General features: G+C 32.3%; 1 protein-coding gene across 1 annotated transcript; it reads right to left on the reverse strand.

Annotated features, from left to right (window-relative positions):
- Positions 1–7,870: 7,870 nt before the first annotated feature.
- LOC114334527 (protein CEPU-1-like) lies at positions 7,871–29,116 on the reverse strand. The gene is made up of 5 exons (XM_028284589.2): positions 29,009–29,116; positions 25,809–26,105; positions 17,087–17,215; positions 12,975–13,106; positions 7,871–9,095 (listed from the first exon to the last, which is right to left on the reverse strand). Exons 1-5 carry the CDS (start codon positions 29,082–29,084, stop codon positions 9,031–9,033), a joined length of 699 nt encoding a protein of 232 aa, XP_028140390.1. The 5' UTR covers positions 29,085–29,116; the 3' UTR covers positions 7,871–9,030.
- Positions 29,117–72,089: the final 42,973 nt, after the last annotated feature.

The raw sequence follows: 72,089 nt of genomic DNA on the forward strand, positions 1-72,089 counted from the left end.
TAATCATAATTAAGAGTTGGCGCAATGATAAGAATTGATCGTTAAATTGAAACGAATCTATTCGTATAAATTTTATTGAATTTTAGTGACATTATATTTTCCATAAGATGTGTGCGATGTCCTTTACAAGTGGCACAGCCACTTGCAAAAATGACAAAATACTGCCAAGAGCAAACAAGAGCTACCAAAAGGTCTACGGCCTAAATTACAAAATATTGTTCTCAATGAATCTATGAACCTGACAAGTACCTTGGGATGCCGGCACTTTCATGCAAAAGCACGTGCCAGCCATTTTAACGTGACTGTTTGTGAATCTACCTGTATATTCTAAAATCCATGTAATAATATATCCTTAATTATATTTTATTGATAAAACTATTTGGCAACTTTCTGGCACCCCGGTCTAATAATATTTGAAAATAATTAATCTGCATGAGAAATTACTTAAGTTTAAATACACAAAAATATAGTTTTTACAACACTTAATAGGGGAGCAATTTACCCCTAAAAAGACAGTTAGAAACGGAATAATACACTGATTAATTTTTTTTGCATTTGTACTGCACCAAACGTTTATTATAATATGGTTTTATTTTTAAGTTCAAACGTATTTGTTTTAAAATTTTTCCAAGTAGGTCGGTAATTGATATTGACAAATAACTTATAAAAAAAAACTATTTCCCTGAATTGCTTCGTTTTATTTTAATTTAGTGAAAATTCCAAAAAATACTAATTAAGGCATTTTTTCAACAAAAAATTACGAGTAACTCGAAAAGGAAGCATTTTTCAAAAAACTACCGAGAGATGAAAAGTTTTTATTCCAATGAGGTACGTCAAAATAAATAATTCGCGACTCAGTGAAATTTTTTTTCAGTTATCTTATATATAAAAATTAATTGCTGTTTTATGTTCGTTAGTCTCGCTAAAACTCGAGAAAGGCTGGACCGATTTGGTTAATTTTGATGTTGAATTATTTGTGGAAGTTCAGGGAAGGTTTATACGGTTTTATATAGTCATTTTAGTAGCCACCAAAATTTTTACATCTATATGTATAAAATGCTCTTTTTACAGTGTTTGTTGCCATACTCCTCCGAAACGACTTGGCCGATTTTTAAGAAATTTGGGAGGTATATTAGACCTGTCTGGGAGTAGCTTGTTACCTATATTTCATACCCGCAGGTCATAAGGGGGTTACCCATGACCCCATAACTCTTACAATAATGACGTGAAAAATACGAAATTAAGTAGGTAGACTCCTTGCTATTCCTAGCACAACCGTACTAAATTTTTTTCTCTAGCGCAATCAGTGTCGAGCAAGAACGAGCAACAAATTTCATCGAAGATAAGTGCAACTCTTTAACTTTTGGACTTATATTGGGCAAAATATGAATATTTTAATTTTTCGAAATTTTCAGAAAATATCTCTAAACTGAACTTTTCTGACGAACAGCAAGCAGGAGAAAAGTTTTAGGCACACAAAAAGAACAAGCAGCAAATTATAAAATTTTATTTAATTTTAATTAATTTTATTTTATTTAATTTTATTTAATTTAAGTATTTTATTTATTTTCGTTTATTTTATTTTATTTCATTTTTTAATTCTATTTATTTTTTTTATTTTATTTCATTTTATTAAATTTTATTTATTTGTATTAGAGTCTATTTACTTTTATTTAATTTTATTATTATTTTTTTATTTTATTTATTATTGTTATTTAATTTTATTCAGTTTTATTTATTTTTATTTACTTTTGTTCAATTTTATGAAATTCTATTTAATTTTATTTAATGATATTTAATTTGATTTTGATTAATCAACACCTATATAGTTGGACAACCCCGAACCCAATTATAAATACAGGGTTGTTTTAATGTAGATAAAATAAAGCTGTTATATTCATTATAAGATAAACAAATTTAAGATTGTAACTGTTGCACTACAAACTTTATTTTGTTACTTCTAACTAAACTTTATTACTTCAAACAACATGTGTAATTAATTAAAAATAATAATAAAACCTAATTCACATCGAGAATTTTTTGTTTATTAATTACGAATTCCTTTTGTTTATTTTAAGTTTATTGTATACAAAAGTTTGTTTTTATCTATTGATGCTGCCGGGTCAGCTAGTTTGTTAATAACAATGTACGGCCCAATTGGAAAAATTCAAAAAAAAACAAATACATTTTAAATTGGAAAAATCGAATAAAAAGGTTTGATGCAGTAGAATTGCATAAAAATTGATAGGATCATGCTCTGCTTATGGGGGCAATCCATTCGCCTAGAATAATCTATTTCAAATAGAATTCAATGCAACTAAAAGTAGTACCTATCTAGTTTTAAATATATGGTTTACAAAAACAATATTTCATTAGGTAAATATATAACTTTATACATCTACAAATATCAATAAAAGTTAAAATCCGGAATACCTGTGTGGATAATAATATTCGTTAGTATATTTACGAATATACATAAATATCCTAATTATCACCAAATAACATAGCAATAAATGAGACTCAAATAATCGTTAATAATTAAATATATTAATATTTAAGAAATATTTATAATATAGATTATAGATAATACATATATAATATAGATAGGTAATATAATAATATAAATATAATATAAATATAAATATAAATATAAATATAAATATAAATATAAATATAAATATAAATATAAATATAAATATAAATATAAATATAAATATAAATATAAATATAAATATAAATATAAATATAAATATAAATATAAATATAAATATAAATATAAATATAAATATAAATATAAATATAAATATAAATATAAATATAAATATAAATATAAATATAAATATAAATATAAATATAAATATAAATATAAATATAAATATAAATATAAATATAAATATAAATATAAATATAAATATAAATATAAATATAAATATAAATATAAATATAAATATAAATATAAATATAAATATAAATATAAATATAATACTATTAAGAATGTAATTAGAAAACAGAAAGAAGTAACTTAAATTAAAATAAAATTATAAAAGAAATATTTATAATATAGATTATAATAATACATATATAATATAGATAGGTAATATAATAATATAAATATAATATAAATATAAATATAAATATAATACTATTAAGAATCTAATTAGAAAACAGAAAGAAGTAACTTAAATTAAAATATTATTAGAAATAACTATGGACAAAATTTAATAATAATAGTAAAGTCGTCAGGGATTTGACCTCTAAAAACGCAACGAACAAGCTAAAATTTTTTGAGATTGTCAATTTTAAGACTCAAAAAAGATGCAAAAATGTTCGCCACTGATATCCTCGGGCATTTCGCTAAAACCCCCTTGCAGAGGGAAAACGGAAATCATCGATTTACAATAATCTGTACGCAGTAGAATAAAATGTTTCAAACAAGAAATATACTTGAGTTAATTTAAAAAAATGTTTATGAGCAGTTTTTGTGTAGAATCCAGTAAATTCTACCACGTGGAGTCAACACGAGTCTACCGCTTGAACATTCTGGACCTAATTGCGACGTATTGGACAGCAAGAACATTCATAATTGGCGCAGTCAGTAGGATAGTGGAAGAGTCTTTATAGATCCTCGTCACTTTTAAGTGTTTGTCCACTGTTCCAAGAACCAGCCCAAGGAAAACCGTTTGCAGAGTTCACCCGAGGGAATGAGCAGTTAGAAAAGAAGTTAGAAGTCTTCAGGAGCAAAGGAATGCACATCGGTATCGTCTTTATCCTGTAAGCGATTTTTATTGTTACTGAGAATTATGGACATATGGCATCCAGCTATGGGGCTGCGCTAGCAATACAAATTTAATTATCATTCAACGATTCCAAAACAAAGTGCTAAGGAGCATTGTCAACGCTCCATGGTACTATAGGAACAGTGACCTCTATAGGGACTTAGATATGGATACTGTTAACAAGACCATAGAAAAATTTGCCAAGAGTCACGAACAACGACTTCTTCAACACGTCAATGTTGAGGCCATCCAGCTCCTCGACAACACGGATCTAGCTAGAAGACTCAAGAGGAAGAAACCCTTCGAGTTAGTTAAGTGAAAAATAGTGCACGGTGCAAGTGATGGTACAAGTTAACATTTGTGCAATATATTAACAGAACCTAAGGGGTACTATCGAGTTTGTCCTTAGTCTTAAGTTTTTTCGTAGTCATTTAGGTTAGAAATAAGTTGCTCATTGATCACATTATTTGATCAGATTGTAATGCTCTTAAGCATCTTATCGGTGTTTAATAAATAAAAAAAAATCTTAGAATTAAGAAGATTAATTTTTTGAAAGAGATATTATTAAATCAGACTCCTCCGACTCCTTAGATTGAATCAGAGCTAGATTTAGAAGATAAAAACAAAGATTATCAGATGCTCACTATATAGGAATATTCCCCGAATCAACCAAAATTACAACTCGATGTTCTACAACAAAAATTTTAGGCCTAAAAGGAACTTATCTCATCAATCTTCCGCCCAGATGTGAATTCAAGACCCCAATCCAGAGTTACATAAATTCAAGAACAACCATCCCAGAGGAACCGCTAATGCTTCCCAAAATTAGGACCATAGATATTCAAACAGCGATTAAATTCAAACCATTACCATTAAGGATAGATCACATCCCCTTAGACAAACTGCATGAACTCTCTAAGGAAGAGGAACATCTAGAGACCATTAACCCGAAATTATGGAACCATAGCCATACACATTTTTTTTGGATGACTCCTTTATATATCTTTATTACAATAATCTGCCTCTATATTATGTTACACGTATAAAACAAATAACAAAAAACCCAACTCTAGCGACGAAATTCAAGAAGAGGCCAACTCAACAGGAGTAGTTACAGTACAATGACCGCTACCATCCAGTAAATTCTACCACGTGGAGTCAACACGAGTCTACCGCTTGAACATTCTGGACCTAATTGCGACGTATTGGACAGCAAGGACATTCATAATTAGCGCGAAAACAATTTTTTAAATGAAATTTGTAGCAACTTGACGGTTAAAATTCGATAACTTTTGATCATACTCGATAAATCAAAATGCCTTCTAAAGGTGAAGAGTGCAGACAGTTTCAATAAAGCTGTTAAAAAATAAAAAAACATTATGCATTTGAAATATGCCTAAAGAATGCTGAAATTAAACTTTCACATCGAAAACGATCTCATGTCACGGGAAATGCTTTCACAAAGACAGTATTCGATGGACTTTGTAGCTTAAGTTGTGTTATTTCGAAAAACTTACAATCCAAAAGAAGCGATTTTAAACGTTTGAGATAGTTTGTAATGTGAAAGTTTAAATGCAGCGTTTTAGACATACAGTAAAACCTCGATATAACGGACTAAATGGGGGGACGGGGTGTCCGTTAATGCCGAAAGTCCGTTATATAATAATAGGTTTAAAATAAGTCAAAAACTTTTTTTAAGTTGTATTTGCACTTTTGAAGTTTGCTATTTTTTTTATAATTAGAAATGTGTCCGCACAATGCTATAATAAAAATTTTATTGAAATTATTTGCAAAATACAGAGACGTTTTGAATTTTTTTTCACATTTAACCGGATTTTTTTGTCCGTTATATCCGAAGTCCGTTAAATAGAGGTCCGTTATATAGAGGTTTTACTCAAAAGCCTCAGATGTGTTGCGAAAACTCAAAATCAAAATTTCTTGTTATAGGTTCTGAAGATTAGGCTCAAATAATGAAAATTCCTTAATGACCGGTCAATGAAAGTATTAAATTTTATTAATATCATGATAATCTTAAAAAATTGCAAAAATCTTACAATGTTTATTTATTTAACAGATTTATAGAAACTGACTTTACTTGGCGACAAAACAAAAAAATAGCATGTCAAAACGACACTTTTCACCTTTAAAACTCATTTTAATTTTTGTCAATAGAATACTCTGATCAAAAGATATCGAACTTTTACCGTCGAGTTGATACAAATTTTATTGAAAAAATTGATTTTGCGCGCTTAACTGACATTCAATATCGCTGGTCGCTTCAAGCGTTGTTTCTAAGAGAACGGTCAATCCTAAAAAAAGTACCAATAAACATTTTGTTCAAAATTATCTCAGCTCTATTTCTTGTTTGAAACATTTTTTCTACGGCGTACAAATTCTTGGTGAATGAGTGTTTTTACTCGCCCTCTATACGAGGGCGGTTTTAGGAGTAATCCTGAGAGTTGGAATGGCAAACTTTTTTGCATCTTTTTTGAGGTCCCAAAATTGATATTCTCTGCAAAGTTCAGCTTCTTCTTATACTTTTTAGAGGTTCAGTGGCATTTTCGTCTCAAGACTGGACTAATTTGCAATAATAATAAGTAGGACGAGGCATAACAGTAATTTGGTAAAAGATAAAAAAATATGGATATATAATATATATAAAAAAGATAACAAATATAAAAAATATAAATATATAATATATAAAAATATCCGATTACATAAGAATTGATGAAGATGATCTACCGGAGCAGCGAAAGGAGGTTATATCTGTTCGCTAATACTTTTGATAATGTGTACCGTAATTGCAGACAAAACGACGGGTAGAAGCAATTTAGATCTAATCACGCCCTAAAATTACAGAGTAAAAGTACCATTAAAATTTCAGGAGTGTCCATTGTCCATCACACCGTCATTTTTTGCCGATGCTTACCATGCTACATATTCTTTGTCATGGCATGGATATAAACAGTAAAGTCTTGGAACTTGATTTAAGCAACAGAAGAGACTAGAGATTTTCGAGAGCTTAATTGTAGAAGAATTCTTAAAATGCTGTGGACGGACTTTTAAAAATTTATTCAAGAGCAAGAATTACTGTACACAAAAAAATAAGAATATTGAGTATACATCATGAGAACTCAAAACCAAGTATAAGTCAGTGTAAGTAATGTTTTCTGCGAATGCCAACTGACTGGTGATTAGGCCTGGTGATTAGGCGAATGCCAACTGACATGTACATTGAAAACATTTTAGGAGATCATGTTTTGTCATTTGCAAGCCATATTGGATATGGCATATTGGTGAGAATACACGTTTTCATGTTGCTATAACAGTGAATACCTACCTTGATGATATTCAATTTAAAAATTACATTGGCCAGAATATAGTCCAGATCAGATTTAAATCCGATTATAGTATTTAGGTATATGACACTTTAAAAAATCGCATTCGGAAAGGAAATTCTGTTCCTATGATGATACTTGGTTGCTAAAGATGGCAGCAGAAAAAATTGCAATTCACATACATTATGCAATATTTTTGTCCGTATTGTATATTTAATTATACAATAAAAATAGATAAATATTTATAAATTAATAAAATTAAACTAAATTAAATTTATTATTAAATTAAACTAAATTAAATTAAAATTAAATATAGTAAAATATACCTTACTCTATATTAAATAAAGATTAATAAATCAATGCAAATTTTCTAAGCAGTCATAATTAAAAGTATTATTTGCGCAATTAACAATGACTCCTAACATTTTTTAACGAATCGGCACAAGTTGGGGAGACGAAGACATATTATGTTTTTTGTTTATCACTATGAAATTAAAAAATAAAATTAGATAAATATTTATACATTATTAAAAATTAAATTAAAGTAAATTAAATTAAAATTAAATATAGTAAAATATACCTTACTCTATGTTAAATAAAGATTATTAAATCAATGCAGACAAAATAACAAAATACATACTGGTTATTTTTACTTAATATTATGTTTATAATGTAATATATATATACATATATATATATATATATATATATATATATATATATATATATATATGTACAGGATGAGTTATAAGAGACTGTACATGCTGGTACCTCGTCTTGAGTTTCCTATGGGGAATAACAATTAAAACATGTCTGCTTCTAATGTTTAATAATATAAAGTATAAGCTGTGAATTTTGACTGAAATTTCTATTCTTCATAATTTTTTAACGATAAGCTCGACATGTGTTATATTTTGGTCAAACCTGACACTACTACCACATAATTAATTGATTTATTCAAAGTAGAAAAAAAGCAGGCCTGACTTTAAAAAATTACTTTGTTTTTCCATAGAAAAAATCTCACACTGTATACGGTTTTTAAAAACCATAAACCGAATTTTATAACTAAGATAAAGAGGAAATTAAAAATGGCGCATTTTTATTGTTTTCCCCACATGATTACTTAATTTTTAATTAAAAAAATCAAGGGAAACCGCATACATTTTATGGAAAATATAATATCACTCAAAGGAAATAAAATTTACATAACTGGATATGCTACCTCTGAAATTTGATTAATGACGGTGTAAATTGATATAAATAAGCTCAAAAATTAAACTGATTATAACTGTAGCCTTTTCTTTGTAGAAAATGTTAAATAGAGTTCTGAGACTTCAATAAAATGACACTAACGATGAATTACTAAACAAATATTATACAGGAGGATGTTTTAGTATTATTCAAAACAAATTGTACCTTCTCAAATTTTGAAAATTGGCAAAAGGGTTGTACTATTTAAAATCTGAAATACATTTTTTTTAAATCTACATTTCACTTTGCTAAACATTTAATTCACACTTATATTTGATTTTTTTTAAATTAAAAATTAAGTAATCGTGTGCCAAAAAATACACTATGCGAATTTTTACAAGAAAAGTTACATGTTTTTACATCTATTTTTCACTTTGCTACACTTTCAATTTTTTAATTTTTTATTCCCCATAGACGCCTCCATACGAGATAGGAGTATATAGAGCTCCTCAAATATGTACCAATATAAATGTAGATAATAATAAAAATTATTCATTTATACTATGTTTTTTAGTGATATTTTAAGCTAATAAGTTTTCAGTCTTTGTTTAAATAGTAAATACTAAATGTACAATACACACTTCTTGTTCCATTTTAAAGCGTCCATTCTTAAGTATAACCGTAAAACTTACTCCAATATAATTCAAATATTCATGCTACCCCATTCACCGTGTCGCCTTTAGGAGCATAATTGGCAAGATGCAGGCTACTAGAAGCATAGACGAGTAAACTGAAATAAGAGAAAACTGGTCAGTCGTATATACATACTTATAAATGTATCAATAACAAGTTCGCTGGATGTTCGCTGGCAACTGGTTCCCAGCAAACACCTAAGCATCCAACATCCAGTGCTCGAATTGACAGAAAAGTACATATATTGTCCAAGTAAAACATATTGTGGAATAGCTTTAAGCCGGTGAAATATGATATTCTTCAAATAAAGATATTAGGTCAAACGTTTAAGAAGCGGCCCTTTGAACGCATCTGTGTTTTTACGCCCAGACCTCCCATCTATTCACAAGTTTCGTGCAAAACGATAGTAGTTTTAGTTCGGTAGCAGTGTAGTGATTCGAGTGTTTTGTTTGCTGTAATTATTTTGAATATTGGTTTAGTATTTCGTTTGGAGAGTGTAAAGTGTTGATTATTGTAATTTAATTAATGTGAATAGTGATGTTGCGCCCGTAGGATAATGTAAATATCGTGTACGATAACGCTGATATTGTAGATATTGCCAGTGCTAGTGTGAATGTCATTACTAAAAAAAAAGTGCCCGTAAAGAAGATTCGAATGCATTTAAATGCTGAAACACAGCAAGTTGTTTCAATGTATACAAAAATCTACGTACGAAATTCGGTTTCGATGAAACACTATTGGCACAAGCCACCTCTGGTTTAACAGAAATTCCACTTTCTACAAAATAGTTAAAAATGAACCCTATCATCGCAAGAAACGATGTGACTACAAATTTTCAAAACCTTTAAATCCGTCACTTGTAAAACTATTGAAAACCACAATATACGACTGCTACAAAAGCAATGCAATACCTACAATAGAAATAATAAGAAAGAAATTGGAAACAACCGGTCGAAATATGAACTGCTGTGAGAAAACTCTTCAAAACTGGATAAAAAAATGGGCTTTAAATTAAAAAAAAAAATAAATAAACGTCAAGCAATAATTATGGAAAGCCAAAGAATAGTCAACAGACGTAATATGTACCTAGAAGAAATTACTAAATATAGGCAAGAAAATAGGAGAATTTATTATTTAGATGAAACTTGGTATGATACCCACGATACAGTAAAGAAAGGATGGACAGATGGTTCAAGCATGTGCATACCAAAAATGCCTGCAAATAAAGGCTCGCGGCTAATTATTGTACATTGCGGAGGAAGTGAGGAATGGGTTCCGAATGCTTTAAAATTATGTGGGAAGAAAATGGAAGATTGTAACGTTGACTACCACAAGAATATGGAAGCTGACATTTTTGAAGATAGGTTTGAAAACTCGCTGTTTGGACTGGAACCCGCTCCCAGTCTCGTTGTACCCTGACTAGGATATCAGGTAAGATGGTAAAGATATCAGGTAAATTAAAAAAAATTTCACAATAGGTAAGACCATAACATAATTTCAATGGGGACCCACCCTTGTACCTTGTCCTCCCTAAAGGGTGTCTCAAACTTCACACAAGAAAAACATTTCCTTTTTTCTACCCAGTAGGAAGCTCAAATAAGAAGTTTGAGGAAACCTTTGCCCAAGAGTGTAAATACCAAAGAAAAAATCTAAAATAATAAAAAAAAAATAACGGAATAAGTTAATCCGTTCTCGAGAAAATCAACTTTAAATGAGCATGATTTTTGGTGGAGCATAATTTTTGAGGTTGAGTTTAAATATTATCTGAGAAGGAGGCATCCGAAGATGAAACCGGCGCGAGCCTATTAACGAAGCAGGAAGAAGAAGAAGAAGAATTTAAATATAAGTACATATGGGTGATTGATTAGTGGGGTAAAGCTTAATAGATCCGCTATAGTAATAGATAGCAATAAAAGTTAATAACAAAAATTTTAGCCACCTTTGAGCTTCACATTACAAAATTAGTTAGAATGTTACAGGGTATTCGATAACCTAGTGGCAGACCAAATTTATGTTTTTTTTAAATGGAACCCCCTGTATTTTATTTTATATTCGAAATCTCTTTAACTGTCCTATCACAAAAATATAAAGGTTTGTTATGTTATACAGGGTATGTACAGAGTTATAACCAATTTTCTATGAAAATCGTAACAAGTTCAACGCCCTGTATAAATAAAAATAAGCACAACGGTAATGGTTTATTGATGCAAAATTTTTTTATTTATTAAATTACTGAGAAAATCATGTGCTTGCGTTTTGACTCACCCTGTATTCGATATAAAGAAAATTAGCAATATCAACCAATCTTAAAAATTTTGACAATCAACAAAAAATATGGCACCAGTAGACCATTGCTGTTGTGCTGAATTTTATTTATACAGGGAGCTGAAATTGTTACGATTTTCATATACAGGGTGTTTCATTAATAATTGTCCATATAATAACTGGAGAAACCTTAGCACAAAATACGAAGATTTAGCCTAAAACACTTAAATAAAATGTGGTTTCTTACTGAGTTACAGGGTGTTTTGTCTAAAAATTTAAAAATTATTTTTGCTCAGCATTTTAAAACTATTTGACGTATCCTTTTCATACTTGGCAGGAACTATACGTACCGTACAAGCTACTAAATTATGTTAAAAAATCGTTCTTGACTGTTACCAGAGGCGTACGACGGGGTAAAGTGAATGGTTGACCCTTTCCAAATTCTACGCCACTGGCGGAATTGCTATTTTAGTTTTATTTTTGGATTCTCCAAAATTTTATATGAAAATAATATCCTCTTCATTCGTTATGATAAAGTCATTAGTTTTCGAGATTTTTGAAGTTAAAAATGCAACGACACGGTTATTTTGATTAATGTAGTGTGTCGCTTCGATTTTAATTTCAAATATCTCGAAAACTGATCATTTTATCGTTACGAATGGAGGGAATATTATTTACGTAGAAAGTATTAGAAAATCAAAAAATTACACTAAAATAGCAATTTCTTCAGTGGCGTAGAATTTGGGAAGGGACAACCAGCCACTATCCCCTGTCGTACGCCTCTGGTAGTAGCTAGAAACGTTTGTTTATCTTAATTTAGTAGGGTGTACAGTACCTACACTTTCTGCCAAGTTTGATAAGGATACGCCAAATAGTTTTAAAGTACTGGCTACAAATAATTTTTAAATTTTAATCATATGAATCATATCATAAATTAATCAAAATAACTGTGCCGTTTCATATTTAACTTCAAATATCTCGAAAACTAATGAGTTTATCGTTACCAATGATAAGTGTATTATTTACGTAGAAAGTATTGGAGAATCTAAAAATGGTACTAAAATAGTAATTTCTCCAGTGGCGTAGAATTTGAGAAGGGTCAACCATTCACTATCCCCTGTCGTACGCCTCTGGTAGTAGCTAGAAACGTTTGTGTATCATAATTTAGTAGGGTGTATAGTAGTCGCACTTTCTGCCAAGTATGAAAAGTATATGTCGAATAGTTTTAAAATTCTGAGCAAAAATATTTTTTTAATTTTTAGATAAAACACCCTGTAACTCAGTAAGGAACCACATTTTATTTAAGTGTTTTAGATTAAATTTTCGTATTTTGTGCTAAGGTTTCTCCAGTTACTATATGGACAATTATTAATGAAACACCCTGTACAATTGGATATAACATTGTAAATACCCTAACAAACCTTTATATTTTTGTACTGGAGAAGTTAAGAAGATTTCGAATATAAAATAAAATACAGGGTGTTCCATTTAAAAAAACAAAAGTTTGGCCTGTCACTATGTTACCGAGCACCCTGTAACATTCTAATTTATTTTAAAAGGTGCAGCTCAAAGTTGGCTACAATTTTTGTTATTAACTTTTATTTCTATCTATTACTATAGTGGATCTATTGAGCTTTACCCTACTAATCAATCACCCTGTATAAAAAAGCAGGATGTTTGTTCGGATACCGCTAGTTGAACGTTAACTTACATTTAAGACGATCTCCCATATTTTCTGTATTTTCGGGCGAGTTTTCATAAAAATGATCTTTGGCATACGAATCAGCGGTTGACTTCTGTTGTGATTTGTCGATTTCGTTTAAATTCGATTGATATTTAGCACCTGTAACAAAAAATATACAGTTAGTAAAAATATAGCAATATAAATGCAGATTATATCCCAGTGTTTAGGATATCATGTGCAAAAGGAATTTTCGTTAAGCTTTAATGGAATGTGTAAATTTGTAAATCGACAATAATAGTAGTAATACACGTGACACTTTAATATTTTAAATTACACAAGCACAATAAATATAATACAAGTACACAAAACAAATCAGGCAGTCGCAATAAAAAACGTAAAAGTTTTTCAGCCATATTTGTTGCCAAACCTCAAAATCGAAATTAATGTTTAGGTTTTTAAGATTCGGCTCTATCAAGGAAATTCATTGATGATCGGTCAATGGAAGTAATAAATTTTATTAATATGATGAGAATCGTAAAAAGTGGCAAAAATTACGCAACTTTTATTGAAGTTATACTTCTTTAGGCGCGATTGGGAGTGAATTTTTATTTAACTGGGCGCATGCGCACACCGACAGTGTGGTATTAGTCGTTATACGGGCTCTGATTTGGGTGTTGAAATGATCTGTCAATAATTGTTCAATATGGAGGTTATCGGTAAACAAAAATGTTGTATATTATATTAGTTTTTATTGTTGTGAGGACAGAAATAAAATCAAATTTATAATTGTAGTGACTTTTTAAATAGTTTTGAAAAGCCGCAGGTACGTAATTCTAAATGTTTCAGTTGTATTGCAACAAAAAATTATCTTCATACCTATTTGAAAATGTAAAAAATAATGTACTTTTACCTATTACTAGGCAATGCTTTAATTTACATAATCTGATTACGAACAAACTTTCTACAAATCTTCATCTAATATATCGTTTTCTTACTCTATATTTTGTTGTATTTTAATTCGACAAAAATCAAACTAATAATTTGATTAAATTCATATAAATAAACAAAATGTCAAAAAGTTTATGGTATAAACGTTCAGTTTGTGTATATTCCCACATGACGTATACGCGAAGGTGGCCCAGTGGGAATTCGCTTTGACTTTCGATCGGCGGGATAGACGAGAAGCGGGTTCGAGCCCCAAGCAAGTTATTATTTTTTTTTAGCTTTTTTATACATTTTATGATTTTAAGTATATTATTATATAATGTTTTTCAGAAAATACGTATTTAATTAAAATTTTTGGCAACAATTATTGTTCAGAAATCATTTGTGGCATTTTTCAATGTGTTTGTGTGTATTTTATTCTTTTATTTTTTTAATTTTTGGTATTGTTTTAACAAAAATGTTTGGAAAGTAGTAGAGAAACTGTTTAAAGTATATTTATTTCGTTGAAATCATATAATAGAATTATAACTTCTTACGTGCGTACAAAGTACACACATTCTTTTTTATTTAACAACTTAATAGAAACTGACCTCATTTACAAAATGCAAAAATTGCATACGAAAGATGCACTCTTCACCATCTACGGCGTACCCCCGTTTTCCGTCCCCCCAGGGACAGTTCTAGGGCGAAGCGGCAAAAACGTTTTTGTACTTTTTGGGGTCCCTAAAATGACATTCTCAGCAAAATTCATCTTGTTCGTATGATTTTGAGAGGTCAAATTTCTGATGACTCGATTACAAGTACTGATAGAATTTACTATTAGGCTCCTCACTCTCACACCAATAAGTATTTATTGTACTGTAAAAATCTATACGGTAAATAATAGTTATTTAACCAACAAGTGTATTAATAAGGGCGATTACCAATTGAGATGAGCGCGTTAATGTTCGAGATTGTTAATCGCCATATTAATTCACGAGTTCGTTACAAAACTTTTCCGTCGACCGTACTTTTCAGAAATAAAGATATACCTATACATCTTTTGATTCTAACCTCTGATATCTCTGATATCTCTCTGCAGCCTCTAACCATCTCTTCCTTGGGCGACCTCGTCTCCTTTTTCCCAATGCTCTGTCATTCAATATTCGTTTGACGTTTCTACTTTATGGCATTCGAGTAATATGTCCCAGCCATCTAACTCTTTGGGCTCGTATTTTTGTCGTTATTTTTGGTCTCCCATACGTCTTCATTACTTCTTCATTTGTTCGTCTCCTCCAGGTTTTCTCCGCTATCTGTATACCTCCAAAAATCTTTCTCAGGACCTTCCTTTCCCATATCTGTATCTTCTTCTCCTCTTGTTGATTCATTACCCACGTTTCGCTCGCATACAACACTGTGGGCCGTATTATCGTTTCATACATTCTGATTTTCGCGTTTATTGATACATTTTTTGCTTTTAATATCGTGTTTAAGGCACCTACAACTCGACTTCCCTTCAATAATCTTTTATCTATTTCTTTTTCTTCCCTTCGAGTACTGGTTACAGTCACTCCCAGGTATTCGAATTCTGATACTTCCTTAAATTTATATTCATCTCTTTCTCCTTTCATTTTTATATAGTTATCCTCTTTATTTAAATCTCCTTTCATTACCATGTATTGTGTTTTTCCTTGGTTGATTCTTAATCCATACCTTTTTGATTCCGCTTCGAACTTTTGGAATATTTTTTGGAGATGTTCCTTTGTTCTTGTTAGGATGGCTAGATCATCAGCGTAAGCTCTAAACTGCTTTCTGTTGTTAAATATGGTACCCCTTGTACTAATTTTTTCCTTCTTACTATGTGCTCTAGTACCAAGTTAAATAAGTCTGTGGATAGAGCGTCACCCTGTTTCAGTCCTTTATTCACTGTGAATTGTTTTGAAAAATTTCCTTCCATTGTTACCCTGTTCTTTGTATTGTTGAGCATCATTCTCACTAATTTAACCAGCTTTCCTGAAATACCCAAGGATCTTATTGCTTCATATAGCATATCTCGGTCTACTGAGTCGTAAGCCTGTTTAAAGTCAATGAACAACATGTGTAGTCCCAAATTTTGTTCGTAGCTGTTGTTCTGTATTAGTTTTAATAAACATATTTGATCTGTTATTGATCTTCCTGGTCTAAAATCTCCTTGGTATTCTCTAATGATCTTATTTACCTCCTTTTGCAATCTATTTCGGATGATTTTTGCAAGTATTTTATAGGTCACTTCTAATAGCGATATTCCTCTATAATTTTCGCAACTTGTTTTATCATCTTTTTTGTAGATTGGACAGATGAGTGCATTGTTCCATTGTTGCGGCATTTCCTCTTTTTGCCAGACTGTTGCCAGAATATTAGTAGGAAAATTTTTTCTTGCAGCTTTTCTCCTCCTGCTTTAAAAATCTCTGCCGGAATTCCGCTTTCTCCTGCGCTTTTGTTATTTTTTTGCTTCAATATTGCCTCTTTTACTTCTTGTAGTGTAGGTTCTTCTTCACGTTGTTGTTCTGTGTTATCCTGTTGATGTTGTTTTATTTCCTGGGGTTCTGCTTGTTTCTTTGCATTTAATAGTTCTTCAAAATACTCCGCCCATCTGTTCAATTTTTCTGTTGTTTCTCCTAAAAGCACACCGTCTTTACCTCTACAGTAACTTGTTCTACTCTTTGCAGTTCCTCGGGATTTTTTTTACTTCTTGGTAGAAATTTCTTATTTCCTTGTTTATGTATGATTCTTCTATTGTTTTCAACTGTTTGTCAAGATGTTCTCTTTTCTTTTTTCTGCAGATTTGTTTTACTTCTCTTCTTGCCATTTTATATTTTTCTGTAGTATCCTGTGTATTATTTTTGTCTTTTTCTTTCTATTTTTGCTTTATTTCTACGTATCAATGCTATTTTACAATCCTCGCCAAACCAGTATCTTCGTTTCTCTGCTTGTACTTTTCCTAGACATAGTTCCGTTGCTTCTGTCATCGCTATCTGTATATTCTTCCATTCTTCATCAATATCTTCTGCGGTGGGGTAACGAAGTCTTTTATTTATCTCTGCCACAAATCTGTTTGGCGACGATTCATCTTACTGCACAAAATTCCTAGGTTTGCCCCATATTCTTTTATTTGAATGTTTTATGTAAAGTAATAATACAATAATAAAAAAGTTTACAAAAACACAATTTTTTACCTTTATCCAAAACGTGGGAGACCGACAGAGAATTAGCAGAGCTAGAACCATTTTGTTTACTCCAAATGTCCTTTGATTTTGATAAATCGGTGGTTGGAGGTCTGGACGAAGATGTTGGTGATGATGAAGCTGTAACATAAAAAACAAGTGACAAAAAAAGCGAAAAAAAAATCTTCTGATGGGGAAAACGTTTGCATTTTATTTCTTTTTATACGTAACAAAATATAACTTTTTATGAAATTACTGCTTTTCAAAAGATACTGTAACTTCACCAACAACTAGCGTTTATATACAACCTTTTTTCAAGACAATTTCTTTTCTAATTAATCTTTTTTATGTGTTTTTGATGTTATACTTCTTTTGGCGCGATTAAGAGTAAAATTTCCTAATTCTGCGCGCATGCGCACACAGACAGTATGGCGTTTAGTTGCTGAATCTTTCAAGTTATGTATAAATATATCAGTACAAGAAAAGGTGTGAAAATAATATATTAGTGTTTTTAGTAAATTTATTATTTATTATAATATTATCCCGGGTTCAAATCCTGGACGATTCATATTTTTTTTATATCTTTGGTATCGTTTTAATAAAAATTTTTTTAAAGTGATAGGTAAAGAAAGTTAGTTTAATATTTAAATAAAATACAAATAACCTGTTAAGTATATTAATTGCGTTGAAATCATAATAACAGAAGTATAACTTCTTACGTGCGTACACAGTACACATACATTCTTTTTTTTATAATCTTTCAGATGGTGATTTTGTTTTCTTTTTGAAGTTATACTTCTTTAGGCGCGTTGGGAGTAAATTTATATGTGCGCGAATTCATCAAAAGTCTTGGTCCTGAGCGCAGCTCAAACGTTATAATTACGGGCTCTGATTGGGTAATTACAATGACCTGTCAAAAATTGTCCAATGTGTCGGTTATGGGTAAACAAATGTTGTGTATATTAGTTTTGATTGTTGTGAGGGCAGAGAAAAAAGCAAGATTATAATTGTAGTGATTTTTTAAATAGTTTTTAAAAGCAACAGGTAAGTACGTAATTGTAAATGTTTCAGTATTATAATAAAAAATTACATAGGTACCTACCTATTTGGAAAATGTAAAATAAACCTACCTAGTATGTAATGCTTTGATTTACATAATTTGATTACAACAAAATTTCTGCCAATATTCATCTAATATTGTTTTGTTGTATTTTAATATTTCAATTCCACAACAATCAAACTAATTTGGTTAAATTCAGAACTGTCAAAAGTTTAAAACGTTCAGTTGGTCTATCTTCCAACATGATGCATATGTCTCCATAGCCAAAATCTAAAGATGCTTGAATTTCAAAATTATCGCGCCAATGTACGCGGGTTCAATTCCCAAAACAAACTTATTTTTTTATTTTTTCTATACATTTTATGATTGTAAGTATATTATTATATAATTTCTTTTCAGAAAATAGGTACGTATTTAGTTAAAATTTATCCAACAATCCAAGAAATCATTTTTGTGGCATTTTTCAATGTGTTTGTGTGTGTTTCATTCTTTTATTTTCTTAATTTTTGGTATTGTTTTACTAACCATTTTTGAAAAGTAGTAAGTATTAAAATTAGTTTAATATTTAAATAAAATATAAATAAACTGTTTAAAGTATATTAATTTCGTTGAAATCATAATAATAGAAGTATAACTGCGTAGTAATAATGGCGTAGATAATTTATTTGTTTATACGGCGAAAATTGGTATTTCATTCTGCATCAATTATTTATAAGTAAACTACAAAACAACAAACTTTTTAAAAACATGAAAATTTGATACCTTAGAAAGAGAATGAGACCAAAAAAGCTATTATAAGTGTTAACAAATCACCTGTACAGCCATTTGAAAATTATCTCTTTTTTCTCAAATGGGATAAACAAATAGAATTGTTTAAAAACTATTTGACTGAGTCTGGTCCATGTTTTGTATATCTAGTAACTATAGAGTATGGTGCAAATGTTTGGAATAAATTCGTTATTTCGTAAGCCAGCGACTTTTTTATTTTTAAACTATGATTTTTTGACATATATATCATACTAATGACGTCATCTTTCTGGGCGTGATAACATGATCGATGATTTTTTTTAAATAAGAATAGGGTTTGTGCGCTAGCTTTTTTGGAAAGTTATTTAAGTCTCTATTCAGTAATATATACATTAACGTAATTATTTATACAGGGTGTTCAAATTTTTTTAAATTAAATTAATTGACACAAAAGAAGAATGGATGCAATTTATTTAGTTTAAAATACATTCTACTGCTCTCAGAAAACAGAAAATAATGTTTTTTGATAATTAAACATTGCTTTTTGCTTAATCTAAATGTTCAAGTTGCCATCCATCTGCCTCTTGGCATTTTGAACATTTAATCTAAGCAAAAAACAATGTTTACATATGAAATTAACATTTTTTTCTGTTTTCTGACAGAAATAGAATGTATTTTGAATTAAATAAATTACATACATTCTTCTTTTTGTGCCAATTAATTTAATTCAAAATAATTTTTCTTAGACACCCTGTATAAATAATTAGGTCAATATATATATATATATATATATATATATATATATATATATATATATATATATATATATATATATATATATATATATATATATATATTACTGGATAGAGAATTGAATAACATTTTCAATGAGCTAGCATATGACCCCTATTATCATTTAAAAAATAATCGATTACGTCATCAATAGTATGATATATATGCCAAAAAATAAAAATCGACCTGTCTCAGGATAATTTCCCAAAGTCGTTGGCTTACGAAATAACGAATTTATTCCGAACACTTGCACCATACTGTATAAAATATCATATTGTGAAATATGTTTTAAATATTTTTATTGTTTAATAATTATAAACAATTGAAAAAATGCTTACTTTCGAGTTTAATTTGCAATCACTTTTTTGTTTATAAACAAATTTTTATTTAGAAAATCTCATTTTAAAGATCTTAACAATCTTATTTTAAAAAAAGTCGTATGTTGAACGTTTTCATCTATTACAATGCGCAGTTTTTTCAAAAATATTAATAAAAAACCATGACCCAGTAAGAATTTCCATATCCACGAGATGGTACGCCTAAATTTTTGGTGGAGGCCACTTTGAATATATACTTTATTTTTAAATAGTCATTTTTTTACAAGTGTTCTACTCCGGTCAACTTACGCATCCGAGGCTACAAAAATTACCATCAAGCTGAAAATTGGCAGGATTGTTCAAAATACCATCATAAATGAAATCTAAAAAGTCCTCATAAATCCGACCCGAGCTAAAAAATTTACGCGGGGTCAAAGGTCACCAAATATGGTTTTTAGCGATTTTCAGCGAAACGGTAAGTTTAATCATAAAATTAGTTCTAACAAAAAATGTAGATTAGATAATTATATATAAACAATGCCTTATTACTTTTTTCCTGAGAGCCGCCGTTTTTGAGATATAACGATTCAAAAAGTGGTAATCGTCATAATATGCGCACACGTTTCCATATCACCTTTGAGGTACTGTACTTATAGCGCGTTTTTTTAACGTGGTTTCCCCAGTAGGCCTATTCCAGGGATCTTTTATGATTCTGTTTAATTTAAAGCTATTTAATAATTGATATTGGCAAGGGATAAAAATGATAAAAATTATATAAAGCGGTATAAATTAAAAAAAGGGAAATTTATCAAACTGGTTCATAATTTTCTAATACTTCTTCTTCTCATTGTTCTTATTCCTCTTCTTCATCTTCTAGTTTTTCTTCTTCTTCTTGTTCTTCTTCTTCTTCTTGTTCATCCTATATATATATATATATATATATATATATATATATATATATATATATATATATATATATATATATATATATATATATATATAATGTTCTTGAACTCCTAAGTGGAGCATAGAGCTTCAGTGAAAACGCGCCATCGGGTTCTATTTTGCGCTAGGGCCTTCACCTCATTCCAAGACTTTCCTTGACTTCTTATCTCGTCCATGATGGATCTTCTCCAAGTTTGTGCTGGGCGACCTCTTTTTCTCTTTCCTTGGGGATTCCACTCTAGGGCATTTTTTGCAATACTGGAACTATCTTTTCGGAGTGTGTGTGACCTATCCACCCCCACTTTCTGTATTTTATTTCATTTTCTACCCTCTTTTGTTGGGTCAGGTGTAGCAGATCTTCGTTTCTGATGGTGTTTGGCCAGAAAATACGAACAATTCTTCGTAGACATTTGTTAACAAAGACCTGCAATTTGTCTGTAAGGTATTTTGTCACTTACCAGGTTTCACATCCATAGAGTAGAACAGATATAACATTTGACTGGAATATTCGGATCTTTGTCCTTGTAGTATATTCTCCAGACCTTCAAACAGGGTTAAGCATGCTGAAAGCTTGTTGAGCTTTTCGTATCCTCATACGAATATCGTCTTCTGTACCTCCGCTTTCTGTTATGACACTTCCAAGGTACGTGAAGTTCTCCACATTTTCAATCTGCTTGTTGTCGATATTAAATAGCGTGTTGTTCCTTGCATTTATTCTCATCGACTTGGTTTTACCAATATTGATTTTTAAACCTATTTTATTGGCCTCAGTGGATAGTGTTTCCAATTGGTCGGCCACATCCTGGAACCTTTGTCCTAACAGGCAGATATCGTCGGCGTATTCCAGATCACTTAGGCGTGTGGTTAACGTCCATTGTATCCCTTTTGTGTCGAAGTCTAGTTTGGAGAGAACATAGTCCAGAGCTATGTTAAACAGAAACGGAGAAAGCACACATCCCTGTCTGACTCCAGTAAGTACGTCAAATTCGTCACTGTTGACCCCATTGTGTGTCACGCTGCACGTCGCCTCAGTGTACAGTGACTTTATAATGGAAATTATTTTATGAGGAATGTTTCTTAGCTCTAAAATTTCCATATAGCAGCATGAGACAGGCTGTCAAAGGCACGTTCGAAATCGACAAAGACCATGTATAGAGGTGTGTTCCATTCAACCGATTGTTCCATTATTACCCTCACTGTATTAATGTGATCTATGCAGGAAGATTCTGGTCTAAAACCTGCTTGATTCGCTCGAAATTCAACCTTGTTTGTTAATCTTTTATGTATGATGATCGTAAAAATTTTATTTATGACGGTAAGCAAGGTTATTCCTCTCCAATTTTTGCACAGTGTGAGGTTGCCCTTTTTTGGAAGCTTAATAATATTACCTTTTTTCCAGCCCGCTGGAATGCGGTTTGTTTCCCACACCTCTCGGATTATGGGGAGCAAAAGTTCAGCGGTTAGATGCGGGTCAGTTTTAAGTAGTTCGGCAGCAATGTTATCGATTCCTGGGGACCTGTTATTTCTCAGAGATTTGATAGCTGTTATTATCTCCATTTTGGAAGGGGACTCGCAAGATATATGCAAGTCTACATTCTGCGGGTTTTCGACAATTTCATCCGCGTTATCCCTGGGCGTGCCTAGCATCTCCTGAAAGTGCTCTTTCCATCTCTCTACTTGATCATCCGTTGTAGTAAGTAATTCACCTGTCTTGGATCTTACAATGTTCGAACAGTTGGGCCCATTTTTTGTTAATCGTCTGGTAATTTGGTACAGCTCTCTAGTCCTGTTGTGTTGTGCAGCTGTTTCTGCTTGTTTTGCCAGTTCTTCAGCCCACCTTCTTTTGTCTCTTCTTGCATTCCTTTTAACTGATTTATTTAGTGTTTCATAGTTGTTCATCCTGGGTGCAAGTAAATTGTCCCAATAATGACACATCGCATGACTCCTCGATAGAATCAAATGAATCCTCAATTGTTGGTGATTCAACATTGGAGCACGACCGGTTTTGACAATTAGTGCATGCTACCGAACAAAACAGTCCAACTTTTTTGCAACCAAATTTAGCGCTACATCCCTTTTTACAGTTGCAACAAATTGTGTTCAGGAGTTTTTCCGGGGAGTAAAGTTTGAATTGGTTCTAATGAACTGTCGATTAATTTCCCTCCCCAGTCTTTTGGATCTAGCTGATAACCAAGCCACACTTGAACTTGGTAATATACTTGAAAAAGATGTTGATGAGCAGCCGCTGAGGTTGGAGGAAGACAAGATAACTGCACTTGTTTTTTGTTTCGAGTACTTTTAAAAAAACATGCATATCGAAACTTATCTAAGCACGTAGTTTTCTTAGGCGCTCCATACATAGGGAGAAGAAAGCTAATTCCGTTGGAAATAACTTCTTGTGGAGTAGAATTAGTTTTTTTAAAAAATTCAGCACATTCAAGTAAATCTTGTTTTTCAAACATTTTAAAAACAGTCGTTTTACCCCTCCTGAAAAATGCAGATGTCGTATCACAGCCAGTTATTGCGTGTAAAAATAGTATATAATTTTGACATTTTGCAAAAGTTGTAACGGGTACTTCTTCTAAGGACGACAGACTCAGTAAAACACAAGTTAAAAAGAAAGTAAATATATTAGAGGAAAGTAAAGATAATTATATACAGTTTAAAACAAATAAAATAAAATATAACTCCGTCTTCTGCAAAGGAAAAACAATATTAAACTCTCTTACAGTAATCCGATGATAATAGCAACATTAAAATAATACGATAAACAGTATATTTATATACAATAACAATCTCGCTACGTTAAATCAACATAGCCCTATATTCCGATCCTGAGATCATTCCTCGCTACTACCGCACACTGCGATAACGGTCATGGCAAGACTCCACGTCACTACTGTGGCGTCCGCCTAGGCATAGTCCCACCTCACATACGGTGCATCTATTGCCAAGCCAGCTAATGCTCGTTCAATACACGAGCAGCAGCTGTTGAGCCATGGTTAGTTCAATTGGCTAATTCGCTAGCCATGACTGTTTTTCTCATTCTCCTAGCTCGCCTTAAATATGCTCTCGATGCCCTCTCCTTCGGTTTCCCCCAGTGGTGCTATGCGCCAACGCTGACACTCCTCCGGTCGTCTCTGGTAAGGCAGCTCATCGCTTGTCGAGGTATCATATCGCTTTCATAATCTCCGTGCACTGTTTTCTTTGGTCCATAAATTCTTGTTACCATTGTTCTTTCAAATATTTTTAACATTTCTTGTTCCCTCTTTGTTAGGCTCATGGTTTCTGCTCCATATATCACCACTGTTCGAATTGTTGTTCTAGATACTCGGATTTTCGTAACACTGCTGATTTTTTTTGTTTTTTAAAATACTTTTGTATTTGTAATATGCTCTATGACCCGCTTGTATTCTGTTGGTGATTTCTATATTTCTTTCATTTTGATTGTTAGTTGTGACTCCTAGGTATTGAAAATTACTGACTATTTCAAAATTATCATTCCCGATTTTTATATTTCTTTCATCTGTATCTTTGTTTTTCCTCCCTATTGTCATGTATTTAGTTTTCTCTTCATTTATTGTTAAGCCTCTTTTCACCGCTTCCTTTTCAATTTGTCTGGTTATGTCATCTAAGGTTCTCTTGTCTCTCGCCAGCACCGCTAGGTCATCAGCATATCTTGCTTCTTCCTTTCCTAAAACCATTTTGACAATCCGCTATTTTTATATCTGCATTCTCCATCAATCGTTTATTTATGATTGTGGTCAAGATTTGAATCCTGGACACTCACTGAAGCAATGGAGAAAAAACTTGAAGCCTTCGAGATGTGGCTATACAGGCGAATCCTAAGGATATCATAACCAAGACAAGATAACCAACGAGACCGTATTACGAAGAGTGGGCAAAGAAAGAGAGGTGATGTATACCATTAAAAGGAGAAAGTTAGAATATCTCGGACACATAATGAGAAACGGCACTAAATACAGATTACTGAAGGTAATCCTTCAAGGTATAGTATTCGGAAAGCGAGGAATTGGGAGAAGAAGAATATCATGGTTATAGAACCTGATGAAATGGTTCTCCACAACAACAACTAATCTATTTAAAGCATCAGTTAATAAAATAATTATAGCCAGAATGATCGCCAATATTCGAAACGAATAGGCTCTAAAAGAAGAAGAAGTGGTCAAGATCTTATAAACCACATTTAGAAGTGTAATACCTCTGTAGTTTTCACAAACTTTTGGGTTTCCTTTTTTAAATATCGGAACAATTCACCCTTTTTCCCATTCTTTAGGCATTGATTCTTTTATCAAAATCTGTTTAATCAGGTCATCTTTGCTGTATGGCTGTCCGTCCATGTTTAATCAACTCATTAACTAAACAGTCTGTTCCCCCTGCTTTATTTTGTTTTAGTTAGCTTATCACTTCATTAAATTCCTCTGCCGTTGGTATGTTTTGTTCAAGCTGTTCTTCTTCTGTTATTTCCAAAACTTCATCTTCTTTTGCTTCATTTGCTTGTATGTTTTCTTGCGTTAAGAGATTTTTGAAATAATTTTGCCACTTTTTCTTTTCTATTGTTGCCATATTTAATTTTTTATTTTGCTTGTTGATATATTTATACAGCTTGCCGTATTAGGAGCAGTGTATTAGTAGTATTAATATTAAAAAGTAATGATTTAAGTTTATATCCCTGTAAAAAACCTAAAGTATATCGAATAGATCTTGATTTATTGCCAATCTATATGAATAATATTCTGATCTCAATTCATTTAATAAAACAAGGTGCGCACAGCAGTTTCGAAGTAAAAATAGGACAAACTTTTTTTCAGCATGAAAAGTTTAAGATTTCTTAATAAATGGATAAACTTACTGTACAGTCTAATAATCCCATCCGTCTCTCCTCTGGGATTCTTCGCGACGCATTTGTAAGTCCCATAGTCACTTTGATGAATATTATTGATGGTGAGTTTCATATGGGTCTTATATGAAGGATTGCCAACGCTATTTTCCGTGTGATACTTCTTTGAATCGTGAATCATATTTTGCCCGTCTTCTCTGGTCCAGTAGTTTAGGGAACTTGGATTAGCCTCCGTGAAACATTCTAGAGTCACAGCGTAATTTAACGGAGCTCCTACCAGTTGATGGGGAATCCATAACATTGGAGGAACTAAAAAAGATAAATATTGTTTTGAAGCTATTTCTTTGTGGCATTTTTCTAATTAACTATTTTAAATGGGAAATAAGCCACAATTTTACTGAAAAATAATTTTATTAAAAGTATATAAATGAGTGAGATTAAATAAATTATTAGAAGAATTTTTTATTACTTAGGAACAACATTTTTGTTTATTTTAGTAGTATTTTGTATTTTGACAACGAAACCCGATTTGGGATTCGAAACGTTAATAAAATCTTTTTTTGGTAAAATTGTGGCTCATTTCCCATTATAAATAGTTGATTATAAAAATGCCACAAGGAAATAGCTTCAGAACAACATTAATTATTATAACATCTTTGTTTGATTTATTAATATTTTGTATTTTGACAACGGCATCCGATTTTGACGTCGAACCGTTAATAAAATCTTTTTTTAGTAAAATTCTGGCTTATTTCCCATTTAAAATAGTTGATAAGATAAATATTATAATCTGAAAACACTTAGTTCCTTCGATGAAAATATACAATATTTAGAAACGTTCATTTCATTTTTGAAGTTATACTTCTTTAGGAGCGATTGAGAGTAAAATTTTATAATACTGCGCTCATGCGCACACAGACAGTATGGCGTTTAGTTGCTAAATCTTTCTAGTTATGTATACATATCTCAGTGCAAGAAAAGGTGTGAAAAGAATATATTAGTGTTTTTAGTAAATATATTTATTATAATTTTTGTGTCTTTGGATTTGTCTGTTTGTTACCGTGAATTGTCATTAAGTACGTCCGAACCGATACAGACACAGTCGTCGTAGCGCATTTGGTATAGCATTCGGCCAGAGATCGAGAGGTCTTGAGTTTGAATCCAGTGCAATCCTATACTTTTTTTTTATTTTTTTGAAAGCGGTAAGCACAAAATTAGTTTGGTGTTAAAAAAAAAGAATGTGTGTGTACTTTGTACGCACGTAAGAAGTTATACTTATATTACATGATTTCAACGAAATTAATATACTTCAAACAGTTTATTTATATTTTATTTAAATATTAAACTAATTTATACTTACTACTTCTCATTTTTTTTAAAACAGTGCCAAAAATTAAAATAATAAAAGAATAAAACACACACAAACACATTGAAAAATGCCGCGAATGTTTTCTGAACAATAATTGTCGGAAATTTTTTTAACTAAATACGTATTTTCTGAAAAAAATTAAATAATAAATATACTTACAATCATAAAATGTATAAAAAAAATAAAAAAACAAAATTTTCAATTCGGGTTCGAACCCGCTTATCAGCGCAGTTATTTTGAAATTCATTCACCTTAAAATTTTACCCACGGAGACCATGCGTCATCATGTGCGAAGACCAACTAACTAAACGGATTAAACTTTTGACAGTTCTAAATTTAATCATATTTAATCAAATTATTTTGATTTTGAATTGAAATCATTTAGAATTGAAATATTAAAATACAACAAAACATAGAGTAAGAAAACAATATATGTATTAGGTGAATATCGATAGAAATTTTGATGGTAATCAAATTATGTAAATCAAAGCATTACATACTATTTTGGTAGGTTCTTTTTAAATTTTCCAAATAGGTAGATAGGTACCTATGAAATTTTTTATTAGGATACTGAAACACTTACAATTAATATTTAGACTTAGGCAAATATTCAAATTGCATATTTTGCATCTAATGCATAAAAAATGCAAAAATTTCCAATTTTACATATTTTTATATAAGTGTGCATAAAGTGCATATAATTTTAAATTTTGGTTGTAACTATACATATATTTTTATATTACTATAACAAGTAGCTTGGAAATCTCAAAATATTTAATTTTGTTTTATAATCTTTTGGTACATATTTAAATTTTGGGTAGCTGAATGTAGTAACTAATAAAAGAGCGGCTTATTATATGTACACAGTTTTGTCACGTTTTGGTTACAAAGGTTCCAAAATCAGCCAGTTTATATCTCTAGGTAAAAATTTTTATTTTGACGGCCCATTTCGGTTTTTGTTGTATGTAAAATAAGCCGTGAACACGTGTCTTCGTAATTGTGAATAATTATTGTGCTTTGAAAATGCCACAAATAGACAGTTCAGTGTCGTGGTGTCATTCATAAAATCAAACTATAGTTTTGTTCAGAAAACTATTACTCAATTAGAATCCTCCAAATAATTATCATTGTTAGACAGTATATTTTAAATAAAAGAATTTGAATCATTGTTTCAAAACGTTAAAAAAATCATTGTTTTGAAACGTTAAAAGTAATACATATTGGATAGGAAATTTTTCAAAAATTTAAAGGAACCATGAAAAAAAAACAGTGGTTATTACCAGATTCTTTCTCAAGTGGTCCAATTACTAGCTGGGACATTTTTCGAAGCACTTAATTTAGAACCAAGTATTATCGTAAATTTTAACAATGCCCCAATTACATCAGTTAATATCGAAAGAAGTTTTTCTATGTAATCAGATAGAAGCCTATCAGTATTTGTTAGAAAATTTTGAACAACATTTGATAATTATTTATTGTTACCACAATTCGAAATAATATCAATTATTTATTTGTTAAAATACTTAAATACTTAAATAAATATTTAATTAATTAGCTTAGTTAGTAAAATATATACATGTTAATTAATACACCATGTGGATATATTGTAAATATGTTTGTAAATAAAAAATACTGTAAATATTTTTTTTATGTACATGCATATTTTCTAGATAAACGTGCATATTTTTGGGTAAAATACTGCATATTTATGCGCATATTTCATACCTTTTTATTTGCATATTTGCCTAAGTCTAGTTATTTACAATGAATGTTATATGGTAATTGCCTTTAGAGGTAATTATATAGAAACCTACTAAAGTAAGAAGTATAATAGCCTACTTACAATTTACGCTAACTTTGATCCTTTTGCTGATTGTCGGAGGTACACCGTTACTAGCAATGCACAAATAAGCTCCCATATCCAGTCGGGAAATTTTTGTTAGTTCTAGAGTTTCTCCTTCCCATTCAGACACTAAAAATATACAAATAAGAAACTTAAGAAAATATTGACTAAAATATATAGGTATAATTTTTTATAGGGTAGATGAAGCCTATGAAGAATATATGCCATATGCATAAAGGCTGAGTAGGGTTCCGAGTGTTCTTGAAACATCTGCTGTGTATTTTCTATACACAAAGGGTGACAAGACCGAATCTGATGGTATTCTGTGGTACGTGATCAGACCAGGTGTCCAATATCAAACATTCATTATTCATATTCGATATTGAACAGTATATTTTTATCACCCCATATATGACAAGAACCAATTTGTTATTATATAATTACATGTACGGGTCTCTAATTTAGTTCACGAATTGTAAACTGTAAACAATAATTCGGGCAATTGCATTATTTAATTTGATGATCAAATATATTTCTTTGTTCTCAATATTTGTAAATATACTCAGCGCGTGGCTTGACACCAATACTAAGTGCCACCGCTGAGAAAGTATACACATTTAGAATCATTCTCAAGAATCACCTCCTGCAGTCAAGATGTAACTTCAAATAGAGTCTTCATCAGTCTTCAACTAAACGCGTACCAGTAACCAGTCAGTGTTCAAAAGTTCTCCCGGGGTAAAAATACCCTAGTGTCGGTTCTATAAATAAATTCCTTTATCGCTATTGGTGTTTCCATCTGAACAACGTTCTCCACTGAGCCCCAGAGGGATTATACATTATACACCAGGTTTGTCCTACCTGAAACTGAAAAACCGGTCGATTACATACGAGGTGATGAGTTTCGTCATGGATCCCGTTGTATCCATATTTGTCCCTTGGGCCTTTATGCCACCCTCTGTCGAAGACTTTGCTTACGTCCAGGAAGGATGCTCCTATGTACTGGTTGTCGTTGAATCCAGCTGATATGTATTTTGTTAGTCTGAGGACGTGTAGTTCGCTAGACTTTTGAGCTCTGTACTCGAGTTCTCCTTCAGGGATAATTCCTAGCCTATCTGCCTCTGCTTGGAGTCTGGTTTGGATGACTCGTTCTGCAATCTTGCTGATAGTTGGAAGCAATATTGCATTTGTGAGGTTTATTAGGTTTATAATAGCTTTTATTGGGGAAATACTTCGGAGCCCTCTTTGTTATTTACTCTGGTCTAGATGCTTTGCTTGGTGAGCTTTTATGATTAGTTTACTTATCTCTCTTACCCACGTGTGGGTGATTATGTCCTCTTGATCTTCGAGAATTTCTACTTGTGGTTCTCTGACTTCTTCGATAAAATCGATGTCTTATTTTTCTTGGTGATAGTTCAGGGTGCACTCTCTTTTGAAAAGTCTTCCTCATCACATCTGCTTTTTCTCCTGAACGGAGTGGACGACTCCTTTTTCTCCTTCATGTAGTGGAGGATAAGTTTCCTATCATTCCTTAATATTCTTGGCAACTTTCAGATTTCTTGCATGTTCTGGCCCCGTTTTTCCATTTTTTTTGCATGTTCATCGCACTAAATACGATGCAATATCCATGTAGATCAGCAATATTGAAGTCCAATAACCCAGTCAATCAGCAAGTTGTAGATAAACTTCTTCTTCTTCATGTGCCTTGTGTGTTGGGGACGTTGGCTATCATCATAGCAATTTTAATTTTGTTTGCGGCGTTTCTGAATAACTCGATCGATGTTAGTCCAAACCATTGGCGTAAGTTTTGAAGCCATGAGTGTCTTCTTCTTCCGGGTCCGCGTTTGCTTTCTATTTTACCCTGTATTATCAGTTGGAGTATATGATATTTATCATGTCTCATAATATGACCGAGGTATTCAAGTTTCCGTTTCTTAATTGTGAAAGAGATTTCTTTTTGTTTTCCCATTCAGCGCAGTACCTCTACGTTGGTGGTGTGAGTCGTCCAGGATATTTTGAGGATAAGTCGATACACCCACATTTCGAATGCTTCCAGTTTTATCATTAATGTTTCCGTCAGTGTCCATGCCTGTGCGCCATACAGCAAGACTGGAAATACATAGCACTTTAGCAGCCGTATTTTTAGTGGGAGAGATATGTCGGAATGGGTGAATATATGTTTCATGTTGGTTAATGTTGCTTTGGCTTTTCAATTCTAGATCGTATTTCGGTTGTTTGATCCCATTTTGAGTTGACGACTGTTCCAAGGTAAATATACGAGTCAACGTGTTCAATTAATTGGTTTTTTATTTTCAATTGTATGGCAGTTTTTTGAGATTTGCTGAACAGCATCCATTTTGTTTTATTTATGTTGAGGTTAAGTCCTCTTTCTTCTCTCGCTCTTTGTACCCTGTCCATAAGATACTGAAGTTCATCGATACTGCTGGCAAGTACGACTTTATCGTCCGCATATCGGATGTTATTTGTCAATTCTCCATTGATTTTTATGCCTTCGTTTGCTTCATCCAGTGTTTTTTTAAAAATTTGTTCGGAGTAAATATTAAAAAGGGGAGGGGAGAGAACACATGCCTGTAGCACACCTTTTCTGATATCAATGCTCTCCGTAGACGCATTGCCGACTTTTACCCTGGCTGTCTGATTCCAGTAGAGACTTGTCAAAATTCCTATGCAATTCCTATGCTTTGTAGAATTTCAATTAGTTGGTCATGTCTCACATTGTCAAAGGCTTTCGAGTAATCTACAAAGCACATGTAGACATCCTTGTTCATATCTCTACACCTCTGTACTAATACTTGCAGACAAAACACTGCCTCCCTTGTCCCCTTGTTCCTAAAACCAAATTGTGACTCATTGATTTCCGCTTCACACTTGTTGTAGATTCTGTTATATATTATTTTGGTGAAGACTTTGGTGATATGATTAATCAAGCTTCTCAGTCTATGTTGGTCACACAATTTAGTGTTTGGTTTTTTAGGTATGGCCACGAAGGTTGATTTTAACCAATTTTCCGGAATTCTGCGTGTGTCGTATATATTATTAAAAAGAGTGGTTAGGCTTTTTAGGAATTAATTGTCCGTTTCGCATAAAAGTTTTAGCACTTCAGCATGAATATTGTCAGGTCCTGGAGATTTGATATTTTTGAGTAAGCATATTGCTTTTTCTACCTCTAAATTGAGAATGGGAGGGCTGTTTTCGGTGATTTCAATTGAGTAATTATTAGGGTATAAGATATGGACTGCTGCAACTGGTCTTACAGGGAAAAGTAGAGGGAAAGCGAGGACCAGGAAGGCGAAGGATTTCGTGGCTGAAAAATCTACGTACGTGGTTCAACACGACCACTACAAATCTTTTCAGAGCAGCAGTGTGCAAAGTATAGATTGCCATGATGGTCGCCAACATCCGAAACGGATAGGCACTACAAGAACAAGAAGAAGAATTATTAGGGTAGTCTGAAGCAAAGAGGCTTTCAACATATTGCTATCATGTTTCTAGAATCTTTGTTGGTTCTGAGATCAAAATTCCGTTGGTGTCAAGTATGTCCGTTGCTGAGCTGTTGTATTTTCTTTTATTTGTCATTTTTTTATCTTCTTCTGCATGTTTTGGTAATCGTATTTCTTTTCATATTGTTCAATTTCTTTGCATTTTTTCGACAGCCATTCCTCTTTAGCTTCTCTGATTTTTGTTCTTATTTTTTTGTGTATTTCTCGATACTTTGGTTCGTTTTTGTTTTTGTACTTCCGTCGCTCTTCCATCATGTCAAGGATATCCTCAGTCATCCATTCCTTTTTCTTCACTTTTTCTTGTTTCAATAGCTGCGCACAGGTTGTCTGTATAGCATGCTCAATTTCATCCCATTTTTTACTTACTTCATATTCTCATTTATCCTGTTTAATTCTTTGTGTAGGGATTCTTGCACTTTTCCTCTAATATTAGGATTAGAGAGTTTCTTAATTCTCTCACTTAAAGCTTTTTCTTGACACGCTTCAATTTTACTTCGAGCTTGCAAACAACTGGATTATGGTCTGTTAACACATCGGCTCCTGGATATGTTTTTGCAGATTTGATTGCGTTTCTACATCTTATTGGTATAGCAATGAAATCTATTTGATTTCTTACGATATTCTCCGAAGTATCTGCTGGTGATTGCCACGTATAGATTCTGCGGACAGGAAGCTTAAGTAGGGTGTTACTAAGTATCATTTTGTGTTCTTGGCAGAAGTTATTAAGACGGTCTCCTCGGTCATTTCTTTCTCCTAGCCCAGGGCTTCCCAAACTTATTCGTACTGCGACGTCCTTGAGACTTTCGAATTTTTTTGCGACGCCCCTCAAGCCAACCCCCAATAAAATTTACCAATTTTAGTAAGTACTAGCCTAGTAACAGGTTATAGTTATAACAAAAAAAAAACTATTTGAGCATTTATATTTTTATTAGAAATTAAGAAGGAAATCAAAAAATTGGCCCAAAAATAAAAAGGGATATTTTTTATGTAACTGGCTGGTTAACGTGACGGATGTGGGGATGTGCTTGCTTTTTGATGAGCACAGCTTATGAAACCGGGGCTCCAATTTGGAAATTCCCACTCACATTTCTTTTTCTAAGTTTATGTTTGACCTGTACTTGTTTTTAATTACTGTCACTGCAGAAAATTCCGTTTCGCACAAGTACGAAGTCGCAAATGGTAATAAAACCTTTAACGTTGCAGTGCTGATGGCATGATATTCATGAGTCATGAGAAACTGAGCTCCAAAGTTCAAACAGTCGTATTGAAGCTTTAGGCTGGAATCACAGGACAATTCTGTCAGTTGTTCTTCTTCCTCTTGTCACGGTCCCAGGCCGGCCCTGTCAACGCCAGAACTTTCTGGCGACGAACTGTCTGAGGGCGAGAGGAAACTTGTTTACGATCTAGAAGGCCATCGAATACACCTTTTTTATTGCTCTGTAAATAATATTTGCCTTTCGATTTTTCTGGAAATCAGTAGATTAATTTTATAACTATATAAAGAGACATTTTTGTAATTAGAGTTTAGTCATAAATTTGTAGCCGTCGCGAATTAAATTGTAAATAAATTATAATGAAGCCGTGGTTATTTTGTAACGTATAAAATTAGTGTAGTATTTTCTAATAAATTAATTAATGTTAAGTATTTATCGTAGTTTGTAAAATAAAAGATATGAATTCATTGTTTTTCATTTGTTTAGTTGTAAGTTACTGAAAATAAATAAAGTCAAATATAATTAAACTTAGTGCCTAAAAACATAAATAATAAAATAGTAAAATCAACCGCGTAAAAAGTAAGTTTCATAACACTCTGTTGAAAGTGTCGATAATGTGAATAACTGGAAAGGGTTTCTGACCCAGTCATATTACTCCAGATCTTCGGGAAAATATTTCTCAAAGTGTTCGCTCAATGATAACAAGTGTTATGTAAACATATTTTTTAAAGAGGGATCGAGGATTTCTATTGAGTTTTCTTGTAGAATACCTTGTAAAGCAGGGAAACAGTAAATTTCTTGATCTTCTAATTTTCTCTTCCATAAAAGCAACTTATTCTGAAACCCAGTAATTTTATCTGCTAATTGCAGGATATGAGTATTTTAGAAAATATATTTTCTGCATTAAAAGTCCGCTCTGACACGCGACGCCCCTGGGACAACTCGGCGACGCCCCAGGGCGTCGCGACGCACAGTTTGGGAAGCCCTGTCCTAGCCCGTTTCCAACTATACTCTCAAATTTACCTTGGCCCACCTTTGCGTTGAAGTCACCCATTATGATTGTTATCTCATGTTTGTTGGTCATTTTGACATAACTTTTCAGCTGTTCATAGAATTTCTCGATAATGTCCTTATCCTTATCCGCAGTTTGGGCGTATATTTGTATTATATTCAGATCAATCGGGTTCCTGTGTAGTCGAAGCAACATTATTCTATCAGAGAAAGGGGTGAAAGATTTGACTGCTGCCATAATATGTGGTGCAACTACAATTCCTACTCCATTTCGATGTTGAGGGCTCTCAGATAGACAGTTGAGGGCTGTAGATAAACTAGGCATATTATAATATAGTGGAAAGTTTCTATGAAACATTACGTCAAAGTAAAGTTATTCCAGAGCTCATCGAACAGCCAATACAAAAAGTACAGAATGTCGGATCGGAGAATATACCAGATATATCACGGGAGAACTCCTTCATAAAACAGAGGATAAATTAGATCTTGAAAACTATATTCCCATTCGCTTTTTACTCGAATACCGGCAAACAGATTAGAAGTAAAACTTGATTTCTGCCAGTCAGAAGATCAAGCAGGGTTTCGATCAGGCCACGGAATAAATGACCATCTTCACTACTTAAAACTCTAGTGGAAAAGTCTATCGAATATAACAGACCCCCTGTTCTTATTTTTGTTGACTTCTAGAAAGCATTTGACACGTGGAAACAATAGCTATATTAAAAGCATTATCAGAGCGCAAAATAGAACACAGGTACTTATGCAAATATTATTCGAAATATATACGAAAATGTGACAACTTTAAACCATCATTGCCTAGCTGAGAAGATAAAAGTTGTTAGTGGGGTGCAGAGGGGTGCGGCAGGGAGATACTTTGTCGCTAAAACTATTTATAACAGTCATGTATTACGCATTTAAACGTTTAGAGTGGGACTCAAAGAGTATTAACATCGACGGAAAGAAACTAAATTAGTGGTCGTTTGCCAAAAGCTGATATGTCCATTTTTGCTACTTTTCAGGATAGCAAATTCAAATTTCTACGACGTCCATAAAATCACAGTTTTAGAAATATCATATATGGTTTTAAAAATTCACAAGGAAACAGTTTTTCTGTGGTTGGCTGTATACCATGTAATACAAAAAAACAGTAAAATCCTGTATAAAAGGTATATTTAAAAACCCTCAAAAGGGCCACATCAAAATCACATAACTAGTTTTCGACTGGTTTACCAGTCATCATCAGTGCTTACGTGCAATGTACATGCTAACCACCAAGATAGTATTGTCACTTGCCGTCATACTTTCAACATGTAAACAAGTCAAATCCACAGCTCAGATGTTACCTAGGGCAGATTAGCTAAATATTTTAAACATCCATACTTAATGTAGCTTTTTAAACCAATTTTTCCTTGACGGACTTCTTTTACTGGGCTTTGACCCACATATTTTTGTTAAATACTATCTTGGTGGTTAGCATGTACATTTGTACATTGCACGTAGGCACTGATGATGACTGATAAACCAGTCGAAAACTAGTTATATGATTTTGATGTGGCCCTTTTGAGGGTTTTTAAATATACCTTTTATACAGGATTTTACTTTTTTTTATATTTGGTTTTGAGTTACATATAACCTAGCTACAAATTTCATAAAAATGTTCTGTTAATTTTGTAAAATGCCAAAGATTTACGGCTCCAAGTGCACATATCAGCTATCGGCTAACTTTTTTTAAATGAACTACTGGCAACATTGTATTAAAATTGGGTGGGTTTTAAGAAATAGTTATTGCGCATTTTTTGACATACAACTAACAATTTTCTATTCACCATTGGCGCCCATACGGGTAATGGTTTAAATTTTTTTAAAGAAAAAAATAGTACCCTACTGATATATTTCAAATTAAAAATTATTTTTGAATTCCTCTTTTAATTTGTGATAAAAAACCTCTCTTGTCTTATTTTCATATGGTACACCGTTTTTATGTAAAAAAATAAATATCTTAACGCGTATTTTTCATTTATTTAATACACTATCAAGAACTTACTAATACAATAATACTAAACTAGAACAATAATTAATAGAAAATAAAACTTACAAGATTTAAACTAGGCTCAAAGCTGCAACAAATGTTTAAAATAGCTTCTTTCAGAGGTGACAGTAGAATTTTATATTCATCATTGGCGCGTACGGATACCAGGTCTGAAATTTTTAATGAAAATAATAGTACGCCTCTGAGATATTCCAAATTAAAAATCATTTTTGAATTCCTCGTTCAATTTACGATAAAAAATCTATCTTGTCTTTTTTTCATATGATGCGTCGTTTTTGTGCAAAAAATAAAACATCTTAAAGCTTACAAAATATTTGAAATAAGCTTCTATGCATATGGAAATTACCTCGAATACTTTTTAAGCGTTAAGATGTATTATTTTTTTGTATAAAACGGCGCCAAACAAATGAAAAAACTAAGATATATTTTTTGTCATATATTATACGACCAATTCAAAAATGATTTTTAATTTGACATATCTCAGTTGCGTACTATTTGTTCTTAAAAAGAAATTCAGACCATTACCCATACGCGCGCCAATGATGAATATAACTTTCTGTAACCAGTGAAGAAGGTCATTTTGAACATATGTTGTAGCTTTGCGCCCAGTTGAAATCTTATTAGTGTTATTTTCTGTTATTTCAGTTTAGTATTAGTTTAGTATTATTGTATTTGATAGTAGAACGCTACTGACTGTGGCATATAAAATACTGTCAAATATTGTGTCTGAGTGATTGAGACCATATGCGGAACAAATAGTTGGGGGATATCAATGTGGTTTCTGCAGGCAGAAGTCCACAATAGATCAGTCTTCGTTTTGAGACAAATATTGGAAAAGACTAGTGAATTTAATATAGAAACACATCATCCCTTCATTGACTTTGAGAGTGCCTATGATAGTATCCATCGAGAATTTCTGATCAACGCCCTGAAAGAGTTTAATATTCCAACTCATCTCATTGAAATAGTAAAAGAAACACTTAAAGTACAAAGCAGGGTTCAAATTCAAAACGCACTAACAGATACAATCCATGTTAGAACGGGCCTACGACAGGGAGATGCCCTATCCTGTATTCTATTCAACATCACATTAGAGAAAATAATTAGAGAGTCAAAAGTCAACACCAGAGGAACAATAATAACAAAAAGTGTACACATATTGGCATTTGCAGATGATGTTGATATCATAGCTAGAAGCAAAAGAGAAATGATAGAAGCATTTAATGCTATAGAAAGAGCGGCACAAAACAGTGGCCTAAATATTAATGAAATAAAAACCAAATACATGAAGGCCAGCAAATCGACAGGCCAAAGAAACCTACAGAATCTGACAATAGGAGACTATAACATCGAAAGCGTAAAAATGTTTACGTATCTAGTTTCACTAGTTACCGCAGATAAAAATGTCAGCGAAGAAGTTAAGAGAAGAATACATATTGCTAATAAAACATATAATGGACTCATTAAACATCTAAGATCTAACAACATCACGAGAAAAACCAAATGCAAAAACATGGATCAGAGACATGGACACTGACGAAAAGCGATGAGAACTTATTAGGTACGTTTGAACGAAAAATCCTTAGACACATATATAAGGGGGTGAAAGAAAATGACGTATGGCGCAGAAGATATAATTTTGAACTCTACGCAGCATACAACGAACCCGACGTCATAACATCCATAAAGATCGGACGTCTGCGCTGGATAGGCCATGTTGATAGGCATAAAAACGGTGGATCGGAGAGGTTTTTTTATCATGAATTAACCATGAAATTCAAAAATAATTTTTAATTTGGAATCTCTCAGTGGCGTACTATTTTTTCTTTAAAAATATTCAGACCATTACCCGTATGCGCGCCAATGATGAATACAAAATTCTTATTTGTATGTAAAAAATGCGCAATAACTACTTCTTAAAACTTACCAAATTTCATTTTCATGGCTCAACCGGTGTTAGAGCAATAAATAAATTAATAGCTTGAAACAAAAATTTCAACACCCCGTATCTCGGAAAAGAAACATTTGCGGATATATGTTTATAGAGCAAACTGTACTCTTTTTTATGTATAATTACCCCTTACAGTTTGTCATACTTATTTAGAAACACCCTGTATATTTTATAGTAAGCTTCCTAAATAAAAAGAATATTGCCAATATAGTATAGTTAAACATTTTTAAAACAAAATCTTTATACAAAATTAAAAAAAATACTGCTCATAAAGAAACAAGATAAGTTCAAGAAATATAGAAAAAAAAGTCTGCCAAAATATGATAAATCCTTTTCAAGTGTACATATCTGCTTTTAGCATGCGCAATATTTTATGACTTACAACTGACAATTGTACATATCAGCTTTTGGCAAACGTGGATTTGGTCATGTGGAGATATCCAGATTTAAACATGGAGGGTAATCTACATTTCACAGTACACTGGGCATATCTACTTTGGGCAGATGAAGCCTATAATCACACACTATCAACTGGCATAAAAAGGCCAAATCACAAAAAGTGGACATATCAGCTTTTGGCAAACGGCCACAGAAATCATCTCCGATATGCCGATGAAATTGTCCTGATAACAGATGACCCACTGAGCTCACAACAATCGAGAAATCGTCCATAGCAGTTGTGGAAATATTTGTGTATTTGGATCAGGAAATAAGATTAATGCGAGATGAACTAACATGTGAACTACTCAAAAGAGTAACTTTAGGTTGGGCTGCATTCGGAAAAATGAGAGACGTTTAAATCCCAATAAATATCACAATTCGGTTAAAAAGGAAAGCTTTCGACCATTGCGTTTTACCAGTCCTCACAAACGGGGCAGAAACCTTAGAGGATTCTACATATTATCATACACTCATCGTTTCCGGCACGCAGCGTAGTCTCCGGAAAAACCTGATTTTACAAAGAGATATCTGATACCATACACTCCGGACAGTATGATTGGTTCATATTTACTACTACTATCGGTTTACAGCGTTCTCCGACGCCCTCCGACTCCTAACCGCCATTCTTCTCTATTTAACCATATACCTGGAGGGATTTCTTTCCTCTAGTTCTTTTTCAATTCCCTCCCTCCAATTTCTTCTGATTTTTTTGGTTCATTGTTTCATATTTAAAACCATTAAAATCAATATTTTTCGGAAACTAAACGCTACGTGCCTGAAACGGTGAGTGCATGATAATATGTAGAATCCTTTACTCTCACAAAACCATCAGCGAAAAATTGTAAAGGACGCAACGTAAAATGAAGAGATCAATGATAGGAATGAGCTTAAGGAATATACTAAGAAATGAGGAAGTTCGTAAAATAACCGGAGTGGAAGACATTATCGAACGTATTGCAAGCCAAAAATGGAGAAGGGCGGGACATGTTGCAAGAATGAAAGACGACAGGTGGACAAAACAATTGCTTGAGTGGAGACCACGGGCAAACAAGCGAAACCGGGGAAGACCCCCAACACGATACACCGACGACCTTAAAAGAATTGTGAACAACTGGGTAGCAGACGCACAGAACAGAAGATGATCATAATTTCCTATAACAACAACAAAAGAAGCAGCTTATGCCTGTAACCCAATCACACCAAACGATCCCGCAACAAACTAATCCACAGATCCACAAAATGTACAAGCTGCACCAACACCCCAACAACAATACAGGCCAACATATGCGCAAGTTGCCAGTGACAATAATATACAGGGCCCCCGCTACCATATGTGCAAATTGTGCAATGCACACGGGCGCCATCCTTTACGGGCGCCAAAACCCAGGGTAAAAAATTGCAAAAAATTTGGAAAAAAAAACAAACAAAAAAAAACAAAAATTAATTTTAACATAAAAGTTGAGAAATTAAATAGGATTACGTATAAATAGAAGAAAAACATGAGAAAAACAGAATACTTCGGCCATATAATAATTAGAGGACCTAAAATCCATCTACTTCGCCTTATAATACAATAATAAGTGGAGGGAAAGAGATGGTTTGGTCGAAATTAACTTTCATGGTCGTGAAATATTAGATAAAGAAGACGAAGGTATAATAAATACACACAAAATTTTATTAGTACGTATATCATCCAGTTACTGCCGATTCCTACATGCAAGACCATGTGGGAAGTCAGGCATTTTAATTTATTTTGTTATGATTTTATTGTGTTTGTTTCATTTTGATATTTTAGTTTACAAATAATAGTCCATTTATTCACGGTTTTTGCTGTGAATTTTAAAGAACCGCTTGCATTGATATGAAATACATATTGGCATAGGTACACATAATACACATAGCTAATAAGTAAAAAAAGTGATATTGTGCCGATGTGTGCTTTTGCACTGGGGGTGGGTTCCACCCCACCTCGGGGGTGAAAAACATACGTTTAAAATAAGCCTGGAATTGGATAAACTGAGTAATTCTAAGGAACTTTATTTCTATAGAATTTTTTCAATAAGTTAATACTTTTCGAGTTATTTGCGAGTGAATATGTTCATTTTTTACCAAAAACCCTATTACACGGTTTTTCCAAAATAACTCAAAAAGTAAGTATTTTATCGAAAAACATGTTCCTATCAAAAAATAGCTTACAAAAAGTTTAAAAAATGGCTGGCATATGAAGCCTATAAACCCAGTAGAAGCACAGTTGTAGCTAAGGAAAAGTAGGTTGTTATTCTTCAAATTTCAAATCGAATATTTTAACGTGAAATAACCAAAAGTGTTTATAACAAGCTTTATATTTGTTCTTTAAATAAGTTTCTAGCATCAAAAGTAAGCAAGTTATGCTCAAAATAAAGTTGGTCCCTTTTTTGGTAAAAGAAATCTTTTGGACAAAATTTTTTTATCTTGAAAAAAATTGCTTTTTTTAAATAGCTTAAAAATTATTATTGATACCAAAAATCTCAACCAGTAAAAAATGTAGGTTTTACAATTCTGAATATTTTGGATTTTTTGTTTTCCTGTAAAACAAAAATTTGTTAAGATATGGCTGTTTAAAATTTGGATACACCTGTGATTAACGACTCGTTCAAGCCCTTTTAACTAGAACAGTCTTTTCAAAAACCTTTGAACCGATGAAACTTCAGATCATACAAACAATACATAAGTAACTTGTAGTGAAGCGGTAACGATTAATAATTTCATTTGGGACGCTAATTAGGGGGTGATTTTCACTATTTTTTTTTATCAAAAAGGGGCCATCATTATTTTTAGCGTAACTTACTTACTTTTGAAGTTATAAATTTAAAAAACAAAAAAAAATGTTTCACTTTCACTTTTTTATAAGCTTTATTTTTGCTAAGAACATTTTGTTCGATAAAATACTTACCGAATTTACTGAAAAAACCCTATCGAACAAAAGTTACTTAAAATTAGTCATTTTATACAATTCCTTTTTTTGAACATTTCTATATTTTTTTACCCCCGAGAAGGGGTGAAACTCACATCCAGGGCAAAAGCACACATCCACACAATATCACTTTTTTTATTTGACATGTTAGGTATGTGTATGCCAAATTCCATGTCAATGCAAGCAATTCTTTAAAATTCGGAGGTTTTGCAATATTTTACCGTGAGTGACTGGAGTATAAATATGACTTCTAAGGTTCAGTTTTTGCTTTATTTCAAGCACCTACCTACCTACCGACCTACCTTCAAAAAATAAATAGAAAAACATGATCCAAAATGCCTTAAGAGGCGCCAAAATCCATTTTTGCACACAGGCGCCAGTTACCCTTACGGGGGCCCTGATAATATATTATCCATTCTTCAAAATACAATTACAAACCAACAACAAATAATGAACCAAATGGCAGCAGAAATAAAATCACTTAGAGAACAACTCACACAACTAACTAATCTCCTAATTATAAATGGCCCAACTGTATAAAATTGCCCTTTGGAATGCAAATGGCCTTGCCAAACACAAACAAGAAGTAGAAGTATTTCTTGCGCACAACGACATTGACATTCTTCTAATATCAGAATCCCACTTTAACAGTAGTTCTTACTTTAATATTAAAAATTATTTAATGTACCACACAACACATCCAGAAGCTGACAGGGTAGCCAGAGGAGGAACGGCAGTGCTCATTAGACACCAAATTAAACACTATGAGTTACCTAAATTCAGTAAAAACTTTCTACAGGCAACCAGTATCGTAATTGAAGATTGGCTAGGTCCATTAACAGTATCAGCGGCATACTTCCCACCAAATTACCCACCAAATAAACAAGAGATGGAAGAATACTTCTTATCTTTAGGTCACAAGTTCCTAGCAGGAGGTCATTACAATGCGAAAAACATAGCATGGGGCTCAAGACTAACAGCGCCAGGTAGAGGTAGAGTACTATATAACATCATCCAAGAACTGCAATTGAGTTACCTATCCACATACACTCCAACGTACTGGCCTAAGGATCCAGCTAAAATACCAGACCTACTTGATTTCTTCATAGTTAAAGGCATAGGAGCTGGTTACCTAAATGTAGAATCAAATCTAGACCTTTATTCTAATCACACACCAATAATAGCACAAGTTAGTGCCACAATTATAGAAAAAGAACTTCCTGTAATGCTGTTCAACAAGAATACCAATTGGGAACAATATAGAAACCAAGTTAATGCAGAAATTGACTTAAAAATATCATTAAAAAAAAAGACAGAAATTGAAACTGCAGTAAATCAATTAACAAACATGATCCACACTGCTGCGAACAATGCCACACCAGAAATATCAAATCACAAAAAAAACAACACTGCCCAGTAATAATAAAAAAGAAAATAGCTGAAAAAAGAAAACTCCGAAGGATTTGGCAGCGTAATAGACACCCGACAAACAGGATAAATTATGACAAAGCTTCTAGAGAATTGAAAGAGCTTATTAACAATATAAAGAATGCATCATTTAACGAATACTTAGAAAATCTGACAAGTACAGAAGATACAGACTATTCGTTATGGAAAGCGGTTAAGAACTTAAAAGGACAAAATGAGCAAATTCCTCCGATTCGTAAAAGAGACCGAACATGGGCACGCACTGACGAGGAAAAAGCCAATACCTTCCGAGAATATCTGGAGGAAGTCTTTTAACCTCTTCCATCTCAAAATACGCCTGAAATAGAAGCTAATATCAAAGAAACTCTTGAAGCTCCATATCAAATGTCCCAAATTCCAAAACTCTTCAAAGTCAAAGAGGTACATGAGACAATCAGAAGAAACTTAAATCTAGATAAGGCTCCAGGGTTTGATCTGATCAAAGGCCGTCTTATTAAAGAACTCCCAAGAAAAGGGATTGTGCTACTAACAACAATATTCAACGCGGTGCTACGATTAGGACACTTCCCTGCCCAATGGAAAGTTGCCGAGCTTATACTTATTCCAAAACCTGGAAAACCAATAAATGAAGTACATAACATCATACAGACCAATCAGCCTGCTGCCAGTCCTTGGTAAACTCCTAGAAAAGCTACTCATAACCCGACTGACTCCCATAATAGAAGAAAACCACCTGATTCCTGAACACCAATTCGGATTCAGAAGGGAACATAGCACAATTGAACAGATCCACAGGGTAGTGGACGAAATAAATAAAGCATTTGAGCAAAAAAGTTACTGCACGACTGCTTTCTTAGATATGAGTCAAGCCTTTGATAAGGTTTGGCATGATGGACTACTATTTAAATTTAAAAAATCACTCCCTCACACACTGTACATTATTATGGAATCCTACCTAAAAGAAAGATATTTTACTGTAAGGTACGGACAGACAACATCAGAAATCACATTGATAAAGGCAGGGGTACCACAGGGCAGTGTTCTTGGTCCACTTCTCTATCTTATGTACACAGATGATCTTCCAGTAAGCAACCAAACAATCACAGCTTCCTTTGTAGATGATAAAGCGATAATGGTCAAACACAAAGACCCAGTCATAGCCGAAATAATTCTCCAACAACATCTAGTGAAAATTCAGGACTGGACAAGAAACTGGAGAATCAAAGTCAATGAAGTAAAATCAGTGCAGGTTACATTTACCAAATGCAGAGGTACAATGCCACCTGTTAAACTAAATGGACAAGATCTGCCTCAATTTGACAGCGTTAAGTATTTAGGGATGCACTTGGATAAAGGACTGACCTGGAGAAAGCACATTTTTAACAAATGAAAACAACTTGGCTTGAAACTCAGCAAATACTACTGGTTATTGGGAAGACAGTCAAAGCTTAGTTTAAAAAACAAATTATTGGTGTATAAAGTAGCCTTAAAATCAATATGGACATATGGTGTACAACTATGGGGTACGGCTGCAAACTCAAACATGGAGATATTGGAACGCTTCCAGTTGAAGGTACTACGGACCATAACAAATGCACCTTGGTTTATACCTAACAGAGAAATCAGAGACGATCTTCAAGTAGCCACAGTAAAGGAGACAGTGAGTGAATACAGCAGCCGCTATTTGGCAAAGTTAGAAAACCACCCTAATAATCTTGCACTAAACCTGCTGGATAATAGTGAGCAGACTCGGAGACTGAGGAGGCACAAACCACTGGAGCTACCACATAGGTTCTAAGTAGTAGTGAAGTGAAGTGTCGTGCAGTGCAGTGCAGTGAACTACTTACCTTTTCAGGGCAGAGTTCAGTAATTTAAAAAGCTAGTGGATTCTTTGTTATCACTGGATAACAAATCCAAATTTATCCTTACACCCCTTTGAACAAACAAATAACATGCTTATAATTTTTGTTCTTTATTGATTGCATGTAGTGAATAACCTATAATAATAAAAAAATTTCCTATACCTACTTAATATCAGTAAAAACAAAAACATGTCAGTTTACTCCGAAACAAAAACATATATAAATGGAAAAATATATTTATAACAGCTAAATAAAATGGAAAGGTGTATTTAGATATTAGAAGACAGTCTGTTATCCAAGAAAGAATTGGAAAGCACAAGTTGAAAGAAAAAGAAAAGTTTACAAGGAGCTGAAAAGAAGATAATTTGTGGGACATCATCTTCCTAATGGTCCCAAACACATTTGAGAACAAAATTTATTGGAACTATCTGAAAAGACAGCGAAAGTTAGTGCCTTGACCGTGTCTTTTATTTTTTACTGATAATAGTATAAAATACCTTTAGAGTTGACTACAAAAGGTATTTAGATTAAGTGATGATTACCCCTTCGAATGTATTAGGTTCAATAGAGGAGCACAGTTCTTTGTCAATTACATCCGCTTCAGTCGTATACGCGATGCATAAATCATAAACCCAAATTACTCTATGTATAATTCAGATTAGGTACATAGCGAACCTCGGCTTTATGTATGAGAAGCTTGAAACTACATCATAAAAATATACGGTGAATTACCAACGAGATAAAAAGAATTTAAAAGAAATGCAACGAAAAAGAATTAGGTATAAAAGGACTAGAAAAAATTAAAACTTTCCACTAAAATAGGGCATTATGTACTTCTTTTAAAATAAACCTTAAAAAACAATCTACATTAAAAACACACAAACTATTTTCTGAATTTTTACAAAATTGATTATTAAACTACAAGTATTAAATACAAACATCAGTCTCAAAAAACTTTCTCAAGTGAAGCATTTCAATATGCAAAGCAGAATTAGATAGCTCTCAGTGTACCAAAACTCCTATCAACAACTTACACCAGGGAAATAAGGCAAAAATATACCATGTTCGGGACACTTGAGCAGCCAGGTTGCAAATGGGTTTTTGGGTACTATATACCTAATACATTATAAATTAATACAAAAATGCCCGTCACAGTTTGGACGAGAAATTTAGTTATAAACAAATAAAGGTCAAAAATGGGAGTTTTTTCGTTTAAATCGCTACAGGTAAAAATAGGGTAATTAAATGTCTTATTTATAATATTTTTCTTTTAGTTGATCAGACAAGGTTTAAAATAGCGTTTTTTGAATTTTGGTCCGATTATTTGTTGCTTCGGATATTGCAAAATAAAACTAAAATTTCTAAAATAAAAAATTTGCTATAACTTTTGCGAAAATGAATTTAGGACTTTCATATTGCATGAAAAGTTGAGTCAAATAGTCAGTACAATGCACAAAAAATTTTAAGAAGATGTGTCTATTAGTTTAAATTTTATTCAATTTGTTTATCCCAAAGAGCTTTTTTTTCGCAATGTTATTGTTCAGAATATAATAATGATACAGCAATTCTGTGTAAACAACATGAAATATAAAATAGTCATGTTTTCAAAGTGTTTAAAAAAATCATTAAAAAGTCAATTTTATCACTCAGAAAACATTTTAATAAAATAGAGTCATTTTTGGCTCATAAACAATTTGAATAACTTTGTTAATATTGACTGTAGGCTAAAACTACAATGGAATTTGAAAAACTGATATTTTTATACGAATTTTAAAAGAAAAACTTTTTGCCTTGGTTAATTACGGTCAAAGTTAGCCACTTTTTTTATTTAATTGACGGCTACTTTGTTTATAACAATTAAGCAACCTAACTAGAGCCATTTTGAAGTTGAAGATATATAGGTTATGTGTAAAAGTTTGAGTAACTTTGCGGAATGGGACGTTTCATCGCCGCCGGTTCATCGCCGCCGTTTCGATGCCGCCGGTTCATCGCCAGTCCATTTCATCGCCGGCCGTTTCATCGCCAGTTAGTCAGTTGATCTTGTATTATGGGAGATGACACGACACCAGGAGCGTCATTTGAAATTTTGTTTGGGGGGGGGGGTAAGCATTATATATACAATACATTATGGAGACATTATACTGGGGACATTAGATATATTCTTAAAAGAGCAGTTGATAATACTCATTTTTCTTTCAAAGTGCCCAACAATCTGGGACAGTGTCTTACCAATTCCAAAGACCCTATCAACTACATGGATCGTAGTGGTGTGTATAGATTACAATGTTCTGATTGTGACGCTACATATATAGGTAGGACCTGTAGATCCTTATCTTCACGCTCCTTAGAGCACACCAAAAGAGAAAACACTTCTACTTTCTCTCAACATCTTGTAAAAAACAAACATACCCTTAATATCCCAGAAGATGTCTCGTTATTACATCATATTTCACAAAAAAACTTCCTAAAATTGGACCTGTATGAAGACTTAGAAATAGTTAAAGAGAAGTTAAAGTCCTAACTGTGTCAATCGCCATGTGTCATTTAACCGAGATTTTCAACCCCTACACCGTCAACTTTTTTCATAAGCCACATCAGATACAATTTCCTCTTCTCTGCTACACCATTCATGACGACCACATACATCTATTTCACTCCCAATTGTCGATAAGCAACATCTTACTTTAACTCTTTAATATTCATTTGTACCTCATCCTCTTACATCCTCATTATTTCACACCAGCTTTAATTTTCCAAAATTTAGCTCCTACATCACATATACAACCACATCCATCAGAATTGAGTCTCATTCCAGCCACCTGTCTTCTTAGCCTCATCTCATAGCTTATAGGTTAGATAACTATTATTTCATAACAACACACTACACATCTTCCATGGTCCAATATCACAACATACTCTGTCAGACTTCTCATACCGTCCTACTCCCCCCCATATTTTACAACCACTTCATTTTTAACCAATTTGATGTCATGTCTCTGGAGGACTCAGTTTCATCAAGTTACTTTAGTCTCATTTTCAGATAAAAATCAGATAAAAACAAAACAGTATTGTTACAATTATCATATCACTTTTTCTATCATTATACAATTTATGTGGGGTCGACTACCAAGAAAGTTATCAGTCATTAAACAATTATCATTTCATCAATACTCTTAAAATCGTACACATATGTACACATTACATACTATTTTGTGTTCCTAGTATAAGACCTTTACCTTTATTTGTCTAATCGTATTGACAATTTTATACCACCAATACAACACCTATTGGTATTGTTGACTGCATAACTTCCTGTAACGTAAACATTTCATTTCCTATTTTGAATACTTAATTAATGCATTATTTTTAGAATAAAATCTTTCATATTTTGTGAACATCTTTTATTTTTACTATTTGTAAATTTGATACTGTTTTTTATCTTAAAACATTTAAATGAATCTTTAATGTTGTGGCTGAAGTAATATTACAACTAGGTTACATTGACAGTTCTTGATGTCATTTTGGGTTGCTCTTGAATTCACTTGTCAGTTGGCCATTGAAATCCAATATGTGAGGTTTTCTCCAAAAAAAGTTCCAACCACGTGGGGAGAGTCCTGTGTTGCCCTGGGTAACATCCAGGTTTATCTATACCATCCAATGAATTTTATATAAATATGTAAAACATCCTTATTATTTACATTTAAAGGGTTTTTACCCGATACATTTTGGTGGCTCAGGCATGCAAATTTTGTAAGTATGACCTCTTGTTCTTGAAAACCTCTGTCAATTTTAACTTTTATCTCATTTAATTAGGTTATACTTAATTTTAGGGCTTTTAAACACTGATGATGGATTCCTTAATCCGAAAACGTTTTGTATTGTGACCCTTATTTAGGGTATTTTAATATATACCTTTTACAAGAAACTTGGTATTTTTACATTATATATGATGTTATGATGAATATTGATGTATTTTCTGTAAATTTCAGTCATTTTCAGGGCCGGGGGGCAAATGCCCCCCCTGGACGCCCAAATGACGCCCCTGCACGACACGGCGTTAAATTCAGTTCAAAACTTATGACAAATAAATAGATAAAAAATATTATTATATTAATTTACTGTTCTATTTCTACTTCCCCTAAATTTGATACTAAACAGTAGTAAATTTGTAGTGTTAAATTATATTTTATATTATAAAAGTTTAAAAGTCTATTAAAAGATTAAGTATGGCAACGGGAATGGTCATATCTCGCATTTCCTAGAATTCCTAATTAATACAAAAAATAAATAATAAATGTAACTGTCGAAAATTTGTCGAAAATTCGGAAATATATCAGTTAGCGATTAACTGACTGGCGATGAACCGGCGGCATCGAAACGGCCGGCGATGAATCGGCCGGCGATGAACTGGCGGCATCGAAACGGCGGCGATGAACTGGCGGCGATGAAACGTCCTAGACCCTAAACTTTGAACCTCAACAGAGTGGTTAATAAAGCTTTAAAAATGGCGTCCGAACGGAATTAATTCGTGGTCGGTGGAGGGAAATTACAAAAATACGTGCACTCAAAAAATGAAACTGATTTTGCAAACATATGCTGCGATTAATATCGATGGAACTTGTTGATAGATTTTGATCATACTTTTTTAAATTTGTATGTACTCGTAGTCTTATAGAGTACGTTATGTACACACAACCCCACCTAACATTACAAAATGTTCGAGGGAACTCCCCTTATCACTCAGGGATATGAAAAATAGATTACGACAGATTCTAAGACCTACCGAATATACATACATAATTTCATAAAAATCGGTCAAGCGGTCTCGGAGTAGTATGGATACTAACACTGTGACAGGAGAATTTTATAGATGTAAATATATAGATGGCTATTAACAAATAGGGGTTGGTGATAGAAGAGTGAAAATTAAGGGTTTTATGTATTTTTCAATTCTACATCATATAAAATTAAGGTAGATAATATTGTCCAAAAAATAAAAAAAATGTAAGGGGGGCAACCCCCCTTATAACTTATGGGTATAAAAAATATATTAAAACCTCTTCAACGTCCTACAGGATAAAAGTGTAAAATTTTATAAAAATCGGCCAAGCCGTTTCAGAGTAGTATGGTAACTAACACTGTTACAGGAGAATTTGATGAATATAGAAGTAACTGCGAATTAAATAATGAAAGTGGCTAACTTTGAACCTAATTAACCTAGGCAAAAAGTTTTTTTCTGAAAATTTGTATAAAAATACCAGCTTTTGAAATGCTAAAGTAGATTTACTCTATGTTCAATATTAACAAAGTTATTCAAATTGTTTAGAAGCCAAAAAATGACTCTATTTTACTTAACTTTTTTCGGAGTGATAAAAACGACTTTTTAATGATTTTTTCAATACTTTAAAAACATAACTATTATTCTTGCATGTGGTTTCCACATAATTGCTATGTCATTATTATTTTCTGAACAATAACATTGCGAAAAAGTTCTCTTTGCGATAAACAAGTTGAATAAAATTTAAAGTAATTGATGAATCGTCTTAAAATTTTTTGTGCATTATATGGAATGTTTGACTCCACTTTTCGTGCAATATGAAAGTCTTAAGACCATTTTCGCAAAAGCTATAGCGCATTTTTTATTTTTGAAATTTTGCACTTTCCGAAACAAAAAAGGATCGGACGAAAATTCAAAAGTGCCATTTTAAACCTTGGCTCATCTGAAAAAGGAGGATATTATAAATAAGATATTTAATTACCCTATTTTTACCTGTAGCGATTTAAACGAAAAAACTGCCATTCTTGACCGTTATTTGTTAATAACTAAGTTTCTCGTCCTAACTGTAACGGGCATTTTTGTATTTATAATGTATTAGGTATATAGTACCCAAAAAATCCATTTGCAACCTGGCTGCTCGAGTGTCCCGACAAAAACCCTATTTCTCTGCAGTGGCGGCTCGTACCACTTTAAGAAGGTAGTGCCACAACTCGGGCAGCCGCCAAAATTTTTAGTGACGGATTCACGATATTGTCAAAAAAAGGTATACTGACAACAAAAACTAAAAAAAAAATATGCGCGGATACTTTAATCTTATGTACATATCTTAAGTTTATTGATCTGAGGTGCCAAGCAATTGTCCAACATTGATCAAAACAGTTCCGTAAATTAATTAATAACAAAAACCTCTTAACCTACCACCAGCATTTACTGCTGATAGTGCTTGAAAATTGTTATTACGATTTAGTCTCTATTTACCAATTTATAAAAATAATACTATTTCATTATTCACACATATGCACAAATTTTTGTAATGTCACTTTTAAAGTTTACGATATATAAAGTTCATTCTTCTATTTTTTGGTTGCAAAGTTTTCAATGACTTTATAATTAAAGATAGCATACCTAAAGCACTAGGTTTCGATGTAAACATCGAAAAACAGCGTTCTGCTTCAGATGTTGGTATAGGAATGGTAACTAAAATACTTAAAAGTTTAATAGTTTCTTCAAATGTGCTTTTTAAACCTTCCCTCTACAATAAAACCGATAGCGAAACAGCCCCAGAGGTAGTACTTAATTCGTCTCGCTAATACAGTACCTACTTCTAATTCAGTTTTAAACCGAGTTTTGCTTAAAAATTAAAATTGTCTCCATGGTTCATTAAGAAATGATTCGGAGAACTGATGCTTACAAGCAGAAAACTTCTCCGACATAAATAAATTAGAAGCAACTAAATGTCCGGAGAAGACCTTTGAAAGATATGGTACTTTGAATAATATGAACCTTTAAGTCGTTGTCTAATTCGGCGCTAAAATTGACCAGCTCCTTAAATATACCTCTATTTTCTGAATTTTCTTTTTCGTCGTGACCTCTTAAAGCTAACTCGAAAGCTCCACAACACCTTATAACATTTGTAGTTTTTTTTTCTAGCGAAAAACCACCAAAAAATTTTTTAAAATACTAATCTTTATTGTCAATTAATAAATTAAACTTAATAAATAATCAAAATATTATCAAAATACCCACGATCATAATGCACTAAAAGTTTAATTATAAATACAAAAACTTTTTAACAGAAAATATACATAATAAAAGCGACAAACCAGCACGTAAAGAAACTCAAAATAAATAGACCTGGCTTCATACCCTCGTGCCTGGCACAGAGATTCTAATGTTAAGGTATACTAATAGTCCAATATAGCTCTTTCTCTGTCACTTACATATAATGCTCGTAAAATCTTTCTCTCTTTACTCGTGCCAGTACTGACTTCGGCGCGAAGGAGATTCTCCTGTCGAATACTCTCCGCTGTCGGCAGGGATTGTATTGCGCCCATAGTTGCCATATTTTATATAATTTATGAAGATCAAAAGAAATACACACAAAAAAATTAATAGGAATTAAAAAGTTTTGAAGATAAAAAATATGTTTATGGATAGTTAGTAAGGTCGTGCCATGGCTCTATGGCACTACCGCACGGGCCGCCACTGTTTCTCTGGACTAACTGAACACTAAGATCAAAAGCCGGGATTCGATGGAGTGTGGCGTGGCACTCTTCACCAGTTTACGTGGGCAAAAAGAAATAGAAAATATGTAATCGTGAAAAGAAAAGAGAGAAATATTTACTTTTTGATAAATTCGGTCGGACCACTACGATGGAGCTTGTCCCCTCGTGTCGAGGGTACACCCCCAGTGTTGGCGATAGAAATTTTACTAAGTTGGTTAATTCATACTTCCTATTAGAGGTAAAATTCACTAACTACACTTTTTAGAAAATTGAGAAAAATTGATTTAAAGGTACAAATTATTTTTTAAATTCACCTGACTTTAGAGCTTCACGATACGATACAATATCGATACTTTTTAAGTATTGAGTATTGTATTGGTTATGCCAATGAAGTATCGTATCGAGTATCGATATCGGCAATACTTTCTTATAAAAATATCGTATTGATATTGATTACGATACGATATCGATACAATACTCGATAAAATATCGACATAAAAAGGATTATACATCTGAGCTGTGTAGGCCCTTTATTCACACTTTTGCATGCTTGGAAAATTGACATTATTCTAAAAATATTACGAATATTGCTTCTAACTTATATGTATATTCTTATAAAGATTGAATATGGCTGAATGCTTCTTTGAAAGTCGACAAATACTTACTAGTTCTGTATTGTTTAAAAACTACTTTTGAAAATATATGGAAATCCCCGGAGGCATATTTACAGATGCTTGCGTGTGTAGACACCAGGGTGTTGAAATCAGTTAGGGTTTGGAAAAACAGTACAGTTACAAATACTAGCAGATTTGGACACCAGAGTGTTGAATCCAGCTAGCTTTTTTAGTAATTAATATACATGCATAAATGCTAACGGCTATTGACTTTGATTTTATATACCTACTGCTGTGGAAAAATATTTAAGTGATTTAGGTATTAGTAAATAATTAAACGTTGTTGGGATATAAACAATAATATATTAACACAAAAGAACAACATAAAAAATAATGTTGCTCTGAAGCTATTTGCTTGTGGAATTTTTATAATTAACTATTTAGATGGGAAATTATGCCACAATTAAATTGAAAAAAATAATTTTATTAACGTTTCGATGCCCAAATCGGGTGTTGTTGTCAAAATAAAAAATACTACTATATTAAAAAAATGTTGTTGCTTAGTAAAAAATTCTACTAATAATTTTTTTAATCTGACTCATTTATATTGGCAATTCATACATATATTATACATTTTAAAGTATTTTTTACTAAACAACAACATTTTTGTTTAATTTAGTAGTATGTATTTTGTATTTTGACAACTACACCCGATTTGGACGTCGAAACGTTAATAAAATTATTTTTTTCAATTTAATTGTGGCTTATTTCCCATCTAAATAGTTAATTATAAAAATGCCACAAGCACATAGCTTCAGAACAACATTATTTTTTATGTTGTTTTTTTTTGTGTTAATATACAGAGAGAGTCTGTAATTTGGAATAAATTCAATATCTCAAATACTAATTGTTTTTTTGAAAAATGCTTAGACCCGTCGATTAGTATTTCAAATTGTCCTTTTTGACATACAATAATAATAGGGCTTTTCATCGATTGTCATTTGTTTCGAGCTTCTGTCATGTGTCACATAATATTAATATATCTACGTCATACGTCTTTGGTTTGTATCATTGGTACATACCAATAACGTACGACGTAGATAAATTAATATTATGTGACACATGACAGAAGCTCGAAACAAATGACTGTGAATGAAAAGCCCTATGTACACAAGGTGTCCCAATGTAGAGATATGACGTCATCGTTGATTTTCTTAAATGTCAACACTGTCATTTTGATAGCAATTTTGATAGAGTGTGTAAAGTTATACACAACTGCAAAATATCAAATTTTTATTCTCTACCATTTAAAAAATAATAGAAAATAACAAAGTTATGTCTGTAATTTGGAATAAATTCAATAATTAAAATACTAATTTTTTTTTTGAAAAATGTTCAGACCCATCGGTTAGTATTTTAAATTGTCATTTTTGACATATAATAATAATGTATACAGGTTGTACCAATTTAGAGATATGACGTCATCATTGATTTTCTTAAATGGCAATACTGTCATTTTGATAGCTATTTTGATAGGGTGTGTAAAGATATACACAACTGCCGAATTTCAAATTTTTATTCCCAACTGTTTACAAGATAATAAAAAATAACAAAGTTATGAAAAACAAGTAATCAAATAATAATTGAATTTAATAATTATTTCAATTAAGCAAATACTCATAATTTTGCCCTCAATTATTGTCACATTGTCAATGGGCAACGTTATGAGCATTTGCTTAATTGAAATAATTAAATTCAATTATTATTTGATTACTTATTGCTTTTCATAACTTTGTTGTTTTTTATTATCTTGTTAATGGTAGGGAATGAAAATTTGAAATTTTTCAGTTGTGTATAACTTTATACACCCTATCAAAATAGCTATCAAAATGACAGTGTTGCCATTTAAGAAAATCAACGATGACGTCATATCTCTCAATTGGGACACCCTGTATACATTAATATTGTGTATCAAAAAGGACAATTTGAAATACTAATCGACGGGTCTGAGCATTTTTCAAAAAAACAATTAGTATTTTAATTATTGAATTTATTCCAAATTACAGACCTAACTTTGTTATTTTCTACTATCTTGTAAATGGTGGAGAATAAAAATTTGATATTTTGCAGTTGTGTATAACTTTACACACCCTATCAAAATAGCTATCAAAATGACAGTGTTGACATTTAAGAAAATCAACGATGACATCATATCTCTAAATTGGGACACCCTGTATACATTATTATTGTATGTCAAAAAGGACAATTTGAAATACTAATCGACGGGTCTGAGCATTTTTCAAAAAAAACAATTAGTATTTGAGATATTGAATTTATTCCAAATTACACACTCTGTATTATTGTTTATATCCCAACAACGTTTAATTATTCATTGATACCTAAATCACTTAAATATTTTTCCACAACAGTAGGTAATAAAATCAAAATCAATAGCCGTTAGCATCTATGCATGTATAAGCACTAAAAAAGCTAGCTGGTTTCAACACTCTGGTGTCCAAATCTGTTAGTACTTGTAAATGTACTGTTTTTCCAAACCCTAACTGATTTTAACACCCTAGTGTCAACACACGCTAGCGTCTGTAAACGTACTGTTTTTCCAAACCCTAACTGGTTTCAACACCGTGGTGTCATCACGCGCTAGCATCTGTAAATGTACCGTTTCTCCAAACCCTAACTGATTTCAACACCCTGGTGTCTACACACGCAAGCATCTGTAAATATGCTCCCCGGAGAATCGCAATTCAGTATTTGTTAAAAATTAGTTTTGAGTCATCATCACTTACTTCCATAATATTGCCACAAATGCCACATGATATAAACAGTGTAATCATAACAGGCATTTACTCACCTTCAAGAATTTCAAGTTCATGCACTTAAGTGTAAAATATTAAAACAGCTGATGCTTGGGTTGCAGATCACTTATACTTTTATGTAATAAATAATTATGATCTAAATACCTATTCCACGAAATATAATCAAACTGTGGCGTTTTTTTCTCGATACCGATATTTTCAATAATATCGAGGCAAGCGTATCGACAATACAAGAGTATTGTATTGATTTCAGATAATGAATATCATATCGACATTAATATTGCTGAGGTATGTATTGTATCGGTATCGTATTGGTTTTCGATACGATATCAATACAATATCGATATTTTTATCGAATATCGTGAAACTCTACCTGACTTGAATATTGGATTTTTTTAATGCAACTTTAAAGAATAAATAAAGACAGATATTTTAAGCCATGTGTCGTCATAAACTATGACATAATCAATATTAGATCAATGTTTGTACTTGATGAGTTTTTCCATGAACACAATTATTGGATATTAAGAACTTAAAGAATTTGTCTCCATAAAATATCATGACGTTGGGATTGTAGTTTTATGATTAAAATAAAAAAACTCAAATTAGTTGACGTTATTTTAATTATTTAAATAATAACTTGGAACACACTTTCAAGAATCAGCTTTCAAGAAAAAGCTTCGGAGATATAAAACAACATGTCATTGTGAAAATATTTTTCATTGAGTCAATACTGACTTCGTGCATTTATTAAACTAGGAGGATATAAAACGAAACCGCAAAAGAAAAAAATTTATAAGGCCTACCTTGAAGGGTCTTATTTATGGTAATTTTGGTATTATCGTCCCTCTTCCATTTAACGTTAGGTGTAGGAAATCCGGTAGCTTTACAAGTTAACGTTTCATTGGAGCCCTCTCTCACGATCGCATCGCTGCTGCTCAAGGAGTCGTCTATATTTGGAGGCACTGAAAAATATGCAAAATATCCAGTATCTTAATTTTGTTACACAACCGAATACACAATTTTAATCATAAATAATTATAACAAGTACATATTTAGTCGTGTAAATATACAGATTTATATACAGGGCGTCCAGAAACTCTACCGACAAACGAAGACAGGAGATTCCTCAGATAATTTTAAGATAATTTAACCCAATTCACTTAGCCCGAAAATGCTTCCTAAGGGAGCTAGAGCTCTTTGAAGATGGCGTCTTGTAATTAGTTTTTCTTAAATACCTCCAGAACGCTTCTATTTAGAAAAACAAAAATTGGTAGGCGTATTTATCTATAAGATATAAATCTAATCCATCCATTGCAAATTTCTAGTACCTATGGTAGGCGTCCGTTTTGGATAGGGCAACGGTTATTTTATCGCATAACTTTTATATCTTTAACTTTTATGCATTTCTGACACTGGATTATGAAATTTTGAAGTATTCTAGTACTAAAAGATACTCTTGTTTTAAATCGGTAGGACACACCGTTTTCTAGAAAAATCGATTTTAAAAATTTTTCGCTTTTTAAATAAAAAAAAAAAAAAAATTAAAAAAAAAACTGTTTAGAAAGACGAAAACTGGTACATTTATTTATATTCCAGAGATAAATCGATTTCATTAATTGCGAATTTCTATTACTGGTCATAGGCGTCCGTTTTGGGTAGGTCAACAGTTATTTTATAGCATAACTTTTTTGTCTTGAATTTTTGAGCATTTTTGACACTAGATTATTAAATTATGAGGTATTCGAGTACTAAAAGTTACTCTTACTTTATGTTGGTAAAATACTTCGTTTTTTGTTGAAAAGTTCTTTCAATTTTTTTTTCAAATTCCAAAAACGAAAAACTTTCAAATCGATTTTTCTAGAAAACGGTGTGTCCTACCGACTTAAAACAAGAGGACCTTTTAGTACTAGAATACCTCACAATTTAATAATCCGGTGTCAAAAATGCATAAAAGTTAAGGACAAAAAAGTTATGCGATAAAATACCCGTTGCTCTACCCAAAGCGGACGCCTATGACCGGTACTAGAAATTTGCAATGGATGGAATCGATTCATCTCTAAAAAGTAAATATGCATACCAATTTTCGTTTTTCTAAATAGAAGCGTTCTGGAGGTATTTAAGAAAAACTAATTTCATGGCGCCATCTTCAAAGAGCTCTAGCTCCCTTAAGAAGCATTTTCGGACTAAGTGAATTGGGTTAAATTGTCTTAAAATTATCTGAGGAATCTCCTGTCTTCGTTTGTCGGTAGAGTTTCTGGACACCCTGTATACAGGGTGATTGATTAGTGGGGTCCGTTAAGCTCCGTAGATCCGTTATAGTAATAGATTGCGATAAAAGTTAATAACAAAAATTGTAGCCAATTTTGAGCTTCACATTACAAATTTAGTTAGAATGTTACAGCTAGAGCTTCACGATACAATACAATATCGATACTTTTTAAGTATTGAGTATTGTATTGGTTATGCCAATGAAGTATCATATCGAGTATCGATATCAGCAATACTTTCTTATAAAAATATCGTATTGGTATTGATTTCGATACGAGATCGATACAATACTCGATAAAATATCGACATAAAAAGAATAATTATACATCTGAGCTGTGTAGGCTCTTTATGCCCACTTTTGCATGCTTGGCAAATTGGCATTATTCTAAACATATTACAAATATTTCTTATAACTTACAGATTCTTTGAATATGCCTGAATGCTTCTTTGAAACGACTAATACTTCCTAATTCTGTATCTATTGTTTAAAAACTACTTTTGAAAATTATTTTTGCGTCATCATCATTTACTTTCATAATATTGCCACAAATGCCACATTATGATATAAACTATAAACAGTGTAATCATAACAGTCATTTAGTCACTCACAAGAGCTTCAATTTCGAGCACTCAAAAATGCCGTCCACACTCTCGCCGAAGTCGATCGAGGTTCAAGAAGTACGAGAGTGTAGACGGCCACCTTGTTTAACTTTGCCGAACTTCGTTCTACTTCCGAAATCTGTCGGTCTGGCGCGTCCGAGTCAAAGGGATCTTTGTCGGTATCGCACCGCTTGAATGTGTTCCTCGCGAAGTAGAACAAGTGTGTAGAGAGGCACTTCGGACTTCGGTCAACTTTGGTGAAGTAACTTCTCCGAGAGTGTGGAGCCCGTTTAAAATATTATAACAGCTGATGCTTGGGTTGCAGATCACTTATCTAAATGCCTATTCTACGAAATGTAATTAAACAACTGTGGTGTTTTATTTTTTTTTCTCGATATCGATATTTTCAATAATATCGAGGCAAGCGTATCGACAATCGACAATACAAGAGTAATGTATTGATTTCAGATAATGAATATCGTATCGACATTAATATTGCTAAGGTGTGTATTGTATCGGTATAGTATTGATTTTCGATACGATATCAATACAATATCGATATTTTTATCGAATATCGTGAAACTCTAGTTACAGGCTGTTCGATAATAAAGTGGCAGACCAAACTTATGTTTTTTTAAATGGAATACCCTGTATTTTATTTTATATTCGAAATCTTCTTAACTACTCCATTACAAAAATATAAAGATTTGGTTTGTTATACAGGGTATTTACAAAGTTATAAACAATTTTATATGAAAATCGTAACAAGTTCAACTCCCTTTATAAATAAAAATAAGTACAACGGCAATGGTTTATTGATGCCACATTTTTTTATTTATTGTCAAAATTTTCATAAATTATTGATATTGCTAATTTTCTGAGTGAGTCAAAACGCAAGTACATTATTTTCTCAGTAATTTTAAATGGAACACCCTGTATTTTATATCACTATCGAAAAGTACCATTACCGTACTTTAATTTGTATAAAACATTACCGATGTATAAATTTATTAGTTTTCGAGATATTTTCATTTTTCCATGCACCAGTAGCGTGGCCACCCAGATTTAATAAACTGGGCCGATTTTTTTGGGGTTACTTTAAGAAGGAAGCTTATAAAATGCCTCCAAAAACAAGAGATGAGATGAAAAATAGAATACAAAGTGTATTTCGATGTGTTAATTTACAAATGCTTCGTAGTGTAAGTAACTCATTCAATGACCGTTTTTAGACATGCATAAATGCTGTAGGAGGTCATTTTGAACAACTTATATATAATGAAATATTTAAAATATTTTATTAAAAGTAGCTTTTTATTTTCTCAAAAATGTCGTATTTTGTGTTTATGTTTTATTTTAGTAAAATTTTTTACTGATAAATTATTTTTTGTTCTTTATTTTTTGTTAAATACATTGTTATATTTACATACAAAAGTAGTGTTTAATTCTTTTCACAAAATGTTGTATTTTGTGTTTGTGTTTTGTTTTTGTAAAATTTATAACTAATAAATTATTTTTCTTTTTTCACTTGTTACACTTACATACAAAAGTAGTTTTTAATTGTTTCAAAAATGTTGTATGTTTTGGTTGTTTTTTTTGGAAAATTTATTACTAATAAATTATATTTCTTTTTTTGTTTGCTACATTGTTACATTTATTACCAGATTGATAAACAGTTATCGTCAATTGTCAGTTTTAGACAAATCAGTCATGCTTACTTAAAATTTGGAAAGATTTAGACCCGTAATTAATAATTTGCTCTGAAAAATGAAAATATCTCGAAAACTAATAAATTTAGATATGGAGAATGCTATATAAAAATTAAAGTATGATAATGGCACTTTTCGATAGTGATATAAAATACAGGGTGTTCCATTTAAAATTACTGAGAAAATAATGTACTTGCATTTTGACTCACCCTGTATTCAATATAAAGAAAATTAGCAATATTGATTATTTCTGAAAATTTTGATAATAAATAAAAAAATATGGCATCAATAAACCGTTTTCTTTGTGCTTATTTTTATTTAAACAGGGAGTTGAAATTGTTACGATTTTCATATAAAATTGGTTATAACTTTGTAAATACCCTGTATAATATACCAAACCTTTATATTTTTGTAATGGAGACGTTAAGAAAATTTCAAATATAAAATAAAATATATGGTGTTCCATTTAAAAAAACATAAGTTTGGTTTGCCACTATGTTATCGAACACCCTGTAACATTCTAATTAATCTTGAAATATGAAGCTCAAAGTTAGCTACAATTTTTGTTATTAACTTTTATTCCTATGTATTACTATAACGGATCTACGGAGCTTTACCCCACTAATCAATCACCCTCTATGACAATGTATATATAATCAAAATAAATGAATATGAAGATATCAGCCCAAAAAACAATAATCTTATTTATACACATACCTACATATTTTCAAAAGTTTATGCATTACCCTAAATTTTCGCTATTAATAACTATTTTTAGAAACTACTGTCATAGATCATTTATTAAGAAAATATCATAACGTTGTGAGATATTTTTTGTTTTAAAAAGGTACTATTTTTTTATAAATAAAAAATTAAAAAACTAAAAAAAATATTTGTAATTAAAATTTATTTAATAATATCCGACCAAACCGCATATCAAACCAAGAGTTATGGACAAGAACTAACCAGGAACCTATATCTACGACAATATGCAAAAGGAAATGGAGTTGGGTGGGGCACACACTAAGGAGACCTGACACAGACATAGCGAGGCAAGCCCTAGAATACACACCACATGGAAAGAGAAGACCAGGTAGACCCGTGGAAACGTAGAAAAGAAGTGTCGAGAAAGAAATTAATGCTGTTGGGAAAACCTGGGCAGAAATAAAGATCAGTGCAAAGGATAGGACAGAATGGAGGCAGATAGTTGACGCCCTACGCTCCGCATGGAGTGAAGAGGAATAAGTAAGTAAGTAAGTAATAATTTTAATATCGTGTATGCTCACCAGGGGCATGGATGGAAACCTGGATTTGAGCTCTAATACTGCTAACAAGTCGATCAATCATTTCCTGTGGCAGATTCTCCCATTCTAGGGGAATTCCTTCGGGCATGAACAGCTCTGGAGAGCACATCCTTTGCTTGTTCAATGGGGTTCATGTCTGGAGACAGCACAGACCACTCCAAACAGCGAGTACTTTCTGCCTCAAGATAGTCATTAACTGCTGAGTCCTATGTGGGCGGGCGTTATCATCCATAAAAACAAAATTTTCACCCACAGCTCCTCGCCATAATCTCACATGAGGTTTTCAAATTCGTGTGATATACCTTTGCATTTAGTCGTCCCATCCAGACTGCTCAAAACATAACACAGCCACCAGCGAAAGGAAATATAGGACGAGTATGTGCTAGTTGTTTATTTATTTATTTATTTAACGGGACGAACCCTTTTTCCTTACAAAAATTACAATACATACATATAATTAACATATAAACTGCTGTCATACATTATATATTTTAAAAGTAGGTATTAATAGCATTAATGTCTCAATTTCTTCAAACTATTATTGAATGAGGACACAGATGGATTAAACAATTCAACATTATCTTGCCAATGATTGGCAGTTCTCATCATCCTTGTGATTGTCTCATTTTTACCATAATTAGTGTGATTATTAGCTCTGTGTGATTAGCTCGTGTCAACTCTCGCCAAATACGAATTCGCTGGTTATCACTATTTAAACAAACTCCGGTCTCGTCTGAACAAAGCACAAAATTACAAAACTGTTAAGGGAGCTGTATGTGTTCTTGAGTCTACTATGGCGGTGCAAAACATGTCTAAGTTGTAACTGAGGAACTCTTATTGATCGACGACTCCTCAAACCTGACTCTAAAATTCTTCTTCTTATTGTAGCCAATTATATTCTGACTCCTGTAGCATGCCTGAAATCTCTTTGGAGGAGTGGTACACATATACAAGAATTTCTCCAAATGGAAATTCTGATATATAAATATCTGTTGCTCGTTGATAAGCCCAGCGGGGTCTACTAGAGCGAGCTCTATTCCTCTTTAACTAAAGCGATAATTCTTTCATAGTCCAACTCTGAAATTAAATTTAGAGATTCATTATAAATTTCGTTTTCACATATTTTACGAGAAAAATTTTTTCAAATGTTTGCACCTTGGTAAAATCAGATCAATTACAGTGCACAGATTCTAAAGGTGCCGGTAGGGAATGGCGTCTATAGTCTATGCGCAGTATTATAGTCGGTGTATGAAAGAGAAAGTATTCGAAATAATGAAATAACAAATAATATAAAATTTGTTATTTAAGTAGTTTACCAAGTTCAAATTTTTAGAATTGAAAACTCAAAACAAGTGAAGAAAAACAGAGGGTACAAAATTGGCGATAGAGAGATAAAAATACTCTGTTACGCCGATGACACCGTGTTAGTAGCAAAGTGTGAAGACGACCTACAAAGATCACTGCACGAATTCAACATTAACGCAAAATAAATGAATATGAAGATATCAGCCCAAAAAACAAAAATCTTAGTAATAGCCAAATAACCTATAAGATGCAAATTGGAGTTAAACAATCAAATTATACAAAAAGTAATGACTTTCAAATACCTGGGAATTAATCTATCAGCCGACAACAATATCGAAGAAGAGGTAAAAGACCAAATAATTAAAGTCAGTAGAACGGCCGGATGCCTGAACGACACAAAACGAACACCTAAGATTGGAAACAAAGGCCCGAATATATAAGTCAGTTATTAGGCCAGTTATGACTTACACGGCCGAAACAAGACCAGATACAAGCAAAACACGAATACATCTGGAGACCAACGAAATGAAGATCTAAAGAAGGATTGATGGAAAAGGACTACAGGATAGGGTAAGAAGTGAGGAAATCAGACGCATATGTGGGGTAGACAAACATAAATACCTGGGTAAAGAACAGAAAAGAAGAGTGGAATGAACACATAAGCAGGATGTCTGAATCAAGTTTAGTAAGAATAGCCAGGGACAAGTCACCGTTAGTCAGAAGAAGTATAGGATTCTGTAGCGGTTACGCTATTAACTAAATAAATCCCATTAAAATTTCATTAAAAATACCCCTCTAGAAAATTCTCTGGAGACGCCTATGGAATCGCCCAGGTGCCTACTTTCGCGCATGAACTTTATCGGATCGACACGAAATCGATTTCGCTCTGTTCATTGAACAGAAGTTGGTCAGGAAACGGCTCTAAAGGCAGACGCCGCGAGTGAGGTTATTCTCATTGTTAAGTGGCGGATTTGGAGAAAAATATGAGATGGGAATAAAACAAAGACTATTAAAAAGTCAGCCAATACCAGTTCAAACAGTAGATATATCTTAGGACCTCTCCACATAGGAGAATAATACTGCCGGCGTACTGCTATTTTTCCAGTAAGTAATATATTGATATTTGTATCATTTCTTCATCATAAAATCCAATGCATCATGGTATTTAGGTATTTCGTTAGATTAATTTACCATATAAATTCCAAATTATAGCTCATATTATCCTTTATTCATTTGCAAAGGAACAGTCAGTCAAGGCCATAGTTTTTATTGGCAAACCTAAATTCCAATGTATTTTTTACCTATCATTAGGCTTTTTATTTCATTTTTTTATGAGGTAATATAAAAAGTTTTAACGAATATCACACAGTCTGCTGTTTTGCGCATGTCCCTGTCATGTCAGCATGTCTGCATTGAACGTAGCGTCAGAAATTTTGACATGACATAGGTATACCTAACCTGAGTTTTTTGTTTTGGGTCCAGTTCAGTGAGCTGCTGTACTGGTACACAGATTTTAATAAATAATGTAATTAAATTTGATAAACTTTATTTTAGATTCCGTCACTTAGCCACTTAGTTATTTAGTCACGTAACGTGACTTTATCACGTTAATTATGTACTAGTACCAGATTGTTAGCAACTCGGGTATGGGTTACCCCTAGAGGTTGATGCTTCTGTTTGGAGATACCATTACCTGTAGGACCTTACCATCTTCCCAGTAGGACTTACTCACCACAGCAGCCAACTAGTTTTTGCCGTGCCAAAAGGACTTTCCTAAGGACTTCAACATTTTTTTAATAGGCGTTGTGATAAGATAAGTTTGTTTACCTTTTTATTTACTTTTGATTACTATATATTTGCTACTGTGTGAACGTTTCGTATGCATACGAGGAAGTAAACTACAATGAGTGCATATTTTCGTGATAGATAGGGTTTTAGGTCGTGGTTTTTTTCTTTGATTCAATATAATTAGTAGTTTGTTTAAATAAATAAAATCAGGTCTTTTTTTAATAATAATTATAAATAATTGTAGCTTAAAATTTGATAGGGAATCGGGGGTAAAATTTTGTCGCGGATTTTAAATAGGGAATATGTCTGGTAGGTTTGTTTGTATAAATATGATATAAAGAGTCACTGACCAACTCATTTATATAACTCATTATATAATTATTAGTATTTTTGCTAGGTGAAATACTTAATTTTTGGTAACCGTAGCGTTCTTGTCGTGTGTATTTCACTCTAGGCTAGTTCAATTTAGGGAATATTACTAACTTTTAGTTGTAAGGACTTTGTGCTATTCTAACGGACTTTTGATTTTGACTTTGTGATTAATACCTTTGCTTAGCGCAGTGTGTAGGGGATATTTGCTTGGTAGCGGCTTTTTGGTCCTGTTTGACCTTTACTTCAGCCCCTACCACTGTTATTGTGTATAGAGGGTTATATGTAACTTGTAATATATATAACATATTTATTATTAATATATTTGTAAGTATTAAGGTTGGTGTTTTATTTCAGTCTGTATTACCAGTATATAACATAGCAAGACAAGATTAGTATTTAGTATTTTGTATTTCAGGTGGTCGTAACCAGTGTCATTTAGTTCCTGTTGTTCGTTACTTCAAAAAAATCTCGAGCTGTTCAAATTCTGGGCCCAAAACTTAGTTTTTTCTTTTTCGCTACAGTTAAGTAGAGTGAGCTTTCAAATATTGTGCCCCAGAAATTGAGCTGTCCGAGTTGGCGCCCATTTTCTTCTCTCTTTATCGTTCCTTTTATCTCGATCTCTCTCCAGTGGTCTTACCTAGTTGTATTAAGTTTTTGTATTAACAGGTCTCATTTTCTTCCTAGTTACTATCATTTCATTATCAAATCTTTTCTTTTATATCTCTAAAGCCAATATTCGGTGTATTGAAGCTAGCCCGAATAATCACTTGAGATTTAGTGTCTCTCTGCCCTTTTGATTTTTCCTTCTGAGCTAAGCCACTCGTCATTTTTGTCTTAAATCTCTTCTTTCCTATTTTCCCCATATTTCGTCATTCTTTTCTTCAAAAATCTCTATACCCAGAGTATAGAGGTTATAATGCACAAGGAAAAGATGGAATGGCAACTTAGCGTCAGAATAAAAGGCATCGTTGAAGAAAAACAGGCAGTACTGCCTATATAAAAGAAGAAGAAGAAGATAACTTTCAAAATTTGCAGAATTATTTAATTACATATCTACTATTTAAGTCGGTCCTAATGGCTTACAAATTTTCAACAATAGAAGATTTATAAGGGGGGTTATTCTTATTACTTTACCATCATCTTTAAGAGACCATTAGGATAATGAAGGCACTATATCTGTAAACCTTCTATACTTACTACCAGATTAACTAGTACAAAGAAATGCCAAAAGAAAGTACTTACAATATAAAACAACTTCGTATGAATATTCGGACCTTTTAAGTGATTGACACTGTAAACTAATTGCAAAGATCCAATTAATATTTATAACCAGTGACGAAATACTCAGCTTCTGTTTCATTTGCATAGAAGGACCAAGGTAATAAGATTCAATGAATATATAATTCCCATATGAATAAAAAAAAATATAAAAGGACTGTTTTCATAATAATTTCTGCGACAGATATTATTTCTAATCATTTCATTTAGATGCAAATTTTATCGTTTGAGTTACAAGGGCTCTTCGCTTCATTTCCTTTTATACCCATCCACGCTCCTCGTTAGTACCCTTTCGAGTAACAAACATATATGGTCCTCCAATTTCTGATACATCGCTGATTTGCTTTGTGATTGATTAAGAATTATTAGAATCTACTCTTGCACGTCTTAATATAGGGTGGAAGGCACTTATGGAATAAAATTATTTCTGTCCTTGATTTAAAAATTTTTAAAAAACGCCAAGACCCAACATTTTAAAATATAAATATACGCTTTTAAACCTAAATCTGAATATACAGGGTGATTCACGCAAGCCTAGCATAGTCCATAACCTTTGTTTTTAATGGAACACCCTATATATTTTTATATTTTTAAAAGCTACTTAACAACCTGATTTCAACGAACCAGTTCATGTATGGTGTATTATGAATAATACAGGGTGAAATTTTGAAATCATAGTGTGTGGAAACCACTTATGGAATAATAATTTTTGTGTCCTTAGTTTAGAAAATTACAAAAAAACGCTAAGATATGTCAACTTTTAAATTCATATATGTACTGTTTAAACATAAATTTAAATATACAGGGTGATTCACACAAGTCTAGCATAGTCCACAATGTTTAATTTTAATGAAACACCCTGTATATTTTTATGTTTTTAGAATCTGCTAAACAACCTCACATCAAAAGAGTGTATCATGTAGGGTCTATTATGAATAATACAAGGTGAAATTTTAAAATTATGTATAATTTTCGTCAAGATATTAAATACCTACATAAAATTTTAAAATCAATATTTTATCATACTTGAAATAATGGTATTATGTTCAAGACATAAAGTTTCTAAACTAAGTACAAATCTATTGGGCTTTGTAATTTTTAAAGTCTTGACGAAATTTTCTAAATAATTTCAAAATTTTACCTTGTATTATTTATAATGGACCCTATATAATACACTTTTTTGAAATAAGGGTGTGAAGTGGCTTCCAAGAACATAAAAATATACAGGGTGATTCATTAAAACTAGAGATCATCGGCTATGCAGTACTTGCGTGAATAACCCTGTATATTTAAACTTATGTTTGTATAGCGCCCATTTAAATTTAAAAGTTGACGTGTCCCAGTATTTTCTACAATTTTTTAAAATAAGGGCTTAAACAATTTTATTCCATAAGTGGTTTTCATACCTTATAATTCTAAAATTTCACTCTGTATTATTCATAATACAGTTACATGATATAGTTCGGTGAAATCAGGTTATCAAGCATCTTTTAAAAATGTAAAAATATACAGAGTGTTCTATTAAAACTTAAGCTTATGGACTTTTCTAGACTTACATGAATCACCCTGTACATGTAAATTTATGTTTAAGAAGTGCACATTTTATTTAAAAATCGACGGGTCTCAGCGTTTTTTGTAATTTTTTGAAAGAAGGACAGAAATAATTTTTTCTACGACCGTTTAATAACATGCTCATTATTCTATATATATCAATCGGTTTTAAAACGTCTTGCGACGTTGTCCGATGCCTAATTTCCATGACACTCTATCATCCCATTGGCCCTCTCTAAGATCTCTTGCGCTCATCGCCTTCGTTACTCCCTCTCTCCAAGATTTCTTGGGTCTTCCTCTCTTTCTGCGGTTTGGTGGTACCCATTGCATAATTATTTTAGGGAGTCTTGAGTTATCCATCCTCTGGACGTGTCCGTACCATATCAGCTGTTGTCTTTCTATATCTGTTGTTAGAGAGCCGACAACCCCCATTCGCTGTCTTATCTCATCATTACGTATTCTCTCTCTGCGTGACACTACTACTGATCTTCTAAAAGCGTCCATTTCTACTGCCTCCAGTTTTCTTCTGTTGTTTTCGGTTATCCGCCAAGTTTCTGCTCCGTACAATAGACTGCTTTTAATAAGAGATTCGTAGATATTGTGTTTTCTTCTTTTTCCTATTTCATGATTCCACAGTACGCTGTTTAGACAACCTATTGTTTTTCTGGATTGTGTTATTCTTCTCTTTATTTCTTCATCATCTTTCCCCGTTGTGTCAAAAACGATTCCTAGATATGTGTAATGGTCGCAAGGCATGATGATTTCATTATTTTCTAATGTGATGTTCGATAGTTCGGTACCTATTGGGAGGTATTTTGTTTTTTCTGTATTAATTTCTAGTCCCCACTTTCTATATTCTTCTTGTAATTTCCTTGCCATGTACTCTAAATCATCTTTATCGTTTGCTATAACAACCTGGTCATCAGCAAACTGCAATGTATATAAGAAAATATCTCCAAGGTCTACGCCCATGCCTCTGCATTTTCGTTTCCACTCTTTCAATGCTTTTGCAACATATATTTTAAATAAGGTCGGTGATACACAACACCCCTGACGTAGACCTTTATTAACCAGGAAGCTTTGCGATAATCTGTTTCCAGTTTTTTTTTGTGATGTTGACCCTTCATACAAATTTCTTAAGGTGACACTAATATTCGTCTGTCGTAACACGTTCCAGAGTTTGTTTACAGGAACTGTATCGTACGCCTTCTGCAAGTCAATAAACATGAGGTGGGTTTCTTGATTTGTGCTTAATTTTTTTTTCTATTACAGTAGAGCGTCGATAATCCGAACTAATTGGTACAGGGGTAGTTCGGATTATCAAATTGTTCGGATTATCGAACATATGTTCAAAATACATACAAAGCTCATAAACATAGTACATGTACATATGTCCATACATTTTAGTTACAAGGAATAAAACACCTGCATAGTAGACAAATATATTCTGCATAAACAAAACAAAAATCCGCGGTCATATTTTGCCCATATTGTCATATTAAATCCAAAAATTCGGTCCGCCATCATATTTTTTAATTTTATAATTTTTTTTTGCGTTCGGATTAGCAATCGTTCGGATTACTAGGGTTCGGATTATCGACGCTCTACTGTAGTTGTTTGAGGCAGAAGATATTATCAGTACAGCTTCTTCCTGTTCGAAAACCGGATTGTTCTTCTTCCTCTTGATCTTTGTACTCCTTCTCAATGCAGTCTCTAATTATTCGTCCATACAAACGGCTGAATGTACTAGTCACTGATATCCCTCAATAGTTTTCACATTTAAGCTTATCTCCTTTCTTATGGATCGACGAAATATAAGCAATTTTCCACTCGTCGGGTACGGGAGAACCATTTATAAATTGATTTATGCACCAAGTGACGGTTTCAAACATTTTTTGTGATCCACATTTTATTAGTTCGGCTGGGATATCCCCTGGTTCTGGAGTCCTACCGTTTTTCAGTTATTTTATAGTTCTTTTATGCTCATTATTCGCTATTTTTTAATAGATAATAGCACCCATTACTGTACCAGCGACTAATAGTTCATTACTCACGGGTTAAAGTTACTCGCGGGTCATTACTCACGGGCTGAAGGTAGATTCAAGTGGCGCATGCCACTTTTAATATTAATCGTATATAAACTGCAAATAAAATTACTTAAACTTGTTTATTTAATACAATAATTATTGTAATTTATATTAATCGATAATTAACTTCGAAAAATGTTTAAAATAATTTTAACTGTAACAATGTCAGTATATTTTTTACGTTTATATTTTGTTTACTAAAAATTTTGACGTTTATCGTTTATTTTAGTGACAGTGACATTAGCGCATTTTGTTTGTGTTAATTGGAATTTATAACTAATATGGTGTTTATTTTTCAAGTTATATTGTGTTAAATATGTTATGACATATTATATTATTATATTATCATTATATATAGTTAAATGTAAATATATTATATTATAACTTTATATGAAATACGTCCACCGACAATAGCCATTTCCTATTTTTATTAGATTCACTGACAGTAGGTACAAATTTATGCTTATAATTTTTCGGAAACGAATAGATCTTGGATTGACTATTTCTTGTTGTATTTTTACAATAAATAAGAATTTGGTTGTAGTAGGCAACCAATTATTCAGCCAAGTACTAGGGGTAAACAGCATTTATATATTTTTATAAATTATTATAATTTAAATCTCGACTAGTTGTTAATTATATTTTTTACTAATTAAAATAAAAAAGGTCAATCAATGTGATTAAAATAAACATAGATGATAATAAACCAACACAAATTTAAAGAAAGTGTGACATTTTCTTTCATAATATTTCATTCTCGTGGATAGATATGAGCCACAATTATTGGTGTAATGAAAATTTTAATTAACTAATATTTGACGTTTCGATTTCCAGTCCGGAAATCGTTATCAAAAAATAATTCTAAAATTTTTATTTTATATCCTCATCCTAGAATTATCTGTTTTGGGTCAAACGTCAAACATTAGTTAGTTATTAAAAATGCACTTATCATTACATCCACACTTGTGGCTCAATCCAATATAAACATAATACTTAAGATATATGTGGTATTTATTTAAGCGGTTAACCCCTAAAATGATGCTTACAAACGGAATATACCGACCATTTTTTTTTGAATTTATACAGCACCAAACTTTTTATTCGATTCTATATATTTTTCAAAGTTCAAATATATATATTTTTTAATTCTTCCAAGTGTGCCGGAAACTGTTATTAACAAATAATAGCTTATACCAAAAAAAACAATTTACCGACTCACTTCGAATACATTTTTTAGGCGTATCTCATCAAATTAACAAGAATTGCTTTTTGTAGAATTGCACTTTATTTCAAACTTTATGCAAAATTTATTGCAGTTTATTGCAAACATCACTAGGTTCAACAAAAAATTACAAATAACTCGAAAAGTAGGTAAGTCATTTTGGAAAAATTACCAAATAGTCCAGGCTGTATGCTCTCCTCCGTTAGGCAACTTATTCT

This window comes from Diabrotica virgifera, chromosome 10 (assembly GCF_917563875.1).
Source record: "Diabrotica virgifera virgifera chromosome 10, PGI_DIABVI_V3a".
NCBI lineage: Eukaryota > Metazoa > Arthropoda > Insecta > Coleoptera > Chrysomelidae > Diabrotica > Diabrotica virgifera.

Coding starts and splice junctions, on each gene's coding strand:
- LOC114334527 (XM_028284589.2), bottom strand. CDS start 29,084: ATGGGAGCTTATTTGTGCATTGCTAGTAACGGTGTACCTCCGACAATC. Junction 26,106..29,008: donor GATCAAAGTTAGCGTAAATT/GTAAGTAGGCTA, acceptor TATCTTTTTTAG/TTCCTCCAATGTTATGGATT. Junction 13,107..17,086: donor CTCCCACGTTTTGGATAAAG/GTAAAAAATTGT, acceptor TTTTTGTTACAG/GTGCTAAATATCAATCGAAT.